The 72089-nt window shown below is 34.2% G+C and overlaps 2 pseudogenes; both read left to right on the top strand.

Moving 5' to 3' along the window:
• The first annotated feature begins 3137 nt into the window (after positions 1-3137).
• Positions 3138-3253, top strand: LOC118602094 (annotated as a pseudogene).
• A 12570-nt stretch (positions 3254-15823) lies between these two features.
• LOC107510418 lies at positions 15824-25841 on the top strand (annotated as a pseudogene).
• The last annotated feature ends 46248 nt before the right edge of the window (positions 25842-72089 follow it).

Below are 72089 nucleotides of genomic sequence, written 5' to 3' on the forward strand. Positions count from 1 at the left end.
ATTTAACTTATAAAATTATCAAATAATTATTAAAAGAAATATGTGGGTTAGGAGGATCTTTAAGGTAGCTAAATTTTGCTAAGGTACTGTGTATTGATTTCAGAAAAGGAAAAGTTTTTACTCAATTTAATATTTTACGTTTTTACATAGTATCATTGTAGGCTTAGCTTTCCTTCAACAAATTGGGGAAAAAAATGTCCCAATATACAAAAATTCAATCTTAATGGTCAAAATCTCTTTGCCAAGAAATAGCAGTTTCTTTGAACTTCTGTTTCTTGGGCTCCTGAAAATTTTTACATTTCTGCATGATTTATTCTGCAGAATATTTTATAGTTCTCTAGTAAATATCACGAATTCTAGAAAAATAAATCCTTATACAAATGAAATGCCTCTTCACCTTGAGCATGTAGCTAAAAGAAGTTTATAGCAAAGTAGCTCAGGCTCTGTCATTGTAACATTTGTAATTGTTTAAGGTTTGAAAGAATAACCGAAAAGATTGGCTTTTCTTTTCTACCAGACTCTGTCTTTACCCCAATTTCTTTATTTCCCTCTGCTGATTATCAGAGTGCTAGTTGTAATTTAAATATAAACTGATTTCAGATTGAGAAATATCTTAACCTCCTAGTAAAACATGTACCACAGGAGTTTTTTAATATAGAAGGTGAATATGGATTTATGAGCAAAAATCTTCAAACCTTATTTGATAACCTGAAAAATACTGGGGATAATGGTAGATCAGTGTGAATGTCTCATCATAAAAATATCCTAAACTTTTTTAATGGGTTTTGATAAAATCTGGTATCTCTAAACCTTAAGATATAGCAGTCATAAAATATACATGAAAATTATATTAAAATCTTTAGAATGCTAAAATTTACACTCTGATTCTATTGATGAATGGGTAACAATTAAAAACTGGAGGGCTTTCAAGTTCATGGTCTCTGCTCATTTAATAATTATAATGCAATTATTAAAATGATGATTATAATGATAGAAAGAAAAAAAATAGGCTAAAATTTTCCAAATATTATACCATGATAATATACAACCTCCCTTAGTATAACACTTCCTTATTACTTAAGGTAAGATCAGTTGACCTTCTATTTATAACTCGGAGTCATTTTGATATCTCCCTAATAATAAGTATTCTGTGTTTATGATGTCCTAGTTTAATTCCTTACTTTTTAATCATGTATTAATTTAGGCAAATAATTTAGGCTCATATGTAAATTGAGGATAATAGCTAGCTCTATTACATAAAATAGTTGTCAGATATTAATGAATTTAAATAAAGTGCCTACTACAGTGCCTCCACATAAATGCTTAATAATTGTTAGCTATTGTTGTTTTAAAATTGTTAACTATACAGAGAATTTCTTCAAAGCACAGTATTTTGAATGTAAGCTCTTATTATTAATAAAACCATATAGCTTTGCTATTTGAGTTTTTCATCAGGATTGGTTGCTACTCCCTCCTTTTTCTTCAGACTAGGAAATGAGGCAGAAGAAGCAGAAACTAACCAAGTGAGAAGGAGGGCCTTTGATTCAAAGCTATTAGTATAAAACCTAACAGTCTGTAAGGAGCAAGTTAGACACCAGAATCAGGACTAGGTGATGTCTCTGTTTTGTTCATCATGAATTTTTGCATTCTTTTTGATTTTAAAAAAACTGCATGAAAATACTATTTATCCTGATTATTGAGTTTTTTGGTACTATCTTAAATTTTATGTCCAAGGTAAAATTATTTCACCCTAATCCCAACCCTGTTGAGTACTTCGGAAGAACCATGGGTGAAAGTAGAGTGTTGAAGAAGAAGAAGAAGAAGAAGAAGGAGGAGGAGGAGGAGGAGGAGGAGGAGGAGGAGGAGGAGGAGGAGGAGGAGGAGGAGGAGAAGAAGAAGAAGAAGAAGAAGAAGAAGAAGAAGAAGAAGAAGAAGAAGAAGAAGAAGAAGAAGAAGAAGAAGAAGAAGAAGAAGAAGAAAAGAAGCAGCAGCAGCAGCAGCAGCAGCGGCGGCAGCGGCAGCAGTGGCAGCAGCCTATCATTACATGGATAGGATAAGAGTGAAACTCAAATATCTTCCTGAGTAAAGTTGATATAAGTGATTCAAGTAGGTTTGTGGTAAGATAGCAGTGTGTGATAAGATCTGTGATTAAAACAAACATTTGAAAAAGTAAAGGCATTCAAATTCTGATTTTTAAAGGCACTAGCTAGCCAAATAAAACAAGACTAAGAACTGAAATTCTGTGACCTTGACTTAAAAGATTAGTTTTACACTCACCTAAGATTAGAAGGTGCTGGGATTAAAGTTTCTACTGTTTGGCTTCTGCAATTGGATTTTGCCATTGTTGGAATAGTGCTAAATCCTCCAGGGTGATGGAGTAGAGGGAAAAAATTGCATTATTTCCATTACATGTCACTGTGTATCTTCCACGCAGTCTAAAGGTAAGAGAGATTGCCAGATCTGTATTTACCATTGTCTTCCTTCTTCGCTTTCTATTTAGTATCTCATATTAGGGACAAAAACAAACAAACAAAAAAACAAAAAATGGTTAAGCAGTAAGATTCGTTTTTATGTAAAAGAAGCAGCTTTAACCGAAGACCCAAAATTTTCTATAGGTAAAATTGATGTGTTATAATAAAAAAATTTTAACTATCTACTTTGAGAGATAGGGTGCCATATTAAAAAAGACTATATAGCTTTAGAGTGAGCTATGTCTAGGTTCAAATCCCAACTCTGCTAGTAATTAATTATGTAAATTCAAACAGGTAATTTTAGCTTATTCTTATATAGTTATCATTGAAAAACAGAACCAAAATGTCCTACCTCATAGGGTTATTATAAAAAATGAATGTCATAATACAAATAAAGTGCTTCGTACATGATAATAGTCAATGCAATATTTGCACATATTTACATAATTATTTAAAGGTATGTTTTGCTTACTTTCTCACCTCTTGGTTCTATAGCAAATTAATAAGTTTGCTAAACAATGACCATGGAAAAGCTGAAGTGTTGCTATGAAAACAAGGAATGTAAATGAGTCACTATATGTGATTCTATATGTATGAGAGAGACAACTACAGGCAATTCTATTTTCGACGTACTCAACTGTGGCTTTAAAGAAATCACATAGGGTGGTTTATAGCCATACCACCCTGAACAATCCCCATTTCTGATCTCAGAAGCTAAGCAGGGTTGGGCCTGGTTAGAACTTGGATGGGAGACCACCTGGGAAGACCAGGTGCTATAGGTATAAATCATAATGAATAAAAAGAAAAAAAAAGAAAAAGAAATCATGTAGGCAAAAATGTTTTTAAAATATCTCATTACTTCTCAATTTTTACTTTGTTAGAATTGTTGTGGAGCTTTCCTTTGAGAATTATTAAAATCTTTGTTTAACCAATGTAAGTTCCCCCTCAAATTACGTATTATATGCTAATTATTATACTCAGCCCATAAACGCGTTAGCAAGCCCTTTAAATCATAGAAAAATTTATAAACAAATATTCACTAAAAGAATCTAGAGTTTAAAGTACAATCAATTAGAATTCAGAAAAGAAATGAGTTTTAAAATGCAATTTTAGACTTGGAAAGGGAATCTATCAGGAGGTAATTGATTCTACCAAAGAGAAGTAATGATTGAAAATGTTCTGTCACTAGAGGATCCTCTGGAATATAAAAATACATGGAAAAAAAGCAATAAGTAGGTCACATATTTGAGAACACATTTGAAAAATAAAGCTTTGCAGTGTGTTCATTAACAAACATCAGGAATCTCTGACAGTATGAGATTATTCACTTTTTTTTTCTTAAGCAATATTTTAAGGGGAAAAGTGATGTGGCAAATAAATGTATAATCAATTAGAAGTGTCCTCACCTACATGAGCATACATTGTTACGTGTCTTGTCATACAAGGACATCCCAGCCCTGTGCAAGCACAATAGTTGATTTTTACAAGTTGCATGGCAATATGTTCCCCTGGGTGAGAAAACATCATGGAGGACTGGTTGGGAGGGTAATGACAGAGAACTAAAGCTTGCCAGTGCAACTGTAGCTATCTATAGTGCAAGTCTAATAAAATTCAGAAATAGAAGGAGCACTGATCTGAATTTGTCTCTGATCCTTTCCCCTTTTAATTCTAAGGTCAAAGCTGATGGTACTAGGAAATATCATGGAAATCAGAAATAGTATTTGCTAAAAAAAAAAATGAGAATATATTTGGCTAAAAAACTTAAAATTGAGGGCTTATAGTTTCTGAAAAATTGGGATTCCTTGAAAGTTTTGAAATTTTAAGAGTTATTTTGTAAAGGATGTTTTCAAATGTCTTTTTTTGTTATCTAAGTTTATAATGATCTATTTATGATGTTTCTCTTTGCTAGGCTGTGGCTTTGCCTACGCTCTAATCAACCCTAGCAAAAGCATCCTAGTTAAAACGTTAAAAAATGTTAAAATATGAAAGGGTTTCTTTCTCTCTTAACCTATATATAGTTCCTCCTTATTTCTATCTCCTGGCCAAACCAACCCTATTGCCTCATCTTTTGGCCCCCAAACTTACTGCTCCCAATTCAAAAGATTTCATTAAATGTGATTCCAAATGCTGTACCAATGTCTTCTTTAGGGGAAAATATACTAAAGAACTAGATATAAATAGATGTATAAAATCGTATTGGAGAAGCTCAGAAGTGCTGCACTCAAGAAAAGCGCGGCGATTGACAAGCAATTTAAGCTGGAGTGTGAAAGGATGCAGAAATAACAAGATTTGCATGAAAAATATTGAGATCATGAGAACATCAAATTTAAACGAAAAACTCATGTGCCTCATGATTTAATCATGAGGGCTGACATTACTGTTATAACTTTCAATATCCTTGGCTTTTGAAAATAGTTCTATAACGAGGGTGGAGTATATCTAGCTATATAGAAACCAGTGTTATTTTATCCAGTCAGCTCATTACTATGAGAAAAAGATTACAAGAATCTTAAATCTTGATATATATGTTGGGAAGCCCAAAGATTGGGTATGATAGCCCTTATTTTTGGTCAGGGACCAAACTGAAAGAGAAAAAAAATCTAAGCCATGTTGTAAAACAATTTATTATTTAATCATGTGTGATTAACCAACCCACAAAAAGCAGAAGTTCAGCTTGCTGTTAATATTTCTGCTTTAATTCTTCTGAAAAATGTTAACAACTGGCCAGGAGCAAGGATCAAGATACTGTCAATAGAAGTCAATTAACGGGCTCCATATTGACCTGGTAAGTTTCATTTCCACAAATCAGACAGCTGACATGAAGTAGGTCTTATTTTCATTTCCCTTTTATTTTTACTTGTTATCTCAGAGGAGAAATGCAGCTCTAACTTCTGTTTATACTTTCATATCATACTGTATTGCTGTGAACCTGGATGGCACTTCCAGTGGGACACCATGTTTAGCCCATGAATGAGAAGACTGTCACAATCAAAAGTGCTTCAGGCACAAACAGATTTGAAACAATCTTCCTACTGACTGAAAAAGAAAAGGCTGGTTCTGAAGATCATTAAAGGTTCTATTGAAGTGATTTCGGGGGCACACATTTAGATTTTTTAATGTGTTTTACATTTCGAACAATTTTACTCACATTAAAGCTCAGTTGCTTTTCCTGAGAACTCTCTTTGTCCTCATTTGCAGAAGCTTTCACAGAGAACTTACTGTTCCAACTGATAAGGAGGTGGGAGAGGTGGGAACGAAAAGCAGGCGATTGAACTAGCTCTCTTGACTCAGAGATGCCAGGATCACCTGCTCAGTAACATTCTGTAGAGTGTGAATCACAGAGATGAAAGGGGCCACCTGCAGTGCACCAGGAAGAAATTTTATTTAAGTGGCATTTAAATGTGCTAGCAGTCTCTGATTTTAAAAGTAAAAAGGCTTCCCATAGATATAAATTAGACGGAAAGAAATTGGACAGCCAAGTTTCCATGTCATTTCTTAGTGTGCATGTGTATGTGTGTGTATTAGTATGTATTTGTCGTGGTGACATTTTGTTGACCATTTAATTGCAAGGACATCTTGTTATGCAACGTTTTATTGTGGGAACATTCTCCACACAGCATCTTATCAATGACATTTTATCATCAATGCTGTTGGGGGCATTTTATCATGCAATATTCTATCATTGACATTTCATCAAAAAAGCGGTCTTTAGTGGTAATAGCTCAGTGCTGTCAGTTAGGATACTAAACCCCTTAATTACATTTTTACACACATAATTAAGTTTTCCGGTTCCTGATTTAAAACTATCCCTGTGAAAAGAGAGAAAACACTTCTAACATCTCCCTGCTGTGGAACTCTTAAAACACTTGTGAGAGTTGCACTTAACTAAAATATCACATATAAACACATACATCCTCAAAACATTGTCTAAGGCCATCTGAAGAGAAATTTCTATAATGAGAGTGAAAAACTACTGCTTATGGACCAAATCCACTCAGTCACTTATTTTAGTTAAAAAATTTTTACTGGAACACAGACTCACCCATTTTACGTGTTGTCTAAAGCTGTTTTTGCACCGCAGCCACTGATTTGAAAAATTACAATAGAGACCTTCTAACACACAAAGCCTAAAATATATACTATCCGGTCTTTTAATGAAAAAGTTTACCAAATGCTGTTCTAGAAGATGCTTATTTAAAATGTGAATATTCAGGCCCAATCTCATGCTATAGAGTCAGAATATCTATTAATAGATAGAACTTGGTTCAACAATTACTGCATAGGATTTTTAACAGAGAACATACAGTTACAACTGAGAAGGAGATACAATTGGGAAAGGTGGGGAACATAAAATTTTAAAATTTTCTGCCCACCATCTTAAACAAATAATGGAGAAAATTCATAGCCCATCTGATTCAGTCTCATACTCAAACGTCTTCTGCCTTTTAGGAAAGAAAGGGTAGGAGATACATTCATTAATTACCAATTAATTGGTCCTGTAGCTTTAACAAAGTTCTTAACTAACAGGTAGGTAACAAAGTTTAGTCCATTTTTAGCTTCAAAAAAATTTACTAATCTTAGAATTTTAACATTATGACCTAATTCTTATAAAATCCAAGCAAAACTGATGATAATAATCATTAGATATCTTCCTTTGTCCAAGGCCCCCATTTTCAACAATTAGTTACAACAATTAGTTCTTCAGTGGTTTATCCTTTCAGAGTCCTTTTCATTTTCATCCCCAAGGAATTTTCATGGATATTTCATTTTATAAGGTCTTCCTACAGTTTCCATTTTTAGATTTTTGCCAAATGCTAATAGAATGGCATATCAAGACTCATTCAGTAGACCTTTATTCATTGTTGACTCTGAGCCAGCTTCTGATGGTGTCTTCTGACTAGTGTCTCAGGAAGAAACAGCTATGAGCTCGGCTGCAAATCAGGAAAATTATGATACATGTATTTTTTTCACAAATTTTCATTTTGCTACTTCCTTTTTGTTTTATACTCTTCTAGCCTTCTGCCATTTGCTCACTTAAACCCTAAAGAATTTTTGCTTCCCCAGGCACATTTCTGTTCTTCTCTTTCCTTTCCATATTTATCTCATTCTCTTCCTTTTGATTTGATTAGTTTTGTAATTATAGATGACTTATCTGTTTCCCCCTTAGCACTGCCATTTCATCCAAAAGTCTTTTTCCAGTAAATAGACATTGCTGTACCTCCTCTTCCATGAACTTTTTCTGGAAAGGAACTTTGCTACTGCCATAGACATTTATATAACTTGAACTAGTAGCTTCTTATGTCAGAGCAAGGCACATATCATTATTGTTTTGCTTACTTTTCATTTAATTCTGCCTCTTGAAATAGAAGATATTAACATAATCATCTTATTTACGTCAAGTTTAAGAAACCACAGACCACTGTTTATAATTTGTTGCTTATAACTTTACATTTTTCTCAGAGACTATGCCTTTTTTTTCCATGCTACAATCTAATTAATTTGTCCTTCTCCATTTTTTGAATAATTATTTCTATCATTCCCACCAGGTAATGAAACTTTTAAAACTACTCATTATATTACTCTGCTCGCCTAACATTTAAATACAAAAATATTTTCCTGTGAAAAAAATCTGCATTGCCGAACCTAGTTCTTTATCAATTGACAGATATTAGCTTTCTACTGTCAATTTACTTTCTACAGTCAGAAATTTTAAAAAATGAATGTAAATAAAAACATGCCTCAGAAACTTTTTAAATTATTCTTGCTCTCCTTTCAAAAGCTTCTCTGTTTATATCTTGTCTTCCTCTTTCCTCCTAAAACGTAGATTAAAAATTGTCACCAGCATCCCTCATTATAGCATGCTATTTCTTGGTTTTTTTTTTTCTGAATCCTATGTTCTGTAATTCTAGAGTGGTTTTTAGATGGACATTCTTTGTTGGGAAATGACAGAAGAATAGGAGGATTAGAGATGAAACTACAGCAATGTGTACAAACGGAAAATAAAAATAAAATAAGGAAAATAATAATAATAATAATAAAATAAGAGCAAGAGGATGGTTTAAGGAAAATAATGTGTAAAATAATGTGTAAAAACATGGGCATGAGAGTACCATTAGGTTTTTGGTTTGTTTTTAATATAAGACCAGAAATAGGCATACTGATAAACTGAATAAATGTTATAATGTAAACTTGCAAGAATCACTATATGTGACTGTTACAGTCAGTCAAAAGTTGAAAGCATGAACATCATTATGTTTATTTCTTAAATAAACTGTACTATGGTTAATAGAATGCCATAAGAAATCTTTATAGCTCTCCCTAGTGTATATTCTGTGAATGAGAATGATAATGAGGTTTTTTGTCTTATAATCTATATGTGTAAGAAAAGGAAAAGGACAAGAGGGCTTCTTCTCTGCCTGTCATCTGCCTTCTCTCATATTCCCAACTTGAATGAAAGTGATCCATTGTGCCTCAGATGTACTTTGTACAGTTCTCAATTATGTAACTTTTCTGACTGCGTTGTAACTGTTTATATACTTGCACGTCAGCCCTACTAGACTGGGAAACAAATCAAGAATTGATGATAACTTATCATTTCATTCCCCTCTGCATCTAGCTTTATTTTCTCAAGAAATGTTTAATATAAGGTAGGTGAAGGGATGAATGAGAAAATGAGAGCAGATAACCAAGAATATCATTCTCTTGCTTTTGTTATACGACGAGATAACCAGAATACAATTAATGCATCAAGTTTCACTATTTTAGTGCTACTAATTCCAGATTTTTGTGTGATGCCACACCATAGAAGCTAGTCATAAATGAATAATATTCTTAGGCTCCACCTCAAGAAACTTAAACAGTCTTTTGGGAGACTCAATCACAAATAATAATAAAAGAATGAGTCTTATTCTACAATACACAGAAAAATAAAATCTAGCCATAAAATAACTTCACTAAGGAGGTGGCTAAGTTGAAGTATAAAAGAAAAGTAGGATTTTGACAGGAAGAAATGAGGAGCGAGAGAATAATCTGGATAGAGGGAACATCACTAGTAAAGGCAAAGTGGTTATTGAGTCTTTGATACACTCAAAGACTAGTTGGTTGATAAAGATAACAGTAAAACAAGAATCATGGGTCAATTTGAAAATTTTGAGCCCTTATTTGTCTTAGTGAGAAGTTTAGACTTTGTAGGCAATTGAGGGGGCATCAACATTTTTAAGCAATGACTAAGACTCTTGCTTAGGAGAACCACTCAATATATTTAACAGACATTGGAGAAGGCTTAAAATGGACACCAGAATTCTAAAACAAATTATATTGGAGTAGTTTAAGTGATAGAGGACCTTAAAAGGGCAGTAGCAATAAGAAGGAAAGAATGAAAAAATAAAAAAAAATTTAAAAAGTAAAAAAATACAAGATGACACTACATTATGGTTCAACTGAACAATATAATACTTACAGAATTCCTCTGATAGTTTCAACAATATTTTCCATGGTATTTTTCCAGGGAAACTTACTATTAATAGTCCTTGCCACCAGAAGTCACAACACTTCTACTACTAAAGGCAAATAACCATGGAAAGTTCCTAATGAAAAGAAGGTGGTCAAATAGTCTTAGAGCTGAAATGACCCTAAAGATCTAGTTTAACCTTAAAGAGTCTAATACATCTATGTTTTATATTGTATTTAATAAAACCAAGGCACAGAAACTTAACATGAACCAGTATTAGAAATACACGACTGCAGTTTTCTTCTCCAGTACTTCTTTTTCTTTAAATAGTTAATAGCTGATATGTTTTATTTTATGCAATTAATGCATTTCAGAACATAGACATATAGATAGTTAACTAATAACTGTATTCATTGACTGCTTGTAGAGACCAGATTATATACCAAGTCCTTTACAAATCTAGGATTGTTACATCTCCATATCAGTCCTAATATATACATATATATGTGTGTGAGTGTGTGTGTGTGTGTGTGTGTGTGTGTGTGTGTGTGTGTATTGTTCTCATTGTATAAATGTGGAACTCTGAGACAAATTTTCTGTTTCCTAAGGTCACCCTGCTCAAGTGAAAATGAGATTCATATCAAGACCTACCTGACTCAATTCATCATATCTTCAGCAAGCTTGCTAAATTTTACATATTCTTATATTGGATTCTTTTGTAAAGCAGTCATATCATTATTCAAGTATGAGTATGGTGTTAAATATAATTAAATTGAAACCAATTGTTGATATAGGTCATACCTCCAAATTCTACTTCTTGATATAAGCCAACATCATACATTTGTATGTTGCTTCCTTCCTTTTTCTTCAAGGCCTTTAGTTCTTTGACCCAAGCATACATATTTAGAGTGGAGATGAGTTTTGAATGGCCCTCTGAAGAGATATTAAAATTCCATGATTCTCCAGTTTTTTTTTTTCATTCATTGTCTCTGTTTTTAATAACCTGAGTCAACTTCTTAGGAAAAATTAGTTGACTGCTAATGTCAGTAAAAACTAGCCACAGAATAAAAGACCTGGGAAAAAGAGAAACACTTAAGGATGCAGACATTTAAAGATAAACAAGGTAAGGGAAATTAGACAGACCAATATAATTATATTAAATGTGTCACATTAAGGCATTCCAAGACCTGTTTATCAAAAAATGTCTGCCACAACTTTGCCTAATATCTCAAAGAAGGTTTTTTGTTTTTTTTAAACTGCCTCTCACCTCAGGAAATGTAAGTATATTTATCTAGCAATATAGATAGATAATAATTATTTTATACCTTTCTTAATTTAACTCTTCAAATATAATATTAAACACCTTCTTATTTGGGATGATAGCCCTATAGTTTATCTTCTCTTACAAGACATGGAGTTTTGTCTTTTTCTCTCTCTCTTATTTTTGAGCTTGTTTGTCCAAGTGGAGAGACCAGGCTGGGAGATATAGCTGTAATAGGATCCCATATACACTAAGAAGAGCCATTTTATTCTTGATTTCTCTTTGTCATACCAAAAGCCCTACAACATACTAGAAAATTTTTCTTACTAATACATTATTTATGTGCCAAAATCTGGCCAATAAGTCTTTTAGGGAGGACCACGTTTATGCCTTGATAATAATACCCTACTATGTTTCACTTTTATTTTTCCACTTCTTTTTCTTTATTCCTTAATTTTACATCTATGTATGTCACAGTGAAAACAATTTGACACCAAAATTCACACTGAAGTCCTCTGCCTACCACTAACCCTCACATCTCCCAACTGCAAATTGGGCTGTAATGGTATTCACCTTCTTCACACTTCTTTCTATAACAAATAACAAGAAAGGGTGGTGGGGGTGGGGGTGGGAGGAAGGTAGCTGTATTTTTTAAATGAAATTTTCCACATATTCATAACAAGAATCTTCATGTTGTCAAGTCAAGACTACTCCCATAGAGAATTCTTTAATTATCGTTAGAACTAAGAAACTCCAATTTGCAGTTTCCTCTCCAACTCTACTCCTGTTTAAAGTAATTTTATTGACATACAGAACATAATTACGATCATTTACATCCCAAATTTCTACTAGCTCTTACCTCTCCCCCTAATTTTTAACAATATACTCAGTTGCCTTATTACCATTTCTGTTTTTAAGTATCTCTTAGGCATAAAAACTAATCCAAATTTTCCCCTTAGCTGTATAATTCTGGTGAGTTCTCTAATCTCTCTGAGACTTGTTTGTTTGCTTATTGGTTTTTATTACAAATTGGAAAGGATGCTATGTATATTAAAAGATTGGTGTTGATATTAAATGAGTTCTAATTATAAAATATCTAGTACTGCATAGATATTGAGTTACTTAATTTTTTCTCTTTATTCTTTCTCTCATTGTTTCCATTCATTCCCAGACCATTCTATTTCCCTTGATCCTACCATATGAAGCTATCTTATTTCCTGGTTTTCCTACTCCCTCATCACAAGGAGCTGTACAATCACCTCAGTGTCTGAGGTAATAATGATGCCACTTGTCATTTCTACTTTTTCACCCACCAAACCCTACTAGGAGCTTTGTGCAAGACAAGCAAACAAAACAAGAATAGATAACAATTTTTTTTAGAGCTTTTTTTTTTTTCTGTAATAGTCATCATTGTTTTTGTATTCTTTTGAATATGAATACATTTTGCTGTATATATAACACTGAAGGTTATAACTATGCTTGAAATTTCAGCACTTTTCAGTTATAGCTGAACAAAACTGCAGAACATTAGTCTCTACTTGAGAAAAATGCGTGTTAATTACTGTATATACCTAATCTACATATTTCAATACATCACTTGGTTAATTCATGACTGAGCTTTTCTACATCACTCTGAGAAATTGAGAATTGACTATTTTTAAATAAATATCAAAACTATATTTGAATAAAATAAAATTATTTATCCTAAACATAAAAACATCCTTGCCAAATATGCAGATAATAAGCCCTAATGATAAACTCTAGCTTATAACACAGAAGCTTAAAATTCTTTTAGGGTTACTTCTCAAAAACACTGCTGTCTCACTATAAAGTGAGGAAAGTTTTACCAAAGAAATTCTAGACAAATGAAAAAATGTTGTTTGCAGCTCTGCTTGCCAAGTGAAGAAAAGATAATGCCCAGGATATGCATAACCAACCTCGTTGAATAAAGAATAGATTTCAAATATGTTTCCAAAAACATTCATTACAAAACAATCGGGTTTACCTTTTTGAATTGTTAGTTACTAAGTCATATAAAGAGTTCATATTCTGAAGATTTTTCATCTTGCTCTGAGCAAAATACTGTGTGTCAGTTCACATTTGACACACTAAAATACTTTTTAAAATATTCTGAATTGGCCTTTTAAAAACAATTCAGGCATTCAACTTTATGTATCCACCTCTATTTCTACTTAAATATGAACATGTGGAAAAGAAGTTCACCAGGGGATAGATAATATGCAGCAATTTGAAGCAAGGAAACATGAGTTGACATCTTGTCTGGTTGACAGAAAACCAAATAATAGACAGCTCACAATAGCAAAAACTGATGCTAGAACTGTTTCAGAGGATTATGTCCTGAAAGCATAAGCAACTCTTTGAATCAATTTCTGAGCCCAGATGCAGCAACTTCTAAGCTTGTGCTTCACATCCAAAAGACTAGAGGAAAAGATAATCATTTTTATACACTTTCATGAGCCATAATCTCCATAATAGACTGGACTCTAAGAGATAAAATATCTTCTAGTCTTGCTTTAAGCATTCTGAGCTTGTGCTGTCTTTGCCCAGTTTGCTTTACCAAGAGTGGGATATCAGCAATGCTCTTTCCCGAGAAGTCAGTATGTATTTATTTCCTAGCATGGCTGAATGCTTTGTCTTAAATACCCTTGTAAAGCAATGTAACTAGAGAATGGCATAGGGATCTCATAAGTGTGTGCATATATTCTAACTGTACAGAAATGTAAATTCATAGGTTATTTGAATATCATAGTATTAATTCATTTATCACATAGATACTAATAAGGAGAAAATATATACTGGGTCCTGGGTCTTCAAGGTAAATGAGTCTCACTTTCTTTTTCTAAAGAGAATCTTATATTTAAAGATGGCTCTGCACATTCCTTGTTAGGGGGTTTAATACTTAGAAAACATATCTTTATCATCCCGCAGTAATCTTCACAATTTGCACAAATCTTCCTCCCCATTATTTTTATCTTTTCTAATATTAGCCTTTTGAGGAAACAATAAAAAAAAAATTATTTCTTCTACTTGAAACCCGTTCAAGAATTTGAAAATTGTTATCAGGTCATGACTACACATTAATTTTTTTTTTTTAATTTTGAATGTCCCCAATTTTGCAGTAATCATTTCAGTTTTGAAATGTTTCTCAGACCCCTCACCATCCTGATTGCACCTCTAGATTCTTTGATCGGTGTCCTTTCAGAGGATTATTCAAAATAAAAGTAGTTTTTCACATGTGTTCCAGTCCAACAGTATCGTGAACGTGGTTTCTGAAATTACATTTCTTTTAAGGTAACCTAATAGAACATTAGCTTTTAAATGGTTTTGTGATATTTGAACTCACACTGTGCCTTTGACTAATGAAAATTCTTGCAAACAGGAATATGACTAAATCTCTTTTTGAGGACATTAGCAAACTAATAGCAAAGGCATTTCTGGTGCTTGTCTCTCCACAAATCAGGAATCTAAACAACTATCTGTATATTAAAATACCTTCATAAGAGCTAAGGACTTCAGGTGAGGGATTACAGCACCTGAAATGAGGCCCAGAGGGGGGAAAAAATAGATGCATTAAGTAGGATAAGAAAGATAGAATCATATTATCCCCATAACTCCTCCCCCAAGCTCAGAAAGCCCAATGTGGAGAGAGACATACTCACTGTGGGAGAAGAGCTGGCCTACCCAGCACCAAGCCGATTCCTATGGACCTAGGTGGCTCCTTGTCAGCTCCAAGAAATACATATCCCCTCACTTCAATGTCTGCTGGCTCCAGCAGCCCCAGGCAACTTTCATGACATCAGGCTCCTAACAGGCTTCTGTCAACCCAAGAGGCCTTCTCATCCCAGCACTGGCTGTGGTTCCCATAACCTGAGGTGACTCCATAGTCTCAGGCTCTCAGAAGACTCCAACGATCCAAAGATCCAAGAAGGACCCACAGACCCAGGCTATCAGTCAGGCCTAGTATCAGGTTGAATACTGCATACCTAGACTTTCGATATACCCCAGCACCAGATTGGCTCATACAACCCAGGACCATATCTCACCCCAGTGCCAAGCCAACCACAGAAAACTGGACTCCGGGCCCACAGACCCAGGTTTCTAAGTCACCCCGGTACCAGATCATCTCCTATGGTGCCAGCCTTAAGACTGGTTCCAAAGGACCCAGGATCTTGGCACACCCTAGCATTAGAATAGTCCCCAAAGACCTAATCTCCAGGATGGCTCTGAAGACCCTATGTTATATGTTGACTCACTGTCTCTGGTTTCAGGTTCATCCTAACACCAGGCTGAATCACCTGGCCATTGCCTCTAGGCAAATTACCAAGAAACTCGGCTCCCAATCTGTCCCAGGCCTGCTCCAGCTCATGCAGAACAAAATATTATTTAAAAAGTCTTCAGTGTCTGTTTAGTCCCTGTAGACACAAGATTTAGATCCATATACATAGATTCGGGTCCAGGTCCATCACCATAGACTGAATCAACAGGCTCACCCCAGTGAGCATACGCTTCAGGCCAACCCTGAAGACCCAGGCACCAGGCTGGTCCTCATGTACCCAAGAAGCCAATGTGCCCACTTGTTGATTCAGGCACCAGACCTGCTCACTCAAGAATTCTAGCCGCATGCCCACTAGTAGACACCACAGGACATCTCACTCAGAATCTTTGGGTGGGCTGCCTGGTGAAGAGCTTTGCCTGCTGAAGCTAGTCTGTAAAGACTGTAAGTGATGCCTACTTCCTTAAATGTGCAGACACCAACAAAAGGCCACAAGAATAATGAATAATCAAGGAAACATGACAACGTTAAAGGAAATTATTAAAGCTCCAATAATTAAACTTATAGAAATGGAGATTAAGAAACTCTCTGACAAATAACTCAGAATAATTTTCTTACAGAAATTCAGTGAAATGCAAGAAACCAGACAGACAATTAAATATTAGGAAAATAATGCATGAACAAAGTAAGAAGTTCAATGAAAAAAAAAATAAACCATTAAAAAAAGCAAACAATTCTAGAGTTGAAGAATACAAAAACTGAAAAACTCAATAGAGAGCTTTAACAGCAGACTCAACCAAGCAGGAGTTAGATTAGTGAACAATAACAGGTCATTCGAAGTCATACATTTTGGGGAAAAGAAAAAATATAAAAAGAAAGTGTGAAGAAAGTCTATTTGAATTATGTGATATTATAAAAAGAAAAATAAAAAATAAAACTATGCATTATTGGAGTCCCAAAGAAGAAGAGAAAAAGAAAGGGTCAGAAAGATTATTTAAGGAAATGATGCCTGAGATCTCCCCAAATCTGGAGATTTATACATCCAAAATCATTAAGCTAATAGATCACTCCAACTTTCAACCAAAATCAATCTTCTCCAAGACACATTATAATAAAACAGTTTGAAATCAAATATAAAGAAAGAATTTTAAAAGCAGCAAGGAGGGAAAGAAAAAAAAACACTTTTAAAAAAACTCTATATAACTAACAGCAGTTTTCTTAGATGAAACCCGACAAAGCAGGATAGACTAGGACAATATATTCAAAGTGTTGGAAAAAAAAAACAAAAACTACCAGCCAAGAATTCTATACCCACAAAGTTATCTTTCAGAAATGAGAGATAAAGACTTTCCCAAACAAACAAACGCTGATGAATGTTAAACACCACTAGACCTGCCTTGCAAGAAATGCTGTAAGTTCTTCAAGCTGAAATCAAAGGACACTAATTAGTAACATGAAACTTTATGAAATATAGAACATACTAATAAAATATAGTAGATACTGAATTAGCATATAACCTAATTCAGAACACTCTAATATGCAATGTGGTTGTATATTGATCACTTAATTCTAGGTTACAGGTTTAAAGGATAAAATTATTAAAAATACTGCAGCCAAAATAATACACGGTATAAAAAGAGGTAAATTGTGGCATTAAAAACAGAAAATATAAGAGAGAGAGTGAAGGGTAGAGTTTTAAGGACACACATAGGCTCAAAGCAAAGAGATAGAAAAAGATCTCATTTAAATAACAACCGTAAGAGAGCAAAGGTAGCTATACTTATATTAGACAAAATAGGCTTTAAGTCAAAATGGTAACAAGAAACAAAGGTCATTATATAATGACAAAGGGGTCAAACAAGAGGATATAACAATTATAAATACATATATACACTCAACATTGGATGACCTAAATATATTAACCAAATACTAACATATATGAAAGGACAAGTAGACAAAAATACAATAATGGGCAAGGATATCAATACCCTACTTTCAACAATGGACAAAAAGCCAACCAAGAAAACATTGTTCATCGACTCTACCTTAGATTATGTGAACCTAAAAGATATGTATATAGAACAGTCTATGATAAAGCAGAAGAAAATATATACTTCTAAAGCACACACAGAACATTTTAATATGTTAAATTTACAAAACCAGCCTTAGAAAATGCAATAAGATTTAAATCATACTGAGCATCTTTTCTGAACACAATAGTATAAAACTAGAAACTAAGAACAGGAGGAAACAAAAATTCACAAATGTGTAGAAATCAAACAACACACTACTAAACAACCAATGTGTCAAAGAAAAATATCAAAATGTAAATTTAAAATATCTTGAAACAAATAAAAATGGAAATACAGCATACCAAAACTTAAGGGAGCCTACAAAAGCAATTTTAAGAGAAATATACATACTGATGATCCCTACATTAAGAAAAAAGAAAGATCTCAAATAAACAACCTAACTTTACAGCCAAACAACTAAATAAAAGTACAAACCAAGCCCATAGGTAGCAGAGCAGGGAAATAACAAAGATCACTGTAGAAATAAATGAAACAGAGACCAGAAAAATCAATAGACAAGATCAATAAAACTAAGAGATACTTTTCTGGGGAAAAAAAAAATTAACAAAATTGACAAACTTTTAACAGGTCTAAGAAAAAAAAATTAAGACTTAAGGTCTTAGCCGTCAAAATGACGGAGTAGGTAAAATGTTCTCTTTGCCTCCTCTCACAACCTCATCAAAATTACAACTAAACTATAAAACAGTCATCATTGAGAGTCACCTGAAGTCTAGCTGAACAGAAGTCCTACAACTGGTGGCATACAAAAAGGCCACCTCAAGACTGATAGGGGAGTCAGAGATGTGGAACAGGCTGATTTCATACCTGCATGTGATGGTTGAGAATCTGGAGATATATCTCAGCTGCAGCGGATCCCCAGAGGAGCAAAGTCCCAGCTCCACACCAAAGCCAGATGGCTTCACCAGTGAATTCTACCAAACATTCAAAAAAGATTTAATACCCATTCTCCTCAAACTCTTCCAAAAAATCAAAAAGAAAGCAATACTTCCCAAATCATTTTGTGAAGTGAATATTACTCTATAACACACAAAAAAAGAATGTGATACACCACACAAACAAATTAAAAAATAAGAATTATATGATCATATCAATAGATGCAGAAAAAGCCTTTGACAAGATACAGCATCCTTTTGTGATCAAAAACACTTAACAAAATCGGTATGGAAGAAAAGTACCTTAACATAATAAAGGCGTCTATGACAAACCCTCAACCAACATTATACTTAATGTTGAAAAACTAGAAACCTTACCTCTGAGATCAGGAACAAAGCAAAGCTGTCCACTATCACCACTGTTATTCAGTATAACTTTGGAGGTACTAGCGAGTGCAATCAGGCAAGAGAAAGATATAAAAGGCATCCAAATAGGAAACAAAGAAGTCAAACTGTCACTATTTACAGATGGTATGATTCTCTATTTAGCAAGCCATAAAGACTCCACAAGAACACTATTAGAGACAATAAGCAAATTCAGTAGTTTCTGGATGCAAAATCAACGTTCAAAAATGTATAACATTCCCATACTCTAATAATAAAGTGTCAGAAAAAGAAGTAGAAAAAAAAATTCCTGTTGCAATTGCAACAAAAGAATAAAATACCTAGGAATAAATTTAACAAAACATGTAAAGGACCTACATAATGAAAACTACAAGAGGCTATTAAAAGAAATCAAAGAAGATACAAAGAAATGGAAAGAGATTTCGTGTTCTTGGATTGGAAGAATCAACACGGTAAAAATGACCTCTTTACCTAAAGCATTATACAGATTTAATGCAATTCCCATCAAAATCCCATTGGTAGTTTTTAAAGAAATAGAACAAAAAAATCATCAGATTTATATGGAAGCACAAAAGATCTCTCATTGCCAAAGCCATCCTGAGAAAAAAGAATGAGGCTGGAAACATCACTCTGCCCAACTTCAAATTATACTACAAAGTGATAGTAACAAAAATGACGTGGTCTTGGCAAGAAAACAGACACACAGACCAGTGGAACAGAATCGAGAGTCCAGAAGTAAACCCATATTTATATGGGCAAATAATTTTTGTATATCCAAAATATACAAAAAACTCATACAACTCAACAACAAAAGCCAAATGATCCAATCAAAAAATGGGCAGAGGTCCTGAACAGACAGTTCTCCCTAAAGCACATACAAATGGCTAACAACTATATGAAAAGATGCTCAACATCACTAGCTATTAGAGAATTGCAAATCAAAACCACAATTAAATACCATCTTATCTGTTAGAATAGCTATATTCAACAGGACAGGTAATAACAAATGTTAGAGAGGATGCAGAGAAAAAGGAACCCTCACACACTGCTGGTGGGACTGCAAATTGGTACAGCCACTATAGAAAACAGTATTGAGGTTCCTCAAATAACTAAGAATTCATCTAGCACATGATCCAGCAATCCCACTATGGGGTACTTACCCCAAAGAATTGAAAACCCTTATTCTAAAATACATTTGCACACCAGTGTTCATAGTAACATTATTCACAATGTTCAGGATATGGAAGCAACTGAAGTGTCCTAATGATAGATAATTGGCTAAAGAAGCTGTGGTACAAATATACAATGGAATATTACTCAGCCACAAGGAGAGATGAAATACAGCCATTTGGAACATTGATGGAACTCAAGATAATCATGCTAAGAGAAATAAGCCATACAGAAAAAGTTGAAAATCACATGATATCACTTATATGTGGGATATAAACCTAAAAGCAACAAAGGAACAGGACAAACAAACAGAGACTCATGGACATGGATTATAGACTAGTGGTTACCAGAAGGTAGGGGGTGAGGGAGGAGAAGGATGGTAGATGGGGTAAAGGGGGTTAAATATAGGGGTTAGGAGGAGGACGAAGTAGGCAAAGGAGATCAAATATATGGTAGCTGAAGCAAACTGGATTTTGGGTGGTAAACACAATAGAATATATAGATGTCAAATCATAATGTATAGCTGAAAATTATATAATTGTATTAACCAATGTTACTCCAATAAACTTAACTTAAAAAAAAAAGAAACAAAAAAATCAATATTGTATGAATATATGTCAATAATATCTCAATAAAGTTTATGGGAAAAATCATGGTTCTATCCCAAAACATGAACTCATACTGGACACATAGTAGTTACTAAATAAATAGCTGTTGAATTAATAAATGAATGATTTTTTAATCCTATATTTAATGATTCTGTTTTTAAAGACCAGGATGCATGAATTGTGGTGAATTTTGTCATTAAGTTTTGATCTCTCATTCCAGATGTCAATTAATATTTAACTAGCCTCCCTAATTATACGTTATTCAGAACATTGAAAATATGTCTCGTGTACACCCATACCACCCTGAATGCTTCCGATCTCATCTGAAAATGTGTCTTCATATCTTTACCCTAGTTGGTACTAATGACATCTGAATTGCTTGATCACAAAATTTTGCCCTGGTTTACAGAGTTTAATAATTATTCAAATCTATTCTTCATTCTCTACTCTTCACACCTGTGGCAGAAGCAATAATGTTCAGAAAATATTTTATTTATCTATTTTCATATCCTGGGACTCTACAGTAGTGTGAGTTGGCCCTACCCTAAACCACTGAATCAGAAACTGTGGGAATAGGGCCCAATAATTGATCTTTTACATGCCCTCCAGGTGATTCTGTTGAAAATTAAGTTTTGAAATTCACGTGTGTATCCAGTAAATAACCAATAAAATATCTAGTCATTCTTTCACCACCATAATGAATATAAAATCCACAGTAAAATTATTTTGTTTTCTGTTCACTGCTATATTCTTAGCATATAGAAAAACCTGGTACATAGAAGGTATACAATAAATATTTGTTTAATGAACAAATAATACATCTTTGTTTAGAATAAACCATCATGACTTGAGACATTCCTCTTTCCTATATTCTCAAAAGTAGCATTGCATGAAATCAGAGATGACAATAAAAAGGAGAAAAGGAAATAAAGGCATTGTAGAGAATGCAATACTTTAAAAGATCTTTCACTTTCTTAAAATTCTTATTTTTCTCTATTAGTTGTCTTTATGCATATTGTCTTTTCTTTAATTCTATAGCAATGAATTACCTTATACTCTCTGTTTTTTCAAAATTCTAAGAAAAAAAATTAAATGATTCTTCTAGATGTTGAACTTACTTTGGTGGCCTTGAGAATGCACATTGTTAAGGTCCAACTATGGAAGTATAATTAGATACGCTCTGAAATCACTATATTTGCACTAAAGCAAATGTTTTCCATAGGCTTCTAAAAAGCTGTGCGTAAGTGTGATAGAAATACCAAAGTAGTCTTATTCCTGCGAGATAACTCTGAGAGCCAACTTTGTCTGGATGACTCCCCAACAGCCTTGTGGAACTCTTCTTAAATATCGTGGCAGTCTAGGACATTTTTACTCAAACTTCCTTTCCTCTCTCCTTCACTCAGACTTGCAGCCATGTGAGTTTAACTGATATTCTGAATCTAATTATAGATCTAAGCAAATTAGTGGCTTCTCTAAGCATTTTAAGGAAGAGGATATTGTAGGAAAATAAGTATTTTAAACAAATTTAATTGTGAGCCCCAATAGAATGGCAAGGAAAAAAATTAGGATTGATGACAAAGGGAGGCGCATAAAATAAAAATTAAGTGTACCTGATTCACCCATACTAGGCAAGAATTTTTATTCAGAGCTAGTCTTAAGAATGGAAATTTGTATGTGATATGACTTACTAAAGACTTTCCTACTGACTGTCCACCCACTGCCATAGTTCTCCAATTCCTAGCTGATGTCTAAAATTCCACAATTAATGCTTTCTCTATTGACAAAACTTTCATGCCTAATGTAATGCAGACATGCTATTTTGCTTTGAGGTCACATTTTAAAACAATTATATATAAAGTTAATATAAATATATATTTAATAATATACTAATATAACACATAATACATAATTAATATTAATTCATGTATATTATATATACATATATTAATGTTAAGTGAAAGATAACATTTTTGATAAGAGAAAATAGTGAATAGAGCAGATGAAGAAACTTGACACCTAAATAATTGATGTCTTCATTGAGAACAGGTAACACTGGCAATAGTGACTCTGAGAAAATTATGCAGAAAAGCAAGGCAAGAATACTGAAAACTTACTTGAAATTGCATACAGATTTGGAGTTACTAATAATTTATTACTATTACATAGCCAAGATACATGAAATTTTAATCAACTGTAGCTTAAACAATGTTTTTTCTCACATAATGGGAAGTTCAGAGGTTGCAGTCCAGTGTTGGCACGATGACCATCAGAAAATAAATAGGTCCTCCCACTCTTTAGTAGTTAGACTGTCTACTTTCATGCTTATGGTTTTAACTTCATAATCATAGTATGGCTATTGCATCTCCAGCATCATGTCCACATTGCAGGCAAGAAGATGGAAGGACATGGGCATACCAGCATAGTCTCTCTGTTTTTATTGAGAAAATAAAAACTGACCTGGCAAAATTCCACTTACTTCTAATTAATCAGGATTATGTCACATGGTCATTTCTAGTTAGAATGCAGCCAAGGAAGAGTATTGCATGTCCACCCTAACCACATATACGATATTGAAATTATGTCAGCTACTTTGGCCAACCCAAATACTCATTTAATAAGAGTTTTAAAATAAATTTCTTGGTAAAATAGAATAGGAAAAACAACAACTGCTATCATCTGACTCTTTCTAGTCTGCATTTTACATTTTATTCTATTTAATAGGTACCTCTGTCCAGTCATTCTTAGAACTATTGGCTGAGCCCATGAAAAAGTGTGAAAAACTACTTAATAAGACAAAGATTATTATTATGTACTGGCCTTGAAAGAGCTTGTCGTTTTACGGGGCACATAAGAAGAAAACATAAAAAAGAGAATCTTATATTTACCTCTCATATTTATGCTTAAATGTAATTGTTTCATATACACAATGTATTTCCCAAGTTCTCTATCACTAGTGTGTGATGGGTGACTTCCCTTCTTCTTACACAAATAAACAGTTTTTATTGTCTTGAGCCACTTTAAGAATATCTCTCCTCAACATAGCTGATGATATTATTTGGGAACGCTTCAGTATTTTTAATTTTTCCAGGTTTCAGAAAGCCTTCTATACAAATTTGGAGCTCTCCTTCATGTTATTAAGAATTGTGTGAGGGTTTTTTTTATATATTCAGTTACATCTGCTACATCTATGCTTGGAATACTGGGAACACAGATGTTCTTGGTTCCGAGACATTTCCAGCTTTAAATCCTCTGCAAGTAAATTTTTAGTTACATATTTATCAAAGTATGTTGCTTCCAGTTGGTCCTCATCCTTAGCACTAGATCAGCCATATTGTAGCAATTGACCTTTTAGTTCTGGTTTTCCTCTCCTCTCTTCTAGGCCATCAGGAGTAACCAAAGATGTTCTAAATTCTCCTCAAAGAAGCCCATAGCTGAGAAGGCAGCTTCAGTTCTAAAACAAAAGGATTCAATGGAGATGACAAGGGTAATTTCATGAAATGTAAAACCCAAAATATTAGAAAGACGAACATGAAATAACAAATGTTCATATTCATTATAGAATATCAAGTGGTGTAGTTGTCATTAAATTGTCAAATTATAGATAGATAATTTAATATTTTCCATATTTAAATCACCTGGAGATATTATTAAAAATATTGATTCCATGACACACCTTAGACTTTATAAAGTCAAATTTCAAGAAAGAAACTTTTGAGAAGCAATTGTTCGGCTCCTTCTTGAGTCTCTGTCAGTTTTGCCTCCACTCCAGCATCCACTGTGTCCATGAGGGTGACCCAGAAAACCTAAAGTGTCCATCTCTGGTCCCCGGGCCTTCAGCAGCAGCTCATACTCGAGTGCTCCTAGCATCCATATCAGTTCCTTAGCCTTTTCCTGGTGGGCAGCAGCTACCAGACTGGCCTAGGCATCAAAATGAATTTAGCTAGGCATTACGGCAGGACTGGAGGTATGGGGAGCATCATAGCTATCCAAGAGAACTGGAGCCTGCTGAGTCCCCTGAAGCTGGAGGTAGATACCAACATCCAAGCTGTGTGCACCCAGGATAAGGAGCAGATCAAGACCTTTGACAACAAGTTTGCCTCCTTCATCCAGGTGTGGAGCCTAGAGCAGCAGAACAAGATTCTGGAGACCAAGTGGAACTTCCTACAACAGCAGGAGGACCACTCACAACAATATAGACACATGTTTGAGAGCTACATTAACAACTTCCAGCAGCAGTTGGACATGCCTGCCCAAGAGAAACTGAGGCTAGAGGCTGAGTTTGGCAGCATGCAGGAGCTGGTGGAGGACTTGAAGAATAAGTATGAAGATGACATCAACAAGCACATGGAGATGGAGAATGAATTTGTCCTCATCAAGAAGGATATAGATGAAGCTCACATGAACAAGGCAGAACTGAAGTCTGGCCTGGAAGGGCTGATTAATGAAACCAACTTCTCTAGGCAGCTGTATGAAGAGGAGCTATATTAGCTGCAGGCCCAGATCTCCAACACATCTTTGGTGCTTTTCATTGACACCACTCCCTGAACAGCATCATCGCTGATGTCGAGGCATAATACGAGGAGATTGCCAACTGCAACTGGGCCAAGACTGAGACCATGTACCAGATCAAGTATGAGTTACTGCAGACGTTGGCTGGGAAGCACAGGGTTTACCTACATCACTCCAAGATAGAGGTTTCTGAGATGAATCGGAATACCAGTCAACTCCAGGCTGAGACTGAGGCCCTCAAAGGCCAGGGGCCTTCCCTGGAGGCAGCCATCACTAATGCTGAGCATCATGGGGAGCTGACCCTCAAGGATGCTCAAGCCAAGGTGGCTGAGCTGGAGGATGCTCTGAAAAGGCCAAGCAGGACATGGCCTTGCAGCTGTGCAAATACCAGGAGCTCATGAACATCAAGCTGGTCCTGATCCTGGTAGATGGAGACTGCCACCTATCACAAACTGATTGAGGGTGAGGAGAACTAGCTGGAGTCTGGGATGCAAAACATGAATATCCATACCAAGACCACCAGCAGCTACTTAGATGGGCTGAGTCCTATCTGGCCTCAACTATACTCTGAGCTTCCAGTCCCTCTTCAGCTCTGGTGGGGGCTCCGGCTCCTTCGGCTGCACCAGCACCAGCTCCTCCAAGACCATGTCTGTGAAGAAGATTGAGACTTTCAATGGGAAGCTGGTGTCTGACATCCTGCCCAAGTAAACAGCTGTAGCAATCCTTCCTAGCCTCTGAGCCTGTTGGAAAGGAGCTGTGCAGGGGACCATCAGGCATAGGAGACCCATCTGAGGCTCAGCCTCAGTTCTCAGCCCAACCCTGGGGAAAGAGTTTACTGCCCAGAGAATCACCTCTTATCCATTCCCCAACTAAAAGCCAAGTCAAGTGTTTTCTCCAAAATGAAGTCTTAGCTGGCTGTGTCAGAAGAAAAGAAGGAAGAAGAAGAAGAAGAAGAAGAAGAAGAAGAAGAAGAAGAGAGGAGAGGGAGGAGTAGGCTAGGAGGAGAGTGCGTGGAGAGGAGGCTATGCTTGTTCTTCGTCTTCCGTCCTCCTCCTCCTCCGCTCCTCCTCACTCCTCCTCCTCCTCCTCCTCCTCCTCCTCCCCTCCCCTCCCTCCTCCCTCCTCCTCCTCCTCCTTCTCTTCCTCTCTTCGTTCTTCTCTTCTTCCCCTCCCGCTTCCCCCTTTTTCCTTTGGAGAAACACGGAGGTATTTGAATGTTTATTCGCAGCATAGAAAAGACCAAAATAAAACTCAAATTTTTACTCTTAAAAATAGAGTTACGATGATGATCTCATAATGTACAGAGAAAGTACAGTAAATAGAGTTACGATGATGATCTCATACAGAGAAAGTACAGATAATGTAAACAAAGGAGAATAGCTACTGTATGTTGAGAGTTTCTCCCCTGGAGATAAATCTTAAGACATTTCTTTTTAATTTTTTTTTTCACAGCATATCAAATGAAAGATTGATTGGAAGTACAATAGAGAAGCAAAAGAATTCTTCATAAGGAGTTTCTCAAGAGGAAAAAAAAACCCAAGGGAAAGAATCAAAATGTCCTTACACCTGAGTGAGCAAACCCTGCTGATCAATCGGCTTGTACCCAAGAAGACTAAAACTTCCCACCACGGGATGCCGCCCTGCAAGGGCAGGTGCACGGGGCCAAACACAATGGGTGGGGTTTCTATGAAAGCACCAGAGGTGGGATACCTGGGGAGTCAAACTCAGAGGAGGAAAATCTGCTCCTTTAATCCTTTTCAAAATACTTTTCAGTTGAAAGAAAACCAAAATCACAATAATCTTATCCTCCTCTTTCAGTCAAAATTAATAATATTATTTATTATGGCCAATGTGAGAACATCAGTCAGCCCCTTAAATTATTTAAGTGAAACTATTCCACTTGATTTGACACTAATGCTCAAATTGTTTTTAAAGAAATAATAGCTATTGGTGGGATTTTAAATGCAGAGTTAGAAAGTCTCTGCTGGTACCCTGCTTTCTATTAAACAGAGTGAGAGAAGCCTGCTGTCCCCATTATAAATGTAACTCACCATGAGGGGCAGAGCCAGTAATATCAGCTCTATTCCCTGTGGAAATCTGTAGAAAGAAAAAAAAATCAAATATCTTTTATATGACTTTGGTTGATAGATGTATACAGATCTTTCTGGACAGATATAGATTATAGATGATTGATAGATGACAGAGAGATTGATAGATAAATAAATAATACATTTTAGTTGTTAGTTTGACATTTGACAGCCCCTGGTAAACTATGCCTCTTACTTTAAACTCTCCAAATCTACTCTCAGCATCTCACAATGAACAATAATTGTTTATTGATCTAAGTGTTAACGATGTATCGATACAGTCTAGAAATAAAACCCAAAGGCAATAACTTCTCAGGACAGTAGTTTTAAGATATTTTTCCATTATTCATAATGGAAAGTTTAAATATATATACATTTAAAAGCTCATATATATATTTTTTTATAAACTAGTATTTAAGAACATGGTAAAACTGCACAGGTGTTGTTAACAAGTTACTAACCCCTTCGTGATTACTTTTTTAAACAGAATAAATATACCTGTTTAAAATTTTTTAGGCAACAGATATGAAACCACCATGAAAATGCAAAGTGCACATATTATTTCATGTGATAAAAGAGGTAAATAGTAGCACCTGGAACAATTTTCTATCTATAGTAGATATTCAATAAATGTTTTCTGTATATGAGAGAAGAGGATAATAAGGACTAGTTCAGTTTTCTTGTATCTTCACCAGAGAATATAACTATCAAATACATTACAAGCAAAAAGCCAAATAATGTCACATGTGCACACTGTGAAAAGGCTTAAAAAGAAATATATATATATATATGTATACATATATATTTAGATATATAACTAGATATATAGAGATAGATATAGATGATTAGATATAGATATAGATATAGATATAGATATAGATATAGATATAGATATAAATATAGATATGGATATGGATGTAGATGTAGGTGTAAGTATAGATATAGATGATATAGATATCTCTCTAGGTATGTTGATTGTTTTGTTTGCTATATATGTAGCAATATGTAGAGGTCTGTGTTTTAGTAAACGTGGCATTTTCAACATACTTTCTCGTACTGCTAATTCTGGTATCAGAACACCCATCTTCCTTTGCTGAGCTGCCCTTTCCCCATCCAATATAGTCACAGGTTTGCACCACCATCTATCAGCAGAGATTAATACTTAACCCAGGCTCCCAACCCCCCATCCACAATGAGTAAGCCCAGAGGTAGCCAGGGAATCCTTTTAGGGCCAATTAGAGTACTTTCCCCACAAGACACTATGAACACTGAGAGAAATGATCTCTTTTCTTTTTGGACTGGGACTGCTAGTTGCCACCTTTCCCATAATGTAAAGAGAGGTAATATTTGGCAGGAGAGAATAAGGGCCACACACAGAAAGATGCAGAGGCAAACAAGGAGAGAAAAAAAGAGTAAGGGTGAAGGGGGAGAGCAAGAGATAATTAACAAACTGCTGGGGTTCCCGAATCCAGTCATCTTGAAAGACTTTCTGCTTTAAGTCAATTTGAGTTTAGATTTTTTTTTTTACTTGCAAGTGAAGAAGTTTTGACTAGTACACACACAGAGATCTTTATACAAATCTATCTGGATGAATATTAGAAATGTAAGTTTTTATCTTCTTGAAATAGAAATTTTTCATAGACCATTTCTTTGAAAGTCCTTTTTCCCCATTTCTCCCCTCTTACAAAGAAGATCTGTAAGCAGGTTGCTGTCTCACTGGGCTCCAATTGATAAAATAAAAAACAGACTTGGAAATATGTTGAAACAAAGGGCAATACATTAACTTCTCAGATGGTGATTTCCCCAGCACTAGAGCTGTAACACAATTAACAAACTAGAAAAATGCACATATTATCTTCTTAGAAATAAAATGTAAAGAGAAAAAAAGAAGACCAAAAAAAAAAAAAAACAAAAAAAAAACAAAAAAAAACCGAGGGCATTGAGAAAGAGAGAACTGTGAGCTAAGGAAATATATCATTCAAGATAACCCTGAATTTCTTTCTTTCTTTCTTTTTTTCCCTCTAATCATTTATATACAGATCAGGGGACAAAAAGGACCAAAGTAGTGAACCAAAAACCCAAGCAAAAGAGACGAGGTTAATAGAATAATTAAGTTCTGGAAGTCCTAAGACATTTCCATGATTATATCAAAATTAAAGTCAAAGTCATACAAAAAATCCTTCAGCTCTATGTCATAATTCCACTTGGGTGCCTGACAAACCTTGAGAAGCCAAAGTGACAATTACTGATTTACCTTTCTGTACTGAAAAATGGAAGTTGAAAGTTAAGTGGCAACATAAAGCTAAGCACCTCTGAGACTGAGTTTTAAGTCTGGACTAGACAGAAATGACAGAAAATCATTAAGAATGGAAGGCATTAAAAGGTCAGAAATAAATTGTTACCAAGCCCTGTTTGACCATTTTATCAGTCAGAATTTTCTCTTTGCTCTCGAGAATGCAGTAGTATTTTCTTATCTCTGGAGATGAATATGAAATGATCAGAGTTGTACAAACATACTGATATTCAGATTCTGAGAATGTTTTGTGCAAAAAAAGGACTGTTTACAACAAAACAAGACTCTCAAATAGTTTTTTTAAAAAATACCTTAATTGTCTTATCTCCACCTGTTTGGAATGTTAGTGTATGAATACTGTGAGGTTTATCCTTGGTGGAGAAGAATGCCAGCAATGTTTTCATGTGTTTAATTTTTCAGTGTGGTTCTTGGTGAGAGAAACAGTTTAGCTCCAAGTCAGTCTCAGAATAAGGAAATCTCCCTCTTCCTTCCTCTCCGCTCCCCCTACTTTCCCGCTACTCCCTCTCTTTCAATCTATTTGGCCAAGAATGGTGTTTTGCTATTTCAGTTGCAAGAGGTCAAATCTCTCAGAAACAAAATTTGATCTTCAGCCAAATAAGCATGTTAGTGAATCAAAATTTAGTTAATCTGTGTTTAAATTGAAAGTGGAAAATGACGGGTTAAGAAATTGAGTATAGAAAAGGGCCTTAATCATTTTAGCAATTAGCATGTAATGTCCTAAAATGATTCACTAATCACTCTGCAGCTGGTACACTAAAAAAACACAAGATACAAAAGTATTCTTCAAATGTCGTAGTCCAAAGGAATCACCACTTCAAAGAGTATGTAGAAAACACAAGGAAAAGTAGAACCTGTAGACTTGCCCTCTGAAACATACAGAAGACCTGAATGAGCTGACTAAGCAACCTATGGCTTAGTTAGTTCATTTTGAATGATATTATTACATTTTAATGAAAATGTTTAAGACTTAAGAGTTTCACTAAGTATGCCAAGAGGGGAACTTGAACTAAATTTTTGTGGGTCTTTTTAGTTTATAGTCACAGAGGGCAGCGTAATGTTATTTTTCTGGATCTACGAAATCAAAATGTGTGTATGCTACTTAAATAAACAGTCCCATCTGCAGGTTCTTTCAAAATGGCAGGTCTTAATACTTAAGATATATCTACCAGCCACAAAGAAAAGAAACAAACCCCAAAGAAAATAATGAAGGGAGAAAGGGAAAAAAGATAAAAAAGAACCTCCTGAAAATATTATTCAGGAATTACAATGGAGTTTTTGCTTTCTATAACACAAAACCTAATGTTGCTTGAAATATAAAAGATTTTATGTCAGTAGAAACTAATAATAGAACCCATCCACAGGCAGTTGATAATAATGGTGAATTAAGTAGTTATACACCTCTAATTATCCCATATTTTACTCTTCAAATGACCACATGAGGATATTTTTTGCTTCGTTATATTTTTGTATGATAACCTCAGCAGTAGCTTCAATATATTTCTAAACCAATCTGACTCTCCACCTTACTACGGAGCAATCAAAAAGAAAAATGTTGGTTAGGCAACAGCTATTTAGCTATGATGCTTCATTCCTTTAAATTTAGTAGGAATGTCTTGACCGTTTCAGTCTGCTTCTTTATCAGATATGATATTCGTTTACCTGTGATTTGTTCTTGACAGCAATCAGTTTTAGAGGTACTGCCCTGGATGTATGGGAAGCTGACAATTGTCAAGGCTGCTCCTATGACCACCAGTGTCTCCTTTACACCATTAAACAGTGGATTGTAAAACAGATTCAAATTATCCAGAAGCACTAAGGTTATAGTGATGTTCATTTATGAAGAGCTTTTCTTTAAAAATTCAAAGTGCTGTGTAGGAAGTCATTGTGATAAAAGCTTCCTCACTGAATTATGAAGAATTGTATTTATGTATAGTTAAATTCAGACAAAAAACATGTTAGTACTTAATTCATGTGAAGATATATATAACTATATTGATTTTACCTTGATTTTTAACCCATTGCAAACTACCGTTTTCCTTGTGTCATGTTTATTTCTAAAAATTATCAATGCATGTGTTTATCCATACAGTTTGCCATGCACAGCTAAGAGAAATTCATGGACGAACATATTCTTATAGTTCAATTAACCTACAACTCATGCACAAGAGTTAATAGATTCCTATAAATCTTCAGCTAATTTATTCTTCCTGTCATCTGAATAAATATTCCAAGTCATTTCTAGAGAAAGGCAGTGCTTTCTCCTTTCTTATTCTATTTAGCCTGAGGTTGTGCTGCAGTGCCTCTGTGCCCCTGTCATTGGAAGGAAAAGAGATATTCGCTCTTTTATAAATAAGAACACAGAGCCTTTCCATTTATATTAGACTTATTTTCCAGCTAAATGGATTATTTTGGTCAGGCCGAGTTTAGAAAGAACCAGAATAGCACTACGTTCATTGATCATTAGTTACCTTAAAGAAGGAGGGAAGGGAAATTCAGAAATGAAGGAGACAATTCTCCATTCTATGCATAGAGATAGCAAGATTTGGAGGTGAAGAGGACCCAGCTGCATTTCTTAACTTTTGAATGAAAAGCAATTATGCCTAGAGCCTTCATTTTAGATTGTCAGCATGAGCCTATGTCATACCCATCCTTATACTTCCAAACTGAAGATTTTAAAGGCCTCCTGCCTTTGTCATTGAGACACCTGTCACCAACTACACTGAATCAGCATCTCTAGATGCTGAGAAATACATATTCAACATGAATCTATGTAAGAAGCAACAGTAGGGGAGGCTGCAATTCTTCAAAATCTTTAAAGAAAAATAAAAATAAAAGGAAAATTTATGTCTAAAAAAGAAGCCGAAGTTGTGAGGAAATTTTCAACCCTATAAAATTTACATCTGATTTATTTTCACTTATTTGCAATTGAAATGATTTAACCCTGATGTCAAGATAAAAAAGTAAATTTTCACACACACAAAAATTAGTATATTAAGTATAACTATTACCAGAAGAAAGTTTTAGGAGAAAATATGGTTTTCTACATAAAGTCTATAAAATGAAGAGCCATTTGGGCTTATTTTTAAAGCAAGAAATATTTCTAGAGACTTTATTTTCATTGTAAGATAAAATAACAATTAATGAGGATTAAAAAATCAGTAAAATATTCTATTCTTTAAGAAGCCTGGTAAAAGAAAAAAGCTGTGATCCTTTAGAGTATTGGAAAAATTCTGGTATTCTCTACATGCTAAATCTCATTTTCAAATACATTTATTATTCATTCTTACCCTCTTCATCCTTGCCCTCCTGCTTAGGATCACATCTATGAGTCAATTGCAAAAGCAGTGCTCATTTCTCGCTTACTCAAGTATATCAAGATATTCAATTTATGATTTTTGAATTCAAAAAGAGACATCCCCCAGAACTCCAAGTGACACTCAGAAGAACTCAAAATTTTATAGTTCACCAGCTTAGATATCTTTCTGAAGAAAGGCTAATGATTTCTTTATACTTTATTAGCTATTTGATGGCACATTTACATGAATGTATTCAATGTTAAAAAATTAGTAATTTTATATAATCAATGGTGTAATAAAATCAAAACGTAACATTTAATACTATTTCAAGAAGCATTAAATCAAATCTTCTAAAACATATGATTTTATTCATTACTAAAATTAGAAATATGATAGTATATATAGTTTTTCAAATGTAGTCTGTTTTATCTTGACAAATCATAACCAGCAAAAATATTTTAAAAATAAATTTCCAGATTAAAAAATATTTAAGGCGACCACCCAAAGGGTACAAATTTCCAAAGAAATTCTAATAACTCTTGATATCAAATTACAATAAAATTAAGTATTAAATCAATGCTTCAGATAAATGTCAATGGAATGCAGAGGCCATTTAATAAATTTATTTACATAACAAAGTCAAAAGGGAAAAAATTAGGTATAAAATAATTTTTAACGGCAAGTATTTGCCAATGTATCTTCAAGTTAAAATTAATAATATTTTGTCAATTCAATTTTCATCTGGATATAATGATCTATTTATTAACTGATTAAAACACTTATTGGCTCTCATTTGTTCTACTTTTTCAACAGAATCTATTAACTGAAGACAGTAATTTGATTAATGTCTAGTCACCACCCTCTGAGATCATAGGCCTAATACTCTAATATCAAACACTCAGCTTTGCATTTATTTCTGACGGAGACTTTGAAGCCAGAACTTTGCATCAAGTGGTAAAATTGGCTAAATGATTTTTTTTTTTTTTTTTTGTCTTATCCAACTAGGATAAGTGTTAGCACACAATAGAACATCTGTTCACCCTTCTTCTCAGGGCCACACCAGGAACATTCTAAATGCCATCCTGAGTTTTATTTAATGACCAGCCCAAGTACTTTTTAATGTACTGATTTAGAATAATTAACAATTAAAACTTCAGCTCTCGGACGTGGTTCCATAGTATAATGGTTAGCACGTCTGCTTTACATGCAGAGGGTCCTGTGTTCACACCCCAGTTACAGTCCATGATCTATGGCCATGGCACCCTGAATGAGCCTGATGTCTGATCTTGGAAGCTAAGCAGGGTCGGACCTGGTTAGTTCTTGAATGGGAGACCACCTAGGAAGGCCAGGTACTGTAGGCATAAATAATAATAATAAAAATAAATAAAATAAAAACTTCAGCTCTCCCTGAGTAGGTAGTTAATAAATTGAAAGTCTAAAAATTACCATGATAGATGTTGATACAAAATAATAATAATAATAATAATAAAAACTTTCCAAAGAATCCTATGAGGTAGGCATTAGGATTTAGGTAATAAAATTGAAAATTAAAAGATCTGCAGTGAATATCTAGCACTGATATGATTTAAATTCAGGATAATCAAAAACCCAGTTTTTTCACTGCACAAATCATTATATTTGCTCAATTTTTAATTTTATTATTTTCCTATTGAAATAATATTTTGCTCTCATTCCTTAAAAATACCATAATAATATTTAAACTATTATTTTTAGCATATAATTGATAAAATAATGCCTCCCCAAATATGTCTACATCCTAATCCTCAAAGCTGTGAATTATTACCTTACATGGCAAAAGGAATTTTGCCTTTGCAGGTGTGATTAAATTAAGAACTTTGAGATGGGAAGATTATCCTGGATTATCCAGGTGGGCCCAATTTAATTGTAAGGGTGCGTCTAAGAGGGAAACAAATGTCAAAGCAGGAGAGGAATTCAAAGATGCTACCCTACTGGCTTTAAAGATAGAGGAATGGAATCATAAACCAAGGAATGTAATTAGCCTCTAAAAACAGGAACAAGCAGGTAAAGTTTCTTCCCTAAGAGCCTCCAAAATGAATGCAGCTCTGCTTACACTTTGATTTTAGCCCAGTAAGACTCATTTCGTATTTTCGACCTCTAGAATTGTCAATAATAAATTTGCATTGTTTTTAGTCACCACATTTTTGGTAATGTTTTACAGTAGCAATAGGAAATACAGGTTGATATGGAGCTATTTACAGGGCCACTTTCCTGTGGTCTTGGCACTTGATGAAGCCACAAGTTTATAAGCATCACAATTGGCAACAACACATTGAAGATATAGAGAAAACCTAAGTTATCTAGTTTGACTTTCTATGCATCATTTATTTGACTCTCCACTCCACTTTATGTCACAGAGGCCATTTTTTGTTTTATTATAATACCATCTTCAGAAAATTTACAAATTGGAATTAACAGTGTGTCAATTATTTAACAAAAGCCTCGGCTCTCTATGTCCACTTAGATGCAATTCATGAGCCAAAAGAGACCAATCATATCAATTTTAACTGCTTAGCCTTCAGATTAGAACAACTTTCTGCTTTCTTCCTTTGGAAAGATCATTATAATTCTATTTTAAACTCCTAAAGAACACAACATTAAAACACTTGCTTAAAATTTCTGAAAGCTCCTCAAATCCAGTCAGGTCAGTAAAGAATTATCATTTAACATGTATTAAGCACTCACAGTCTGAAAAATATCATACCAGACAAAGAAAAAGAGACAAACACACTAAAAAATTATAAGCACTTCTTTTAAAGAAAATAACCATTACCTATAGGTCCTGGGAGGAGATCATTATGATTGATCAGAAGTAATGACCCTGCAACTTGATTACAACTAATAAGCAAAGATGAAAGAGCCATACTCATCTCCATTCCTGGTTAAAATATTGAGTTCTCTGATTAGACTACAAGAGTCAAAGATCTCAACTATTCTTTGATCATTTTGAGAGAAATGTCAGTATACTACGATATATACTTCGGTAATAGCCTTGCAATTTTGCAAAAATAGTTTTTTCACCCTCTGTTCTCATGGCTAATTCCTAAATTATTTTGAACAAAGCACTGCGCTACATGTTACGGGAGATAAAATAATTAATAAGGCCCATCTTTCAAGGATGGAAGAAAGAAAAATACATATGTACATAAATGCTTCTAGTCCCACACAGTGCTTAGTAGAACATTGCTATATTAAAGGAGATCCTTAACATATGACTACTTATGTAATTATAATACAAGTCCAAATGTGGTAAAGATTAAGTTACAGGAACAAATAAAGTGCAATATATTAAAAGTTTGCCAACATCTGAAGAACTATTAGCTTGTATAATTGTCATTTGCTAAACTATAAAACCAAGCTTAGCATTATATAATCTACCGAGGGTCAAAAACCTTTTTAAGTTGAAACAAAAGCAAAGACATTTTAAAAATTTAATGAACTTCTGGCTTAACTTTAAAGGAATCCCCACATAGACATGGTGATAGACATTTGCAATCCCACCCTTTCATATCAGAGGAGAATCTGAATCCCAGGAATTAATTTTGGATGCATGCCATTCCCCATCCAACAAAGAAAGCAACTGTTAAAAGCTACCGTAGTTCTTTGCAGCAAACACTAAGTACGTTATACAGATTCCATTGTACAATACTGAAGACCCACTGGCAGCAAACAGCTTCACTAATAGAAGAACTATTTTACCTCAATAGAGGTTTAGATTCTGTTGTGTTAGGAAAAAAAAAAAAAAGTTTACGTTTCTAAAATAAGTTTCCTAAACAGTTCATCTAACAGTTAGAACAACAGTGTGAAATGGGAAAACAAACATAAAATTCAAATATTCACTTTAACTCTCTTCCATGAGACTGGAGCCTAGGAGACTGGGAAGTTGTAAATATACATGGCCACCTAACCAAAGCCTCATTGTAGGACTCAAGAAGATGCAAGCAATAAGGGTTTAACCTGTTAGAGAAGTTAGCATTTGCAAGAAGGAAATGAGGTCAAATTTCAGACAGAGAAGCTTTAAAGGGTAAAGAACAGAAATAACAAACCTGAGGTCAGGGAAAAAGGGAGTAACCATGGCAGTGCCCTTTGTAATTAAGATGTATCTGTAAAGATATAGTTGAACTTAAATAGCAGGTTCAAAGGGAAGTCCCAACTGGCTAGAACTTTAATTTTTCTCTTTATGTTATAATTTCCATATGAAATTTCCCTGACCAAATATGCCTGGAATTTGATGTGTTAGTCTTCTGAAGGCTGACTGACAGGGTGCAAGAAGTGGAGGAGTTCTGCTCTATTCATTCCATCCAAGACCCAATCAAAGAACCATTAGTCCACTGAGTGGACCATGTCTTATAAGTCAAAGTGATAGTCGACAGAATCAAAAAGTAACCCCAAAGAGCCTCAGTAACCTGTAACCACAGAGGAACATTTTGCAAAAGACATATGAAACACCAGTTAAGCTTAAACTTCTAAATACCTAGCAGATTAGGAAAAGCACCCCCTGAGAAGGAAAGGGTTGGCACAGCAAACTTTTGGTTTATGTAAGTTTTATATTCATGGTAGAATAACGTTTTGAAATAATAACCCAAATGATTTCCCTTTGTTCTCAATACTACCTTTATTGTGGCCCTTCCAGAATTAAAACTGGGCATTGAGGCTGAGATTTGTTAACTTAGAGAAGAGACGAATTGGAAAGAAAAAGTGTTGAAATCTAGACTTTTGACTATCAAAATGGGTTCTTTAAACCAAAATAGAGATAATAGTTTTAAAATCCCAAAAATTTGATTGTAAGAACTATTTTTCTTACTAAAAAACAAAACAAAACAAAACAAAACAGTTTAAAATAGCTCAAAAATTAAAATTTATATCATAATGGAGAAAATAAGTATTAATATAATTTAATTTTCCTACCCTAAAGGATATAAAGTTTAAACAGATGAAAGGAGGAGTGTTGAGGTGAAAAAAAGCAGTAATAATATTTGTCTTTAATGTATCTTAAGCCATCTCACCCTTAAACTAAACCAATAAAATGGAAAAGTTGCTTATGGTGTGCTGCCAGTAATCTCATTCTTTTTATCATATTGTTAAATTTGAAATATCTTTTAACTTAGGTTCACATTTTCTTTTTGTTTTTGTTTTTGGTAACAGTATTCGTTTGACTATGCTTTGCTTTCTTCTTGTGATAAGTTTTCTGGATATCCCATTCATAGTTTAAACAAATCTTAAAGTAAGGTATCTCAATAAGGAAAGGAAAAATAGTTAGTGTGTTGTATAATAATGTCTACACTAACATAACGGATATTCTGATGTGTATTTTTCATGCATTATGGCTATGGTGAAAACATTCCAACACAAAAGGGTTTATAAAGTTATCAAATTTCTCTACTTTTTACTGTTTTTGTTTCAAGAGCAAATATTTTCATCTCTCAAGTTTTTAAAAAATATTAAGAAAAGCAGAACTGTCCACTCATGAATTTCTATACTTCTTGGGAGGTATTCAAATGAGAACAACAGAAACACAGCTGAAATTGGCTTAAATAATAAAATGAGATCCATTGGTTTTCTTGCTTGGAAAGTCCAAAAGTATTGAGGGGATGCTCAGAAGTGACTTAATTCCACAGCAGAATGATCTTATTAAGAACCCAGTTTCTTCGTGTATCATGGATTTTCCTCTCTAAATTTCTGCTTCACCCCAAGGCTAACTTACACAACATACCATGGCCACTATCAATTCCAATTCTTGCTTCCAAATCTAAGCACATAGATACAGTTAATTTTTGAAATTCTCTCAGAAGACTATCATCAATTTATGTCCCAAAAGTTTCTCAGCAAATCTCTCTGCATGTCTCATTAGCTCAAATTGAATGATATACCCACTGCCAAATCTATGCCTAAAGAATAGGTTTACAGTAATGGGCTTAGATTTGAATATCCTTAGATCCAGAGATAAAGCCAATTATCTCCAAAATAATTAGGCTTCTAAAATGTTGTATGAGGAATTACCCAGAAACAAAAGAATGAATTTAGGGAAAGAACTACAATGTCCTTTATACATATTCACCTTTGGCTCACACACATCTTGTACATGCTTATCTTTTAAAAGCTTTGTTCTTTACCCCACCCTTCTCCATTTCAGTCAGAGTAAGAGTAAAAATGCATAATTATGGTAATAAAAATACTAAGTAAACACATAATATTTTTAACATCCAAGAGATTTTTTAAAGTATAAATAAGGTAAAGTGCGACTACTATAATAAAACATAAATGAGAGTTAACTATTATTTTTAAAAGGATTTCAAGTCGTGAAAATGCAACACTCCTTGAGTCAGCACTGGGAGGAGAGAAGGTGATGAAATAAAGTTTTAAATTGGACAAGACTAGATTTCACTTTTTAATAACAGAAGGTGATGAGAAAACTATGAGATCTCCAAAGATGTCATTATGGGCCAAAAAAAAAAAAAAAAAAAAAAAAGGATAATCAACGAAGCATGGTTAAAAGCAATGATTGGAGAAAAAGAAAACCATCTTGGGTTTATATATCACCAAGTTGAGATTTCCCAATAAACTTATTGATTAAAACCTTACCTAGTCTTTCACCTCATGTCCCTTAATCATTTTATTATTGAAAACCTTGTTTAGGGTTTTGGGGATTTGATATGTATGTAATTTGTTTCATAACATTTGTTTTTTAGCGGGGCTTATTTCACTCATGAGATTAAAGAGTGATTGGTGATGAATTCTAAACTCTAAATTCCTAACTTTCCTTTCTAGAATACAATATTTTCAAGCAGCAAAAACAATAATATCTAACCCAGAAGGTAGAAACATAAAAGGCTGATTCATTAGGAACCTACATTTTCATCGTGCCCAGCAGTACACTAAATAAATGCAGAGGTTTCAACTGTTATCCATTTTAATTCTCAGATACAGAAGCACAAGTCAAGTAGGTAACTACCTCTATAGATCTCTCCAAGAAAAACTGAAATGATCAACTTCAGGCAGCTAATCTAGCACTGGATCAAAACTCCTCGGGGAAATATTTATGTTTTACCAGTTTACTCAGAGAAACAGCTCTAGGGATCTGCAGATATCCTCTGTGATTTTCACTGAAGGAAACACTGATGCCAGAGCTAAAGCTTGTGATTTAATCATAGAAGCAATTCAGCCTTTAGCAATCCTATCTCCTAAGAAATCAATAGCTACATTTTGAGTTCTATTAAAAGGTTTTTTTAACTTCACCTGACCAAGATATTAATTTGTATATGTTCTATTGTCTGACTATCAGGTTGATACCTTGAAATGTTGAAAGAATTCAATGATTCGGTTTGAAATACTTTTCTCAAAAGATTTCTCCTCTCATCATCATCATTATTTTAATTATTTATTGACTCACATGCCATTTTCAAACACTAAAGCGCTTTAAGGAATTATCTACACATCCAAAGATAATATTTCACATCAGTGTCCTAAACATAGAGTTCCCTAGTCAGTTGAAGGTGTCACAAAATAACTTTTAGAAATAGATTCTAAAGAATTCTTAGAAATTTCCACTAAATTAAAAACAAACAAAAAACAAATGGACAACAAAAATGCAATTGTAGAGCTTGAGAAACTGGGGCGATTGAAGGAAGATCATGACCTATGATAATGCCAAGGGCTTGTGAAATCTGAGATGGCCTCAATAAAGTTTTTAAAATTCCCACATAATGGAGCTCTTGACTATGTATGTGTTATATATACCACATCTGTGGTTTTCTATCAATTAAGAAAACCGAGGCTTCCCACTCAGATGTACTCGAATGATTGTTGCTTACATTAAGACATTGCTTTCTATCTTATAATAATAGTTAAATTAGTTTAACATTTGGATAGGTGTGGATTTTATTAAATTGCAGGGTATGCTGAATTATAGGGGTGTACGGAAATGAGCATTAAACGGGGATCCAGGAGTTACAGATTCTCTCACCTGAGGACTCACTATCAAATGATGTGTCCTTGCTCAGTCACATAAATAACTTTCTAAACTCAAAGCTTACCTCCAAAATGTTAAGATTATTCAATACCCTTAAATCTTATATACTGCTGTTAAAGTGAAGAATTCTCTTTGCCCTGAAAGCTCAGCAGACAACTCAATAAACACTTGATTTTTTTCTTGTCGACAATATTTATAACTGTATATTCTAGAAAATGTTTTATTATAGTACAACCAATGTTCAAAGTGATTCATTATAGGAAATATGCCAATGTTCATATCAATATGGCCGGACACTTTCAGGATAGCCTTCCTCAAAGGGTTCTGTGATTAGTTTATCCTTATTAAATAGTAGACTGGGAATGGAAAGAAGATATTTCTAATTTTAACAGGAGTATTTAGTGAAACTTATTAGAGTGTGTTTATTAGAGGTTTTCTAGCCACTAGGTATTACCAGCTACCAAAGAAGAACCATGTCTCTCTGTATGACCTACCTTGATAACATACATTCACAAATATTTATTGAGTTTCTACTATATGTCAGCCACTGTTCTAATTATTGGGGATATAGAAGTAAATATATAAACTGAAAAAAGTCTTTGACTAAATAAGAATATATGAGTAGAGAGAAACACAAAGAGAAGGAGGAATGGGGAGAGACAGAGAAGAGTTGTGTATGAGTTTACATTAGAAGACTCAGTAGAAGAACAGTTTCTAACTTTTTAGTCAACTTTCATCTCTGTATACTTAAAAATAAAAATAACACATGGATTTAAAATTAAAAGATGTAAGAACAAATATGTAAGTAGAATTACTTGTGCCTACATCTTCTGAACTCGGTACAAAACACTTTTAAGGGCATTCGGTTATTAGCTCCAGGTGGAAATTGGTACTTGATATCCTCAACATTTACTCTGAGATAATTGTGTTTGCTTATATGTTAAAAGTCAAGTAAGTAAAATCTAGAAATACCTTATAATTTTCCAAATACTTAATTTTTCATAGTCTCCTCCCCCTCTCCCACCATTGTATCTAAATAACAGTTCACTTAAATTCAAGGTTACAAAATATGTCACAGTTTTTTTTCATAATGTTTGAATTGTACGTTTTTATCAGTCTGCCACTTAAATCTTTATTCTTAGTTATTTTTACTCTTAACTTAGTCTTTCATTAGGAAATAATAATAAATCATGGAGGCCATTGGTAACTAAAGAAAGAAGTAAGTATTTCTTAAGCTTAAGATATTAACTGTGCCCCTTCTTGTTTCTAATTTTTAAGACCATAAATTTCCATACTTATCCATATATTTTAAAACTTTGCCTGCTTATATCAGGCACTGAGCTCATTTCTTCTAACATAATGGCTGAAATATGGCCCTTGCCCTTTCCAAGATAACATTTAACATGGAGAAACAAAACACAAGCAAAAAAGTAAGACACAAAGTGATTAAGCTCTGCTCCAATTAATATAGAATCAGATCAAGGAAACATTATTTTTTAACAAAATCTTCACAGAGAAAACTTTTCCTTTCCTCTTTAAGGATGAGTAGAAGGTCTTCAAGAAGTGAAGAAGTAGAGGTAAATATAAGCTGATCTATAAAGATTTTAAAATGCATAGGTAATTATGAATTGTCCAATAAGGCTAGAAATGAAACTTTAAGTGAACACCAAATGTAATGATTTTCACAAGAAAAATATTTTATGCAGGCAAGTTTCTTGATCACTAATTAGTCTACATATTTTGTCAAGGTGTAAGTCTCATATAAAGATCTTAATTAATTGATAATTTTTAGAAGATATCTGGACTCTATAATGTTTTACAGTGTACCTAATCACAATCTATTGGCACCACTCCGTTTTCTTTTTATCATGACTTCTGTCTTTCAAAACTTTGGATCCTTTGCCTAAAAAAAATATTGTTATGACCACCACTGAGGTTTAGAAATATACATGCTTCTCTATCAGGTTGTCAATATTCATTCTTGAAAATTTATTATATTCAAAATTTAGTGAAAGAGCCATTTAAGTCAAGATATTTTGTCAATATTTTTGTCATTAAACACTCATATTTAGTTTTATTGACCCAATTCATGTGTATTTTTTTGTCATCCAACCAAAACAATCATATTATTTTCTTCAATGTGCTTTGGTATTTTCTACCTCTTACTCAAGGGAAGTAAAAAGAAAAGAGAAGGGAATATAAGAGAGAGAATTGAAAACAAGGTCTTATTATAGAAAAAAAGAGGTTTTATTTCTATGTTTAATAGATCTCTAAAGCTTCCAAAAAATTCCCATAACCTATCTCCTCGGACAGATCAAGGAGGCATTATAAGAAACCTATAGCAGAAAGAAAATGTCAAGGAAACATCACAGATATAAAACAAATTTTTTTTCTATGAACAAATCATTTCTAGGACATATTTTCTATAAATGTCCAGCACTTGCCTTGTGCAGGTGCTCTTGACAAATAATTCAGGCACAGAAATTCTAGAATGTTAAAAATCTTGGTGATTTTTTTTTGTATCTTTTTCATACAAGTGAATTCTAAATTCAAGCTAAAATGCTAATAAAGTATATATCCTTAATTTTTACTTATGTCATTTGAAAATGGAGAATTTAAATGTCAATACAAATGATTTTATAAATATGCAATGCTTTGGAAATTACAATTTCTAAAGTTTTTAATGCAAAGAGATGTCAGCACTGCTAAAGATTCTAAAATACATCATTTACTCATATTTCTGTTATATGGTTTTATAATATCTGTTTTAAGTAGCTAGAGACTGTTACTCTAAATTGAGTTTCTCAGAAAGAGATTTTTTTAAACCATAATAACAACAAAGTTATTTCTAAAGAGAAAGAATTTATTCCCCAAGTTTCTTTGCAAAAGTCAGTCATGCCTGCAGAGGAACTTGATTAATGGTGCATAATCTGCAGATGTTATGGAAGCATTGTAAGTAAGAATGTTAATTATCTAACTTTTTAGCAGAAAGATAAGAGTTTAACCTTTACAAAGAGAAAGACAGGACTAAATAACTCATGGGAATTAGTAATGGGATAGTGAGCTTTTTATATTCACAATGGCAACTGAAATCCATCCTGAGTGACAACTGACAGAAACACATGAACATCAGTTTTTACCAGAGCTGACACATGAAATGTTGGCAGTCTCTTCAGCTTCATCCTAAATAAGAATCTATATCTCTAAAGTACCTAAGAATACAAGTGTGCACACCAGAGAAAATTTATTACTATGAGTTCCTTGAAGACAATTGAAACTAAAAAAGATTCAAGAATTACCAAGCCACTAAGCTCTAACTTTTCAGACAACTCTGTAATACAGTTGTTTATGATGAATCATGGCTTGCCCATAATCTAATGCATATTTTTGAGGCTCCTTTTTGTGCTTGTTCCATGTTTTGGAGGAACACTGATTTTTCTTTAAATAAAAGCTTATTGAAATGTTTATGTGTACCAACATTCAAATTCTCCTTTCCGGCTAAGGTCAAAGTTAATATAAAACAATGAATTTCATTTAGCTTAATTATGGAACAATGAAAGGCAAGAAAGACATTCTATTTTAGCAATATATAATATGTCTCATGAAACCTAGATGATAGCCCTTTTGGATAGAAATGCAAGGCCAGCAATGTTAGACTTTCAGACACAGGCCATTTCTTTAAAGGGAGGCTTCTCTAAAAATACTTTCTTAGTATTCTTTAAGGGATTGCCCTCTTCCTTTTTGAATATTGGTGTTCTTTCGACAATTTTGCCCTCAATCTTTTTCTCTATTGCTTACTATGTTACCAAGGTAATCTGATTCTTGCTAGGCTTTCAACCACCACAGATACATTGATGACTTCCAAGCTAATACCTCCAGATGAGCTTTATCAATTGCATCCCAGGAAAGCATATCCAATTACCTACTGTATATAGAAGATACGAATCCTAGTCTATGAAATCACATATCTAATAAATTTTCTTTGTTTTTCAATAATTGAATTTTATTTCTATTTTGAGAACCCATATTACCTGATGATGAATACTTTTTGGTTATTTTTCTCTCTGCCAACACTAGAATGTGACAGATGAGGCATGATCCAAATTGAAAATAAATATGTTTGTGTTCTAAGTGCCTAATACAGTGTGGAGAATACAGTATATTAGATTAATTGGACTGAAGTGACATCTAATCTCCCCAGTCAATATGACTTGCCTGCTGTTTCTAATTCAGGACTGTCTTGCTCTATCCCCAACTTCAGTTTTTCCTCAAAGACTTAGTCTTGTGAATGCAAATGTTATCCTACTGAACATCCTGTATGGGTCATCATTTTATCCCTCTGGATATAGGCATAATCAAAATTTATAAGGAAAAGTATTTGTTAATGCCATGGGAAACAAAAATATGTTCAAGAAAAATAATTGAGTGCCCTATTTGGCTTGGCAGTAAATAATATTTATATAATCATAATAATATAAATATACTGATCATCTAAAATGACATAAAACAACCAGGGATAGAAAAATGTGTGGGGAAGTAAATAGCTGAAAATCATAAGATACTATCTAAAAATGAGAAGTCAGGAAGGAGAATATAAGTACATTCTTTGGAAATATAGTGGGACATACAAGGACTATGGGAGAAAAGAGGAAGGGCATGGAAGAACCTGAGGGCAATCTAGAGATTCTAATGGTTTTAAAACAGATGTTCAGCAATCCAACTTCATCTCTACATGTTTCTAGTGCTAACCAATTCCTGAGCCTTCTAGTAATTATTTAATTAAATCAAATTGATTGTTGGCCCTCCCACTGAGGAAGACTCAGCTTTCTTGGTTCTGCTTTATCTATTACGACTTGTTCTGCTGGTTTCCAGACTTGAAAACTTTTACTACTGGATCTGCTATTGCTTCTTGTGTAATTCCCTTTTCTCAGCAGGTTTATGCCATATATGTATGTGTACACACACACACACACACACACACACGTATTTATGTATTTGTGTGTGTGTGTGTGTGGAAGTTTCAGATAGTGCAGTGTTAACTTTTTATAGCCAAACTGCCTTCCCCCATCCCCCATGACTTTCCTCATCACTTTCAAAACTTCTCTCACTGTTATTTACATTTTCATTCAGGTAATTAAGTTGTCCAGTACATGTAATAGCAAAACGCAAAACTTCATTTAAATGTGAAGTTGTCCTTTAGCTCAGAGCTGGATGTATTCATGCTGGACCTCAAAGTAAGATAACATGGCTGACTCTTTCTCCATTTCCCCATCTTGTGCTCCTCCCCTTCTTCTCACCACCCATCACTCAGTTCTTATAGCATTTGGGAAGAGGGAAAGATAGGGAAGAAGGAGGAAAGATCTTACTCTACTGGTTTACTGGTACTTCAGAGATCTGGAGTTGTTTTTTTCTAAACTTGGTTTATGTTCAAAGATGAATCTTTTCTTCGTAGACTTCCTTTGTAGATTTTTTGGAAAACACAGCCCCACTCCTTAACCACACTCCCTGAGAACTTCCAAATGTCATGGCAATGACTCTCTTTATTGTTTTGTTTGTATCTCCCTCTTCCACCTCTGGCATTCCATCCTGCTCAGACTCTCTATATAGGTCCCATTGTCCTTCCAGTTAAACCTTCTAGCACAAAGCTCTCTCTCAAGTCCACTTGCAGTTCCTAGATCCTCTGACTTGACAAACGATTAGAGTGCAGATGACTTCCAGTGCAGCATGTCTCCTCACTATCCCACCAGAGCAACTATCCAGCCACTGACTCTGCCTTTACGATATTCCACGAATTGGCCCATCACTATCTTTTGTGCCTAAAGGCACAGGTAACCTAGTTCAAACTCTGTAAGACATTCCACTAAAGCTCCTCAGATTCAGCATTAAGTGAGAGAAAAACACTTATTCTCTTCTCCTCTAGGTAGTGGGAATACTATTGGAATGCAACAAATTTCTCCAAAGAAATGTTTTTATTAATGTCTTCAATCTCAACACTTTATTCCCTCAAATGGCTATTGGGCTAAAGTTATAAAACCAGTTTGGGGCATTTCCTCAGCAAGTTATAAGTGGTCTAAAATCTCACTTTGAAATGGTTTGTCTTTTTCTTTTTCTTTCTTTCTTTCTTTCTTTCTTTCTTTCTTTCTTTCTTTCTTTCTTTCTTTCTTTCTCTCTCTCTCTCTCTCTCTCTCTCTCTCTCTCTCTCTCTCTCTCTCTCTCTGTTTCTTTCTTTTTTTTCCATCTTAGAGCCTAAGTCAAACGTGAGATATAGAAAGTCACATATTTGCATACTCTTACCCACTAAATAGCCACCTTTGACAATCATCTAACCTCCATAAAAAAAAAAGTTGACTGTAATGATCTGTAGGAGTCTTCTTATCTACAAATAAATAAGAGTTTTATACATAGATACTGTAGAAATGCTTACATTTGCTTGCCTGACAGGCACAAAGTATATCAACACAAGAATATTCCACTATAAGAAAGTATAGAAGATAGTCTACAGCCATGCTACCCTGAACAAGTCCAATCCCATCTGATCTAAGCAGGGTCAGGCCTGATTAGTACTTGCAGGGGAGACCACCTAGGAAGACCAAGTGCTGTAGGTGTAAAAAATAAAATAAAATAAAATAAAAATAAGTGATTGTAAGCTGATAAGGTCCTTGCAATCTGTGAGGTCAATCAAGGGTTGTCTGGCCTAAAAAAATAAATAAATAAAGTATAGAACATAGCTTATTTAGATATGTTTATAGATTTTATCTTTATTTGAGTCTTTAATAGTCAATAAAACCAAGTGATGGCTAAGATGTGGAATAATTGGAACACTTGATCACTGTTGTTGGGACTGTAAATCTGTTCAATCATTTTGGGAAACAGTTTGATATTATCATGTAAACCTGAACACATGTAGTCTACAGCCCTGTAGTTCCATTCATTGGCATATGTACCAGAGAAACTCTTATACATATGTACCAGGAAACACATATCAAAATGTTCATAGTAACTTGTTTATAATGTTAAAACTAAAAACAGACAAAAATCTATCAAGAGTAGAATGGATAAATTGTGCTTTTTCATATAGTAGAATACTATACTTCAGAGAAAAATTAATCAACTATTACCTATGTAACACACATGAATCTTAAAAACATTGTTGGGGAAAAAAAGCAAGTCATGGAACACACTGTGTGATTCCATTTTTATAAAGTGCAAAACTGACAAAAGTAAAAAAATATATAGTGTTTAAGAATACCAAGTGGTAAAACCAATAAAGAAAATAAAAAGAATGATAAAACTAAAAATTAGGATGATGGTTAGTTCTGGGTTGAATAAGAGGTGTGATCAAGGAGGAACACATGAAATGTGTTCACAAAAAATGAAACCACTTCAAATATTTACATCACGGGGAAAATTCATCAGAAATTACTGACGTATATGATAGAAGAATGAAGAAATCAAATAGGGTAGAATAATGTAAGTGAGAAATTAGCAAAAACAAAAATCCACTCTTACCTCTGGGCCAAAGAGAAAAATGGAGGAAGTTATATTGCCAGAGCCCAGGATGACAAGTCCTGTCCAAGAGCCATAGAGAATATTCGTTGTAGGGGCAGGGAGGGTAAGGTGACTTCTTTCTTCCTCCTGCCTTCCAGTCCCCTGCCACAATTCACTCTGACCTAAGCCATGCAGAAGAAAACTAAGGTAATGTAACCTGCAGAGGTCATCCCTCCTCTGATACGGAGCAGTGGATCTAAGGAGTGGACCTGAGGACCAACAGGCTTAGGACATATGTGTCAGAAGAGTAGGCTCTTTTTCTTAAGTACATGCATGTCCACTTTATCATTATCCTTTAAAGTAAATATATATTTTTTATTTTATATACAATATACTTTGCAATATATATTTTTAAATTCTCCTCCTAGCATAGGGAGAAATGTTTCGCTTACTGGATTTTATCAGTATTTTCGATATACTGCAGAATTATATGAAATTTCCTGATTGAATATCTTTTAATGCATGATATTTTAAAATTCCAATCAGTTTTCATGATAGTAAAATGGACATAATAATACCTACTTTGCAGAATTATTTCAAGTACTAAAAGCAACAGTATGCGTAAGAAGCCTAACGCTGTGCCTGGCATAAGATGGAATTTCAATGAAAATGAATGGCCAAGCCTTTCATAGCTAATAGAGCTATGAAAAAATCTTGTGCAGCTTTTCTCTGGTATCAGGAGTTAACCAGAAAAGATTAAATAATCATACATTTTCTTTCACATTTTTAAGAAAGGTAATTAACACGCTTCCATGAATTTTTAGTATTGTACTCATGCTTTGCTACTGGCATATTCAAAAGCAGATTCCAACACTAAAAATTATTGCAAAAAAAAAAGATGCCACTGTTAAAGCACACATTGTTCCAGGGATTCATGGAGAAAATATGCTAATACATAGGAAATTGGCCACCTGTCTGAAAAGAAAAAAATTAAAATAAAGCAATAGAGACTTAAAATTACCCCCTATAAACAAAGGTAGGAATGAGGTCCAAAATAATTCCCCAGCAGTGCAGTAAATCTTCATTGATATATAAGTGGTCACCTATTATTTGCAACAATAAAGAGGACTAATTTAACACAAGAATATAGCAGGAGAGACAATGCTAGCTCAATAATAGATTCCTTCCCTGCAAGAATTCATATAAGTGAGTAGGGAAAATAAGGACGGTTGCAGAGTGAACAAGAGAAGACAGAACAAGATGACTGCAAACCACCTGGCATCTTTGCTTAGAAGTCTATTACATGAATGTGCCAAGCAGCTGTTTCAATGGCCTACTGTGTGAGTCAAGGAATGTGACTCTAACTTGACAAAGTACAAAAGGTAAAGACTTGGTAAAACTGACAGACCTCAGGGATCTTTGTTACTGGCTGTTACCTTCAAAGTGTCCTTGGCAGAAGATGAAAGCAACACCCTGCACACATAGCTGCAGGTGCACAAAACTAACTTGGGTACAGAGCAGCAGGGGAAGGAAAGGTGGGCCCATCACTGGAATCCAATTTGTTAAAGGAAACTGTACATTCTGTGAAACTATTTACTCTGATTTCAAAATTAGTGGTTGCCTTAGCAACACTTGAATCCCATGAGGTTCACACACACAGTGCTAATTTCAATTCATAGACACCTTCACGAATAAAGAATGCAAACAATAACTTCAGCATCCCATTTAGCATGCCTCTCATAGAATATGAGATTTCCCTCTGCCTATAAAAATCTTCCAATAACCCTCATTTATGAATGCCTTCTATACACACTGCTATCTTCACATTTGATTTCACTTGATGGTCATGGAAAGCTTGCAAGGTCATCAATATTATTCTCATTTTACAAATGAAAAATGAGCTACAGAGAGCTACATGATTTTCTCAAGTTCACCTAGTGGTGGTTTGAGGATTTTTACTCAGATTTGGCCAATTACAGAATTCTATGTTCTTTTAACATTTCTAACTTTTTAAAGAACAAAAATTTTTAAAAACCGAAAGATACCTTAAGTATTATCTGTATAATGTCCTTCTTTAAAACAGAAGAAACTAGAGACACGAGAGGGTCAAGAGATCTATTCAGGATCATATGGCCGATAATGGCAAAGTTGAGAATAGAATTCAGTTTTCAGGACTCCACTTGTAGACCCTCTCAATTGATGTTTTCAGTATAAAACTGTACCTTGTTCATTTTTGCATATCTTTTTCTATATATAGATAAGTATAGGTAAAATCAAAGTAAAAATAAAACTGAGATTCCTGTACTAAGTTGAGAGAACACAGTAAGAGTTCAAAATTTAAACCCAAAACGTTAAAGGTGACTGATTTCGCACAGGCCCCTCCAAGCTGTGTGCAGGCACAGCTGCTCATGTCACAAAGTACTCTCACACAATTTTCTTTCTATAGTGCAAGGACTTACTTTTGTGAGGTGTCCCATCTGTGTCTGCAGCAGTCATCTGCAGTTGACAGGAATATGAGTCAAATGGCAGATTCACTTTGCCCCTGGGTTTTCACAGAAGGTAAGGACTAGTCCAGAACAAAATTGAACAGTGACGGTTATCTGTGCTGCTTCTTACCAAACTCTTTTTATGCCATTGCCTCTTTCATGAGCTGATACTCCCTTCCCCAAGTCACCAGACTCCCAGTGCCATCACATCATCAATCTTGTAATACAGTCATCTGCTTATCAAAAGTCCCCTGCTTTAAAATATCATTAAGATCTGCCTTCCTCCATGGCAACTTTATGCTCCAAAATTACCTTTCATTCTTCTTCTTCCGATCTTGATCACAATTACTATTTTCTTAATGATCTCAAGGAGTTCCTTAAAAGGATATTTCTGATTAATTCTGAAATAAAACAATGGAGGCAATCTTTACATTAAATCTCTTGTGTATTATGTGGTAAATGTTTTGTTTTCCTGATCTACCATTCTCCAGTAAAGCTTTTGTGCCTTGCCATATGTATAATTTTTTTTGCAAATATTTAATCCAGTTTTGATTTCAGGCTTGCCACACCACGTTAGGTGGCTAACCAAGATACGAGAACCAGAGCCCCAAGATGGAAAATACTTTTGAACTGAAAGAAACTGGTTACTGTTCACAAAGTTATTGACTTGATCAAGACTTAATGATCCATTAATCTATGAAACATTTATCATGTGTTTACCATGTATCAAACACTGGACTAGGTATAGAAAATTTAAAAGGAAAAAAAAAATAAAGAATACTATTAACCATCAAGAAATCTATAATGTAGGTAGACAATACATATGTTCATTATAATTTTTTATAATAACTGTTTTGAGGACAGGGTAATTCGATAAAAAAAAAAAAAGGGGCTTAGATACAGATCAAATGAACATTGTCTCTGCTACATACTAGTTGTCTGGGCCCCAACAAGTCACTTAACCTCCCTAGGCTTCATTTCTTTTATCTTAAAACTTCAGAAAATTATATATAATTTTCAAGATTGTTTAAAGAAAGCACAAATAACACACCTATTCTAATACCAATACGCCTACATAAAACACATCATATACCTAGTTACTATTATCATTATTTTTTATCATTGTAGTGATAAAGATAAGTGTACATCTATCACATATAAACATACAAATGACTCAGAATTCATAGATCCAGAGAAATTTCTAGAACTCATTAATGCCTTGAAATGACAGGTATAAATTTAGTAAAAGAATGAAAAGAAGAAAGTGAGGGTTTAACAGTTGCATGTTCACAGGCACAGAAATAGTTCTAGTCTAAATGGCAGAGTAAGTAAACACTGTGTTTGCCTCCTTTCACAACCACATCAAAATGACAACTAAACTACAGAACAACCATTATTAAGAATCACCTGAAGTGTGGCTGAAAAGAAGTCCAGTAACTAAAGACATACAGAAGAAGCCACATTGAGACTGGGAGAAGGGGCCTAGATGCAGAACGGGCTGGTACCAACCACATATGTGGTTGTTAAAAATTAGGAGGGATGCCTCAACTGTGAAGGTGCTGCCTGAGGAGCAAAGGGTCGCAGCCTCACACCAGGCTCCCCAGCCCAAGTTTCCAGTTCTGGGAAGAAGAGTCGCTACAGCTTCTGGCCGTGAAAACCAGTAAATATTGTGGCTGAGTGAGACAGAGGGCTGCTGGATCACCAGGCATTCCTCTTAAAGGGCCTGTGGATGCACTTACTAGATAACAGAGGCAGTAACTCTAAAGGCACTAGAGACATATAAGGAGGAATTGAATTGTCTGGCTTCAGGACAAAGCCTAGAAGGGCAACTTTTTCTATGACAGAAGTGCTGGCAGAAGCCATGTTCTTTTGTTGAGCCCTCCCCAGTCCCAGCTTTCAGATACAGATAGGTACCATACCTAAATCTCCCTATTGATTCCCTGAGACCCTGTCCCACCCAACTTGTGGACCCACCCAGTCTCTTCCAGTGGATTTCCATACAAATCCCATCCTGGTTCATGCTGTGAAGTTTCCTAAAATCTCTCAAAGGTTCACAAACCCAAACGAGGAGTATCTGGACTCAGCATGTCCTGACCCTTTTGCTGAGTAGCCCCAAACATGACACTAACAACAGCCGGCCTCTGTTCACAGTTTAACTATTCCCAGGTACCTCTAAGCTCAGCGCAAGTGGCAACCATCATACCAAGTGGCCCTGGGGAGGGCACAGGCAGTAGCTGACCATGGGCTGCAACAAAGCCTCTCCCAAGAGGTCCCAAAACCAACACATCTGGTGGCCAGCTTCAGATCACACCAGCGTACCACCTAACTACCTCCGAAACAACACATCCAAAGGGCAAACTAGGTAAGCATCAGAGCCCCACTAAATCAAATTCTGCTACATAGAATCAGCCCCTGAACAATAGTTTCTCCACTGTAGTCACAGCAAATCCTCACAACCAATCAGTTTAGAGTTAATCCCTCCCACTGACATGCAAACAGCAACCAAGGCTCAACTACAACAGGAGGGCACATTCAACCCACGCAAAGGACACACCTGGAGCACCCAGATCAGGTGACCATAGATTGCACCACTGGGCCCCAGAAGACACCTATTATTTAAAGCCACTCTACAAAGACCCGGAGACATAACAACTCTATACCTAATACATAGAAACAAAAGCAGAGAGGCAGGAAAAATGGGGAGACAAAGAAATATGTCCCAAATAAAAGACCAGAACAAAGCTCCAGAAAAAAAGAACTATTCAAAACAATGACAAGAATTTACCAGATGCAGAGTTCAAGACATGGATATAAAGATACTCAATAATCTCAGTGAGAATTTCAACAAAGAGATAGGAAACGTAAAAACAGAGATTAAAAAAACATATAAAAGAACGTGTTAGAAAAGAATAATAAAGTAACTGAAATGAAGAATACATTAAAGGGAATCAAAAGTAGATTACACAAAATAGAGAAATGATTCAATAATTTGGAAAACAAAGTAGCAGAAAGCATCCAATCTGAGCAGAAACAAGAAAAAGATAATCCAAAAAATGAGCACAGTTTAAGGGGCCTTTTGGGACAACATCAAGTGTACCAACATTCCCATCATAGGGATACCAGAAGAAGTGAGAGAGAACAAGAAATCGAAAACCTATTTGAAGAAATAATGTTGAAAAATTTTCCTAACCTGGCAAATGAAACAGACATACAAGCCCACGAAACTCAGAGAGTCCCAGGCAAGATGAACCCAAAGAAGCCCACACCAAGACCTATCATAATTAAAATGACAAAGGTTAAAGAAAAAGAGAAAATCTTAAAAGCAGAAAGAGAAAAGTAGTTAGTTATCTACCAAGATAGCTAGCTCCATAAGACTGTCAGCTGACTTCTCAACAGGAACTTTGCAGGCCAGAAGAAATTGGCATAAAATATTCAAAGTGATAAAAGGCCAAGACTTAAACCAAGATTACTCTACCCACCAAAGCTATTATTTAGAATCGAAGAACAGATAAAGAGCTTCCCAGATAAGCAAAAGCTTAAAGAAGTTCATCAAAACCAAACCAGTATTATAAGAAATGTTAAAGGAACTTCTTCAAGAAAAAGAAAAGAAAAAGATCAAAAATATGAATAAAAAAATTATGATAACCACATATTTATCAACAATTACTTTAAATGTAAATGGAGTAAATGTTCCAATCAAAAGACAGAGTGGTTGAATGCATAAGAAAACAAGACCCTTATATATACTACCCAAGAGACTTATTTCAGATCAAAAGACACACACAGACTGAAAGTAAAGGATATCGCATGCAAATAGTAATTAAAAAAAAAAAAAAGCTGGGTAGCAGTACTTGTGCCAGACAAAATAGACTCTAAAACAAAGGCTATGAAGTGTGTAAAAGAGATCAAATATGTGGTAGCTGAAAGAAACTGGACTTTGGGTGGTAAGTACACAATAGAAGATATAGATGTCGAATTATAATGTACATCTGAAAATTATATAAGTGTATTAACCAATGTTACCCCAATAAACTTAATAAAAATAAATAAATAAATAAATAGTAAAAAAAAAATAAAATTCCTAAAAAAATATATATATGTATGTGCGTATATATATATAGGCTATGACAAGAGACAAAGAAGAGCTCATTAATTTCACTTTTGTGTATTTTTCTGAAGAAACCAAAACACTAATTTGAAAAGATATAGACATCCATATGTTCATTGCATCATTATTTACAATAGCCAAGATATGGAAGTGACCTAAGTGTCCATCAATAGATGGATGGATAAAAAAAAAGTGGTACATTATACAGTAGAAAATTATTCAACCATAAATGAAAAATAAAATCTCACCATCTGTAATGACATGAATGAACCTAAAGGGTATCACGCTGAGCGAAATAAGTCAGACAGAGAAAGACACATTCCACACGATTTCACTTATACGTGGAGCCTAAAGAACAAAATAAAAGAACCAAAAAAAACAAAAACAAAAACAAAAACAAAACCCTAAAAAAACCCTCATAGATAGAGAACATTTGATGTTGCCAGATGGTAGAGGATTTAGAGGGATGGGTTATGGGGGAAAGGGATTAAGAAGTACAAATCAATAGTTACAAAATAGTCATAGATATGATAGGGGAAATAGCCAATAACATTGTAATTACTATGTATGGTGTCAGATGAGTACTAGGTTTATCAGGGTTATTACTTCATTAGTTATATAACTGTCTAATCTTAGTACACTTGAAACTAATATAGTATGTCAACTGTAATTCAAAATTTTTAAAAATTTAGGGGAAAAAAGGCATAGAGAAACATGATCATGTGGGGACTGCTAGTGGGTCTAGGTGGCTGCAGCAAAGAGCCAGGAAACTGTCTTGTGTGGTTGGAAACCAGACCAAAGAAAGACTTTATATTTATAGTAACCATATGCCCCTCTTTGCCTGAGATTGGCCAGAGTTATGCCTGTTGTCACAAAATATTAATAGTACATATTTATTAATAGCACATATTTCACTAAGCTTAAATTCTAAATTATATGGTCACCCTACTTATAGTCCATGGTGAAAAATTTTTGTCTAAACTGAAAGTTATAAAAAGTACCTAAAGAAAGCTAACCTGGGAATGCCATGACCAATTTTGGTTTTAAAGAGCACGTTCTGGTAATTCTGTTAGCAATGGTGGAGGATGGGTCAGAGAGGGCAACCTGGAGGCAGGTAGAATTCAGAAGTAAAGTCATTATAAGCTACACTTTCAGTTATTTGGTCTGGATTACAATCATAGCTAATATATCTCTTCCATCTATTTATCACTTACTCTATTGCAAACACTGTTCTAAATGTTTGTATGTATTATCACATTTAAACTTCAACATACCATCACAAGATGGGTGTTATCATTATTCTTTTTATCTTTATTTTCATATAACAAAACTGAGACTTAAAGAAGTTAAATTATTTGCTTAATACCAGGAGGATCCAAATTCAGTCCCACAACATCTACCCTCAGAGTCCATGTTTGTAACTGCTAAACTATAGAGGTATCAGTAAAATAAGATAAATTTGCTTTTAAAAAGAGTATTTTGTAAACTTTTGCAAATCTAAAAATGAGACACAATTGTCTACCACCACCACTCAGATACAAGAGGAAAAGCTCCTTTCCACATTTGTCCCAGTGCCTATTCTTACTATTCCATAATTAATCTCAGAATAATTAAAAGTTATAATATTTACCCCTTTATGAAAAATGCATCTTTACTATCATAAAACAATGTGACATTGGTATATTTTTTGAAGTCTCTGTTACACAGCCCTGTTCATAATACCTTGAGTATATAAAGAGAGAATACTACTGCTAGCATTGGGAACAGGATAACTAACCCGTGATATTTAGAAAGTAAAATTAAGAAAACTTAGAACAAATTGCTTGTAAGAGGTCAGTGAAAGGGAAAAATCAAGGATGATTCTCACATTTTTGTCTCAAGTAAATGAGTGAGTGAGTGGGTAGTGACTTCATGAAATTAACTAACAAATATAGAGAAACTATTTAAAGGGTTGGACAGATGATAATGAGTTCGGTAAATATTTTTTGGTATGAAAGGCGGAATAAATAAATGTAAGAATTATAGATAACATCACTGAAATGAAAGATGATGGCAAAGTTAATTTAAAATAGAACTGGTTAAACCAAAGTTATTCCAAAGTTACTGATAAATTTGAAAAAAAAATATTTAGGTTACTTATGTTAGCTAGGCAATGTGTAGGACAAATGGGAAGTTTAGACATATAAGTATATAAGTGTAAAAACATACACATCATTCTAAAAATGTCTGAAAACTGATTATGCTCAACATTTACAACATGATCCTGTTTCATATAACAATCTACCATTGCAATTTTAATTAATTAAAAGGATTAGTTATTATGGGTTTTTTGTTTGTTCATTTTTAATACCCTGGCTGATATTGCTTTTCTAAATGCAATATTTAGAAAAGCAATATCAGCCAGGGTTCTAGTTCTCTGTATGATCTATACTCTCTGGCTCAACTGCACAAGGCATGTTTTATTAACCACAAAGACTATTTAATGTCTTTGCTAACATTGTCATGGAATTTTTTTCTATTTTAATTAGATTTTCCTGTATTCCAAAAGATAAGTAGATCCTTTGTTTAGATGATAAAGATAATTTTCCAGGTCACTTCTAAAATATCTTCTAATTTTTTATTTCCCTGAACATCTTTGCACAGCCACTGGTAACATTCTTGCTGACATACTCATGTCATCTATCTCCGTCCCAAAGGTGATGAGAAGTTCTGACAGATAGAGACACGTCAGCAGCCATGCCCACGGCTGCCAACTTGGACATATGTACAGAGCAGAGAGCATGCTAAAGTTCCTTATGCAGAGAGCCAAGAGCCCACTGACATTCACCAATGACTAAAGAACATGTCAATATCGCTACAGCACAGTCAAGTTTTGAGAGAGCCATGTTAAAGGTTCTGGAAAGGAGAGATGACCACCTGGGTAGGGCTCCACTCTGTTACGTATATGTGCCTCATTTGGCATCCACTTTGCATGTCTGCTGCTGGGCTTCCATCTGTCGAATCTCAACGTAATGTCAGAGATAAAAACTGAAGACTCTACGGTTTCAAAATGCATTTTTCGGCTGGTTTCCTGATGGCTAGCTGGGGACATAAAATTTAGAAAGCAATTCTTGCTGAATGACTCTCTTATATAATATGTATGTTTTAATTTTAACTCTGAAGAATGTCTATTTAATCTAATAAATACATAACTTTGGAAAGAGCTTAGAAAATTTAAAGATATGAAAGTTGGAGAACATAGTCCATCATCTTATCATAGAATCAGATCACATATAACTTTGAGTTAAATTTTGAAATATGTTCTCTTTTATCTATTGAAGATGTACCTGAAAAAAAAAATACAGTGTTAACTGGAATGTGATTTAACTTGTAGTGTATATCTAAATATAACTGAATCATAATGCTTAATATTTTTCATAGGAAATAAATCTAGGACCTTGAAAATATTTCCCAATTGTATTTAACTAAAACTCCCAAAATTCATCTATAGTATTATCTTTCACCTCTTCTTAACTATATTTAGCCATGTCGTTCATTGAAATAGCTAGTTAATTACATATGCCAATAATGCTGATCATTTTTTCTTTCTTTTATTTAATAAAAATATTTTTAAAATTTTACTAAAATGTTCTTTTTCACATAGTTATAAACATTTACTCTACTTCAGGTATACTCTAGAATTTTTTAAACTTTTTTTTTTTAATGTAAGAGCTGATAATAAATTGAATTACAGCTTGAGAAAAATTAAAAAAAAAAAGGGCCCTTTGAAGAATGGCAGTAGATATTTCAGGATCTCTTGACAAGGCTCGCACTAGTTAATCTTCTTTGGGTAAATATAACTTATATCTGTATCTTAAGAATTTTGTTATTACAGAGTTGCAGGCTATGTAATGTTATGATGTTCTTAGTGAATAGCCGACCTGCTTTCACTGTTGAATATGTGTGTCTGTGTATATATGTATATGCATATGTTTGTTATGCTTTCTTATTACTAAATAATAATAATAATAATAATAATAATAGCTTTTTTAAGTCTTGTGGTCAACTCACCCTAGGGTGACCTCTAGTGAGTTCCATCCTTGTACAATTACCTCCCCTTGAGTGTGGGATTAAAACTGTAAATGTATCTAACCAATAGAATATGATTAATGAGATGGGATATTAATCGCATGATTACCTCTTAGTAGACTGGATTGACATTCTCCTACTAGCCTTGAAAAAAATAAACAGTCTTACTGTGAACGACTTTGGAGGGGAGCACATCACAAGGAGTAGCAGATAGCCACTTTTTTGCAGCCAATTGCTTGCAAAAAACGTGGGGACTCCAGTCATACAAGCACACACACAAAAAAGAATTCTGCCAACAACCCAAATAAACTTGGCAGTAAATTTTCCTCTAGTCAGGCCTTCAGATGAGAATGTAGCCTGGTGAACACCTTGACTGCAACCCTGGGAGAACCTGAGCAGCGACTCCAGCCCACCTGTGCCTGGACTCTTGACTCATAGAAACTGTCAGATAACATATGTGTGTTGTTTTAAGCAGCTAAATTGTGGTAATTTATTTCACAGCAAGGAAGCCTAGTATAGATTTATACACAATTCCCCAGAACTCATATTTCAATAGTCTGGTGTATTCATTGGTTGGGGCTATCATAACAAAGCGCCACAAACTAGGTAACTTAAAAAATGGAATTTTATTGTCACATAGTTCTGTAGGCTAGAAGTCTGAGGTTAATGTGTCAGCAGGGTTTATTCCTCTTGAGGGCCATAAGAAGGAGTCTGTTCCTTCTGTCCCTCCTGCTTATGGTGGTTTGCTGGCAATCTTTGGCATTCCTTGGCTTTTGGAAGCATCATCCTAATTTCTGTTTTTATGTTCAAATGGTATTTTCCCTGTGTGGATGTCTATGTGCAAATTTCCCCCTTTTATGAGGACACCAGTCATATTGGATTAGGGGCTCATTCTACTGTAGTATAATCTCATATTAACTATTTGATCATATTACATCTGTAATGATCATATTTCTAAATGAGGTTACAGTCTGTGGTACTGGGAGTTAGAACTTTGACATACAAATTTTATGTAATGATCATATTTCTAAATGAGGTTACAGTCTGTGGTACTGGGAGTTAGAACTTTGACATACAAATTTTGGAGGAGGCGACAATTTAACCCATAACAAGTATTTAGCTCTTACTGTAAAAGGAACTTCTAAGAAAAGAACACTGCCATTTTAATTTAAGGTGTCATTTCTTCAAAATAATAAGCTTTCCTTTTATCCCTCACTTTGTCTGCCATGGCTAAAAGGAAGTGGGGAGCAAAAGCATTCACATAGCCATTTCTTTTAAAGATATATATCTTTGAACACTTGATTTTCACCATGAAAATACATCACATTAAAAAGTTATATCAGCTTCACTCATTAAAATACAGAACAAATACTTGTCGTGACATATAATTTGGTGCCCCCGAATATTCAGACTTTGAAGACTGTTGAAAAATTTGTGAACTACTAATATTTTCTTAGCTGTAATGTATTTTCTCTCATATATTTAGGACAGAAAATATGAAAATGTATTTGATACTAAGTTTGAAGATATCCATTTCCAAATGATGAAGATTTTAAATAGTGAAGAGACTCTTGTGGGCTATAGAAATAGCTGTTAACCAATTAATCATCTTCTGTCAGGTGCTCTAGTAAGCAGTTTATGTATGTTATTATCTTTATAGAAACCATATGAAGTAGATGTTAACATCTCCATTTTATAAGTGAGAGAACTGAGGAAAAGAGAATAAGCAATATGTCCTCAGTCACACAGAGATTGTTATATCTGAATTTAATAAAATTTGCCTTCATCTCAAAAACATACTCTATCTTACTATGTCCCAATAATTCATAAAGTCTGGATTCAAACATTCTAAGAGGCCAGTATTACCCACCATACTTACTGTAAACAAACACATCATGTCATTCAGAGATTTCTTTAGATGGCATCTTTGAACCCAAGGAGAAAGCAGATAGGAGCTGACTGGAGAACAGTTCTGGCCTTACTCATCTTCCTATGTCTTTCCTCTATAGCATTCCAGACACTCAAATTATCTCCCTGAAGTAGAGTTGGATGAATACTAGACATAAAAAGTCTTTCGGTGGTCAACATGGCACTAAAATGAAAGACAGAAGGCTATAGTTACATTTATAGGTCTCAGACTCATATCCTTCAAGAGCTTCTACTCTGATATTTTTGGTTTTTGAATTTCACGCTATTAGCTCCTATTCCAGTATTTACTGTGTATCATAACTTTTTGCTGTGTATCATAACTTTTTGCTTCACTTGAAACTTACACGATGTTTGTTGTATTTGGGGCTCTCACCTTAACACATACTACGAGTTTTAAGGGAAATTCAACTCATGCTCCCAAGCTGCAGAAATACCCACACATTACTAGAAATTAGTTACTTAGGAAGGATTTCCACAATTCTGTGTCTATAGCCCTGTAATCAAATGATCAGATCTGTTTCCTTCATCATCACAGCATGACCTGATGAGCAGCAATCTTTCCCTCTCTATTTCCCAGCTTAGGCTGTGATTAATTTGATTGGTTCCAAAACCTGTTGTGTCTTTCTTCTGTGCCCTGCCTGAATATTGGCACAATATGATTGCAGTTGGTTGCATTATTTTCATTTTATCTTACAGACTTGAACTTCAGGCCACTTAATCCCAACACGTAAATTTCTATACTATTAAGTACAAGTGAACAATTTAAGTCAAGAGCCCTAGCATTTTTTTTATAAGACTATGTAACTGCTCCAAAATTATCATGAGGCATCCTAACAGAGAGATATTACAAATAATAACATAAAATGACAGAAAATGTAAATGAGTCTTTGGTAAGATATAATCCATGCATCTGGGTCTACCATATATCATATTATGTTTATTATAATATCAATTCTGATTTCCAATCAGCAGAGCTGGAAATGGGATGATTTTCTATGATTACATTCCCAAATTAAAACATTCCAAAAATTAAAACCTCTTCATTAAAAAAAAAAAAAATTGAAAAGAGACCTGTTTATTAAAATATCATTTATTTAGTATCTATTACATGACAATTATCCTTCAAAGAGCAGGTAAGGAAATAGATATAATAGTAATAACCTTTCTGTTAAAGAATATATACCCTAACTGGGAGACTAACTTCCTTCTAGTTCTGTCCCAGATTTGTCAGTATATTTTGATGCCTAATTGGTTCTTAAGATTACCATTTATCCTACATATCTTTTAGGCAATATCTAAAGATCATTGATTATTTTTTATTATTTTTCTTCAATGAAAATAACTAATCTAAGTTTGGTTTGCACTAGACTTAATATATAACTACTGTATTCTCACAGCTTTAAAACCTTTTGAGGGAAGAAAAAAACACTCCTTTCAGAAAAGAAGGGCTAAAATTTTAACCCCAATAGTGAGAGAAAAGGCTCATAACTCAGTATTATCTCTATCAATTAAAGAAAACAATTATTTTATTCCTATTCCATTAGCCATTTATGTTTTCAATTCAATAGCACTTAAAGAATATTTTTCCAAGAGCCGGTTGCCAGGTACACTCTAGCTTTAACACTTTTATAGAAGTCCTGGTGATCGATATAGATTTGGAGGTATAGCTATCTTGTCACCTTTTAGTTCTTTCATTGCAAATTTTTTCCTCTGTACTTTAGCAATTTTGTGTGTGTGTGTATTAGAAGCAATATTTAATACTTTTTGTTCCATTTATTTATATAATTCTTATTTAATAATTATCTTTTTGAATATTTTTGTATATGTTAAATATGTGATGATTATTTACTACAATCTCTGTAGTTTTTAAACATTTATATGTAACTAGCAGTATGGAAAAACCATAATTGAGATTTGTGATTTCAAAAATAAATGTTACCTAGCCATTTACTTTTAAAAAATATATAGCACCTTTCAAATAGATGAGTTTACATATAATGAGATAAACGCATTTCAATTTTCCTAACTTTAGACATCTTATTCATACTTAGATTGTATTCTTGTTGCTAAGTAAGACGTTTCTATTTTAAATGTTTCTTTGTTACCTTTTATGTGTTGCTGTGAAATTGTCATTCAAGTATATTGCAAACAGCTGTAGTAAACAAAAACAATACAATAACATTAAATGCAGATGCTCAAATTTTACAAAATGAGTGAATGACAATTGATGACGGAGCAGAGAACATGATTAACTTAGTACAGAGACTAAAATGTGAAAAATAATAGTGTTATTTTTCCCTATCACTCAAAATTGCAAAATAGATTGACTTAGACCATCTTATTATTAGCCATATAACCATTACGGTGTTTTTTTTTTTTTTTTTACAGAATACACACAAAATGATGCAATCAGCTTTTATATTCTCAAAAACAATAGCCACAAAGTCTCCATGTTACGTGTTGTGTTGGCAAAGAGCTATATTAGTTTCCCTTCTTTCTTAGACATTTTTAAACTGCAAAAAAAAAAAGATGATAAATACAGTAGCAAATATTAAAATAATTTACCTATGGCACTAAAAATTGACAATGGATTTTTTCTTTACTTTATGCAGTGTCATTTAAATCCAGTAATTAAGTTTCTTGTATCACAAATGGAATTAGCAATTTGGAAGCATTATGAATATTATCCATGACAAGGCAATTACTTTTTACCAGGACTATTTAGTGTTACATCTGTTTTTTTTTTTTTTTAATTAGAAAAAATAAGGACTTAAAGGTTGTTCTTTAAGAATTGATGCTAGTGTGCTTATGAGAATATAACTATAAGCACTCTATATTAAATTATTTAATCAATTAACTTATTTGTTTATTTATTTTTAGCAAGAAGGTAGACCTTTTTAAGAAAAAGTCTGAAGAAATGTTTCTGAAGCCCACCAAAAAAAGTAATATGTGACTTCCCCCTGCTGGCATAGCAGAAAAATAAAAATAAGAAACCCCTTGTGAGAATTTCATAACTAAAACAGTAAAGTCCTATTAATTTATAGTATCTAAGAGACATACCTTTTGGAAGTTATAAAACATCTACCAGTAGCAGCAACATTTGTTTATGCAGCGAATGCACAGACTGACCAGCATTCATATGCATATCCAGGTACCCTTATTCACTTCCATTTTGATCCAAAATCACATTAACCCCTTAACCCAAGGCCACATACAACATGCACACAAGCACACAATACATACATATGCAAACACATGCCAAAAGCCCTCTTTTCACTAGTGTTAGTATAAGTCTTTGCTTTCCTCTCCCTGAAATTCTGCAATTTTTCCTAGTACTTGTCCACATGGGCTGGTTTGCAGTTCCCATCTTCTGCCCACTTCCTGTTGGATCTTGTAGCTGAGCATGTCCCTAGAACGTCATTTGCAGTATGACAATCATCACTACTGAGAAACTAATATAGTATTAAATGATATATTTTAAATTGCTTAATTATTGATGCATGTTATTAAAATTAAAAATAACCCAATCTGATGAACCAAAAATAATAAATGCATATTTTACATTACTTTGAATAAAATTTACATGTTAATCAACTACTTGCTAAATACCAAAAAATAACTTTTCCTATTGCCTTATCTCCCCCTGCCTTGCAGTGAGTGTAAAATAAAGATGACCCATATTAGAAATATGAGACTTTAGTTACACCTAAGAATTAACAACCTGAATACAGCACAGTTATTCAGGATTAATTCTTTCTGAAGTTGTTGCATATGAATTTTTCTTTCTAGACTTTTAAAGCTCTGCCCATACAGCAAACTAGTTCATATGCTGGGTAACTGAATTAAAGGGTCTATTACCAATAAACAAAATTCTCTGAAAAGTTATCAAGTCTGAACATTGAGACCATTAAAATAATCAGACTAAGTACTTTTCATTCTATGAATGTTGTCCTATTAAGTAAAGTGACTAAATAATTAGCTCAAGAGCTGCTTAGTGACTGGCCTGACCATGATTAAGATGGTATTTCATGTCAACCCAATCTTCAAGTAATAATATACTATATGGTTACTGCTACAGGTTGAATTGTGTCCCCTATAACAGGTGTTTCCAAGTCCCGGGCCATGGATTGATACCGGTCTGTGTCCTGATAGGCAGGCATCTGTATTTGCAGCTGCTTCCCAGCACTAGCATCACTGTCTGAACTCCACACCAGGCATTAGATTCTGATAGGAGCAGAGGTTTCTGTTTCCAAAAAGTTTGGGGACCACTTCTCTGAAAGATATCTTAAAGTCCTAACTCCTAGTACCCTTGAATGTGGCCTTATTTGGAAATAGGATATTTGCAGATGCAAGCGAGTTAAAATAAGGACATACTGAATTAAAATGGGCCCTAAGCTATTATTACTCATGTCTTTCTGAGAAGACATATACACAAGGGAAAATGCCATGCAAAGATAGCGGCATAGACTGGAATGATGTGTCTAAAAACCAAGGGATGCCAAGGATTGCTGATAACTTCTAAATGCTAGGAGAGAAGTATGGAACAAATTCACCATCAGAACTTCCAGTAGAACTCAACTCTGCTAACATCTTAGTTTCAGAATTCTGGCCTCCAAAACTGGAGAAAATACATTTCTGTTTTTTATTTTATTTTATTTTATTTTATTTTATTTTATACTATTTTATTTTATTTTATATTATTTTATTTTATTTTATTATTTTTTAAGTTATCCAGATTGTGTTATTTTGTTACAGCACCCTAAGACACTCATACAGTTACTTAATATAATCTTTTTTGAAAACTTTTTATGGCCAGGCACTAAATGGATTTTTGAATCTACTACACATAACAAGACAGACACTTCTCTCCAAGACACTTTGGCAAATGGGTACAGACAAATGAATTAACCATTACAAATGGATATGAAACTATCCTCAATGAGTATTATATGAGCATAAAGGGGGAGCTTTAGCATAGTCTTGGGGAGTCAGAGCAATACTCACAGAGAATATGACATCTTAGCTAAGATCTAAAGAATAAATGAAGTAAGCCAAGAAATATTTAGGAGCAAGATAAGGATGGATATGTTTAGAAATGATTAAATCATTCCAAGCAGAGGCAATAGCCTATGGAAAGGCTCAAAAGCAAGAAAACAAGCCATATAAACTATTACATTTTCTGAACTCCAAGTCCATTCATTCACTGAAAAAAAAAATCATATATATTATTTGTAGCAAGACTTATTAGGAGCTAAGCAAGATTTCCTTTTCTTTACATGTTCTGAGTTAATAAGATAGTCTCCCAATAAGATGTAATCTCTCTTGTAGAAGAATTCCTCAGAATAACATATTCATCAAATGACTGATGCTTTTAACTTCGAGGAATTTTCTGAAATTAAAACTCTAAATCCTTAGTTTTTTAAACAAATATTCCACCACCATCTCTTTAGTATTCCCAAAGTCTTTTTGAAAGTACTTTTAAGTTATTTCCACCCTTAAAATTTCCCAAACCTCAGAGGCACTTGGTCTATATTATAAACAAATTATGTAAAAATACTTTAACTTGTATAATCAGTAAAGAAAACATTTTCCTTTATAGTCCAAAGTGCAAGAGAGCATCTGAAATCAGATTAGTTGATGGAAGAATTCAGATGAAAAACTACTCTGAATCTCAGAGGTTACATAAGCAGAGTATTCAGGATATACTAGTTACTAAGGTAACCCCCCTTTTTACTTAGTAAATAGTCTTACAAATCTTAAATAATCTGTTGACAAGTTAAGGTTAATCACGGTAGAATTAAGTCATAAATCTCTTTTCAACAAATATAAAAGAGATAATTAGTGACCAGTATTTTTCAGAAGAAAGGCACAAGTACCTACATGATGGTTTAACTGCCTCATTTAGTTTTTTATTAATTTATTACTGAAAACTACTTAAATGCATAAATTGAGATTCTCCCCTTTTTTAGTCATCCCAATGCATACCTGCTCATGTTATTTTTTCATTTCAAAATTTTTTTTAATTCAAAAATTGCTATGTTATAGCAATTATATATCTTTTGGTCCAAAGATTATCACTCTTTCAACATAAATGTCATGATCATATTCCAGACTCTATACATAAAAATTATATATCCCACCAGAATATTTATTAAAGTCACATTAAACATAAGCTATTCAGAGAGTCAATTATTTTATCCTATGCCCATGAGTACTATTAAACCAAATTATGAACTAGGTCAATAGGTATATTGCTCTTGTTTTTTTCTCTCAAGTACTGTGGTGTTTTTTTCTAGGATCCTCTTCATATGCATGCATAAGTGTGAGTTTAAAACGTCTCTTACACTCATGTTCCCCAGAAAAATGTTATTAAATCAATAGTTTCCTCTTGCCTAATTATTTCTTTCTACCTATCTATCCTCAAATAAGCTTTAGTTCTCATTTTTTCTCAAAAGTTTTCAAACATCTCCTGGATTTTTATTTATCTACTTGCAGCATCTTCTGGAGCAAAGAAAACAAACTTATGTTAAGTTCCTTTCTACAACAGCTCACCCTCTTCAAACTTATGATTTACTGGTAATACTATTTTACAATTACTATATATAAAACACAATCATTCCAAGTAAGTTGAGATAGATAATAATCGCTGGTAACATTTTAAAGATAACATATATACACACACAAAAAAGGTCTTTGTCACTGAACTAGAAAAGAAAAAAAATCTAGGAGTAAACAGGTGGGTCTAATTTAAGATCTCAAGAATTCTTTCATTCTCTCAGCTCATACTTTTCCTCTATAGCCACTAGCACCACCTTTTCAACCAGATATCTAGGGAAAAATAGAGAGAGATTCAGATTTGGCTCAAGAAGGAAGTGTAGTTAAGTGCAAAGTTCAAATCTAACCCATTTGTCATCAGCACTTTTTTTTCTGCATGATCATATCTATTATCTAAATATTCAAAGAATATTTAAACAAGTGAAACAGAAAGCAAGCCAGCAATATCTTTATCTTAACCAAATGAAAAAGTAAGAAATGTTACTGTTCATTATATAACTATTACATATCTGACATTATGCATGAGAAGTATTTCAATTCTGTTCAAAGAGACAACTCTTTAAGTATTCAGTCAGCTGGATATTTTTGTTCATTTTTCAATGTTAGCTGTTAAGGATCTTCTAAGGCATAATGCACTCATGCAATTCTCTATTACCTACTTTATATTCTCATAACTGTCTTCCTCAGATCTTTAAAGATGGTCTTATCTAGGCTTACACTTACAGGCTATTTCTGACTCATTATTCTTTCTGAAATGCTTACCCCTTGGTATCAGTTACTATTTATTGAACACTTGGTATGAGCCAGGTGATTTACATAAAGTATCTCATTATTTATCATAGCAGTAAATAACATTAGCTTTTTTTTTTTTTTTTTTAACATCTGGGGAAATTGAGACCTAGAGATGTCGAGTTAGTTGATTTAACATGGTGTGCATACTTGTTAAATGTTGAAAGCCAGTTAAAACTTAACTTTCTAAAGGGTATTATTCTAGATGAAATAAGTCAGACAGAGAAAGACAAATACTAATGATCTCACTTATATGTAGAACCTATAAAACAAAATACATGAACAAACAAAACAGAAACAGACTCATAGATAAGAGGATTGATGGTTACCAGATGGGAGGGAGTTTTGAGGGCTGGGTAAAAAAGGTGAAGGAATTATGCAGTACAAACTGGCAGTTACAAAACAGTCATGGGATGTAAGTACAGCATAGGGAATATACTTAATAATATTGTAATAATTAGGTCTGGTGCCAAGTGGGTACTAGACCTATTGGGGTATTACTTCATAAATTATATCAATGCTTAAACACTATGCTATACACCTAAAACTAATATAATATTGAATGTCAACTGTAACTGAAAAATAAAAATTAAAAAATAATTTTAAAATAGTTAAGTTGGTAAATTTTATATATTTGTATTTTAATACAACAAAAAAAGAAAAAAGATAACATTAAATAAATTCTCCCATTGTTATGTAATGAATGTAGATTGAAAACAATAAAGAAACAAATAATAATAATAATAATAAAAACCTTAGTCTCCTTGAGCTCAAATCCAAAACCTTTAATGTCTATGCCAAGGGTTCTTAAATTTTAGCATGCATGAGAAGGCTTGTTAAAATTCAATTGTTGAGCCTCACCCTTGAGTTTCTAACTCATGATTTTTGAATTTCTAACAAGTTCTAAGATGAGACTACTGCAGTTGATCCTGGACCAGCTTTAAAACCATTACGGTACACTAAATTCTATTACTTCTCACTCACCTCACACACACCCTCCCCCCCACCGCAACATTGTAAAGCAATAGTCCTCAATCCCAATTATACTTTTGAGTTATCTGGGGAAGATTACCAAAATAAGATAAATGTCCATACCTGGGCTCCCCACCAAACAAATTGTATCAGGATATCTTGGGGTGGTATCTGAATATAAGTTATTTTTAAAACATCCCCAGGAGAGTCTAACAGACAACTGAGACTGAAAACCACCTAGAAATAATAAAAGGAACAGAAACTTTATAATTTAACTACTCTGGGTTTAAATTTCAATCCTGTGCACCTCTAAACCATGTGACCTGGAGACAACATTAACACTCAGTTTTCTCTTCTGTTAAATCTGGATGGCAACTGTTAATAGCATTGTAAAGATTAAATGAAAATTGTGTCTGGTCTGCAGGAAGTGCTTGATAAGTATTTTGACAGTAATAATTTCATGGCAAGATAAACAGGTCATATTTACCTGGATTATACCCTCCTCCTAGTCCCCATTTTTGTCTGGTGAAACCTGGAATAAAGACTTGTGTCAGGGCCAGGGGGATTGCTGACCTGACCCAGAAGGTTCAGTGGTGTGAGGCCCAGTTGGAAGAATGCATAAAAGTCAGACATGAGGATGAAATGGCATACACCAACTTTATCGTGCAGAGTGCACTTCTGTTGAGCAGTGCAGTTCTTTTGGGGAGTGCAGTCTATTGCACAGGACATGCAATCTTGCACGCATTTTTACTATTCCCCTCTCTTGTGCTCCCCTTCTCCTTTCCTTCTCTGCTTTCCCTTTCTTCTCTCCTCTACTTCCTCCTTCTTTCTCTGCTCTCCAGGGGACTGCATGGCTCTTCATAGAGCAGAGTACAAAAGTGGCATTCAGCCACACATGTGTGATACAATAAACTGAATTATTTTTATGTATTTTCTAAGTCTGGGGTCCTATTCCTAGCCATGGGCCTGGATCACAGCCAGACCTTGGGCCAGTCAGGCCTGGCATCCACATCTTGTTTCCTGACAAAGGGCTAATGGTCCTTACTGGATATTAGGAATGTTAGGTAGACAGGAGCAACTGGGGAAATGAAGGCCCAACCCAGTGACCTCCCTAAAACATTGATTTTGCAGTTAAAAATTACCATTACATTGTGAAATAGAAGAAAGTAAAAAAGCCACAAAATAACCACTGGTTTAGTCCAGTCACAAGCACTTGTGCAGTTAGTACCACCCTTGTCCTTCTTTGACTGGAGCCTCATTATACCATCAATATACAAATGACCAAAAGTTCATGAATCTAATTATAACAGACTGAATTCTGGGTAGTCTCATGCACAGTAGAAAAGTTATATAAAAGCCAAATGTTAATTAAAATGACCTCACAAGCCAATTATCAAGCACCGCCCCTGTAACCACCCATTACAGACACAGTATAAGGTTTACTTCCCAAAGTCGGTTGAGCTTCAGTCATCTCTGGTGTAGACCGTTCCTCTCTTGAAACATACTTTAATATATTTTATTTTTTAAAATTTTACTGATCTGTATTTCTTCACTGAGTTGGCAGAAAGAACTGAGGCCCCTTCAGTGTCACCAGGGCAAAGGTGGATTTAGATTGCCCTCAACGGTAATAGGACTTCTATATTTTCTTTTCCATATCTCTTCATCAATATGCCCTAAATTGCAAAATACAAACAAAGGTCCTAACATCCTCAGAGTTTGAGTACTTCTACCACCTCTCCTCACTTTATCCTCTGTGGTCCCAGACTCCCAAATAAAAGAGTACTAAGCCCCTGTCAGTGCCATGCTGATCAAGAAAGGAAGGTTCAATGGTGAGACAGCAAGTTGGAAGAATGCACAAAAGGCCAACATGAGAATGAAATGGCAGTCACCAACTTTATTGCGGGGAGCACACTTCTGCTGAGCTTTTTATTCTTCTCCCCTTCTTGTGCTCCCCTTCTGCTTCCCAGGGTACCACATGGCTCCACACATATCAGAATACAATAGTGGCATTCAGCCACACATGAATGATACCATAAGCTGAATTATGTTTACATACTTTAGGCACAGGTGCCCTACTACATCAATGTAACATTCTAAATCTGGGGTCCTATTCCTAGCTGCAAGCCTGGATCATAGCCAAACCTGGGACCAGCCAGGCCTAGGACTCACAGTCCTGTCTCCTTTGTTCTGACTTGTCTTCCTTCCTGGTTCTTTAGAACTCCACCATAAAGTTCAACCCATAGTACGATGCCTAATTCTGGTACTATATCCATTTTCAGGAAGGCTCTACATACCTTGTGTACCTACGGGCCACTGGCGAAGGTCCTTCAGCAATGTCTCACTTAACTTGATTTACTTCTGCAATGCTCTCTCTGCTTTCCCACATCAACTACCAGTATTAACAACCTTGGGAATTAAAACTTGAAATGTTGCATTCACTGGACCTGTGTACAGGATTATGCCAGCCTCCTGGGCTTCCTTGAACTAGTTTTGCTAGCCTCTGACACACCCTAAGGAGAAAAAATTCTGATTCATTGTCTCTCCCTATCATCCCCAGGTTTCCAGCATTTCAATTAATGCCATTAATTGTCTTACTCATCATTAAATGGTGAACTTGACTCTTCTATAGGCTGTAATTGTATAGTATATTAATGGATAAAACTGTTTTTCAGTAATTTAAATGAAATAAAAGTAATCCAAACTTTAAATACACCATTCCTTTTTTTCTTTCAATCATTCGTTTACTAAATATTCATTGAATATCTGTTATTATTACTGTTTGGGGACGATTTGAACTTCGGCGTCGCCCCAGTGGCAAGGTGGGCGAGGATAATGGTGCAGAAGAGTAATTCGCAT

This window comes from Rousettus aegyptiacus, unplaced genomic scaffold, assembly GCF_014176215.1.
Source record: "Rousettus aegyptiacus isolate mRouAeg1 unplaced genomic scaffold, mRouAeg1.p scaffold_m13_p_4, whole genome shotgun sequence".
Classification (NCBI taxonomy): Eukaryota; Metazoa; Chordata; class Mammalia; order Chiroptera; family Pteropodidae; genus Rousettus; species Rousettus aegyptiacus.